We start from the raw sequence: 70,961 nt of genomic DNA on the forward strand, positions 1-70,961 counted from the left end.
ATGATTTGGTTGAAGCAAAAGACATAAGACAATGGCAGAAGATAGACAAGCTTCTGATGAGTCTAATTCTGAATGTAGTAATAGCTAGTAGAGGGAGATTACACAAACATAGAGATTTGCAAAGACCTAGAAATTTGATGTTTGTCTCAGGCCAAAATTACCTGTAACTTGTAAGGCAAGTCCCTCCCCCTAGGAGGGATTTAGTTAAGTTAGCTCTGCTCCCCCCAAAGAAACCGCAGGGGCAAGTCAATCTCCCTAATTATTTGCTCATGTGCAAAGATCCATTTGCTTCATTCCTTGACAACATCAACACATCTATGGAAGTTAATAGTCCGCTGGAAACTACTCAGCCAAAAGACCACCACAGTAACCACATAATGTACCATACACAGTTGACATAAATTCTGATCCTCATTATTCATTTCCGTAGGAAGCAGAAGGGGGTCGAGGAGGCGGCGCGGGCAAGCAGGTTCTTGCGCGGATGTGTTTTTGGGTTTGTCAGAACGGTTGCCAGTTGGTCTTGGATGGGGGCCGAGGCGGGTAGAGGCACGGCCTGAGGGCGCAAGCGGACAGAGGGGCTGTAGCAAGAAGACTCGGCACACAACTCCTCGTCGGCTGACGCTGCCCAGCGCGCATTCCACCATCACTTGGGCCACCAAGTGGCCGGCAGGCGCCGCCGCGGGATCTTCTGTCTGGGCGTCCAGCGCGTGACCTCCACAGCCGTGTCCAAGATCTCGCGCAGCGTCGGAGATAGGTGTCTAGCCGGTGCGCGGCCTCGTTGGGCGTCTAGGGTTTGATGACGTGCGGGGGGCAGCCGGGAAAACGGCGTTCCTGCACGGGCACCGCGTAGGGTCTTCCGAGGCTTCACAAGCCGAGTAGCTCAAGGGCATCGACCGGGGACTCCAGGTCTGGCTCCACGAGACGGGCGCCTGCGAAATCTGCAGACCACACAGATGGTCAGTGGCGATGGAGGGGGCTTCATCGATGGGGGCACTGAGCTTGAGGGATCTTGGCGAGCTTGAGAGTCGCACGGGGCACAGGATTGTCTTCCGCAGATACCGGATGGTTGAGTGCATGCTTAGGCGGATGGGTGTTCTCAAGCCGATTGCCTAGCGCGGTGCGGGGCGCAGGCGGCGCTTGTTGGAGCTGGCAAAGAGACCGACATAGTGTTGCCAGAGCGGGCCGTCGGCTCTGGACTCGACAAGACACAGGCAGGCGTAAGGGCAGCCGCAGGGTTTTTTGGCGGCGGAAGAAGAGCAGCCGGGTGCGCGGGGTGGGAGGCGAGTCCGTCCGGATAGCCGTGCACGGCGGGAGACCGGGCGGGGCGAGAAGCTGGTTGGGGGTGGCTGGCAAGGTCGTTGGCGCGCAACCAGAGAAGCACGTTGTCGAAGCGCTCGGCGGCCGCGGCCAGCAGGAACCCCAGGGCACCCACTCAGGCTTTGCGGAGAAGCTGAGGCTCAGCGTGGAGTCGGACACGTGGAAGGGGTTGACGGCGAGCATCAGCCGCCTTGGCTTGCGATTGTCAAGTGAGATATGAGATGGAGGTGGTGGCGATGAGGAGAAGACAAGGAATTGCTCACGTGGAGGATGAATCTTGCGAGGCAAAGTTCAGAAGACTTGGCAAAAACCGAAGGGCCGGAAGAACCGGAAGAAGCCAACAATGGAGCGCGCAAGGTAGCCGCCTGTTTGGAATCCGGGCCGAGGCGTTCGGCCATTCGGGCGCTTCAAGTTCTTGCTTCAGCACCAGCTTTGATTTGAGCCTCAATTGAACAACAAATGAAGTCGTGTAGCTGCTTGTCCAATCAACAAATAAGAGAGCCCAAATATTGTATTAGCGGCGGGTGATTTGGTGGGATCCAGTGCAGATTCTAGAACACCTGCATGGGTCTTTGATTATTGATAAAATATAAGAAAAATACTAGTCGAGCAAGCAAGCCGAGTCGTGTTGACCCGTTCAAGTTAGCTGGTGGATGATCATCTAAGAAACAAGTATCAAGTTCCTGTGCCCGTTTAGCAGGACTAATAGTCCCAGTTAGCAGATATGGAGACACAGACAATTCAAGGAGGGAGGCCCCGGTAATTCGAGTGTTTTGCCTTATGTACCTGGTTTGATCCTACTCTGCAATTGCGTCGGGTCCTGTGACCGAGATTGCATCGGCGGAAATTGATGTTATATCAACCGGGAGCGGGTTTGCATTGAGCGAAAGCGGAGTTGTGTCGCCCAAGGGCGAGGTTGCATCGTGCCATACTGTTGTAGTCTCGTCAACACCGATCCAAAAACGCCCCCTGCCGATTTTGAGTCAACTATTGCGTCGCTGATGGCCGATGCAATCTCGCCTTGGGCCGATGTTGAGTCGGAGGTAATTTGAGTGGGTATACAACTTGGTCGACATGACGTCAACCAAGGGTTGTGTCGGTGGGGTGCCCGGCGATGTTACATCGCCACCATCCCTTTTGAAATCGGACCACGGCGATGTAACATCTGCCATCGCCATTGTAACATCGCAAGACAGTTAAGTCGGATGCTTCCACCAATGTAACATCGGTTCAAAACATCTGATGTAAGCGCAGATGTAGCCAACCAATACAATCATATTGGCAGTGCAGTAGCTATCGGGCAGGAGGAAGACCCGTTTTGCCGGACCATGGGGCTCGGTTGTAATCCATGTTTATTTGAAGGATCACCCAACTTCATTATGTACATAAATAATTACCTCCCTTCCTGGCGGAGGAGGTTCACCGTATTTTGTGTTTTGGTGGGCACCTGCGTGTACTTTTTGCAAACGGACATCCCCCCGACTCCTTGCACTTATCAGAACGTGGGTTACATCCCTCAGGACCGGCTAGATCTTTTCTAGCTGCCTGTTGGGCTTTCTTTCCCCTCTACATCCTTCCCCTTCCTTCATGAATTTTTTAAGGTTGACAAAACTGCCTAGTTTTGAGACTTGTCCTATACAATGCTGGAGCACTTCCGTCCAATCTGCAGCCCCTGCAGATGCTGTTTCACAGCCGCAAAACCTAATTTTTTGCGGAGAAATGCAGCCCCAGAGTCTAGAGAGGTGGAGCTCTTACAAGATTTGGTTACAAGATGGACCTATTAGAGTGTTTGAGCAACATCTTGTTTTCCAATCTGCAGGTATCAATGCTGATCATGCACACCTGTGTGCCTGGTACGACAAGATAAAACAGCGTAGTCCGCGAGGATTGCCTGTAGATCCTTTGGGCACACTTGTTTCAACATATGGTTTCTCTAGGTTTCTCTCCACTGCACATCCCAACATCTGGATTCTTCCCCTCAAGATCGGAACCTGCAGACACACATACATCCTTGCAGACCAATGATCACCTCCGCATCTCTGACATCAGATTGGTCCAGCTCTGCCGCAGAATTATGCGCTAGTTGCTGTGAGCTTGGTTTCCGAGCGCGACGGGTAGGCCATCTCATGTCTGTGGATCGGATGGCCTCGTGACCATCGGCTTCGGGTAGTAATGCACCAGGAAAAAAAAATAGTCACTTGATGGCAAGTGACATGATGCAGCTTTGGTTTCTGCTCCAGAGCTACTCCAGCGCTGCTCCAAGTCTGCTCCACCAGCACTTGTAGAGCTTGCAGGACTGCACCAGAGCACTCAATGTGGCACAGTCAGCTGATCCTAATTTTTTCCCAGGAACAGCTGATGCTCATCATAAGCTGAGCAGTAGGCATTGACTGAGCCTGGGCCAAAGCTGAGCATTGGCTGAGCCTGGGCCACAGCTGAGCATTGGATATTCCAAGACTGAAACAAATCCAAGTGTCAGCTGGACCAAGAATATTCCAAATCTGAGCATCAGCTTAGCCAACAATGGTCCAAAGCTGAGCATCATCTTGGAAAAGGCTTGTGCAGAGCTTAGGATCAGCTGGGACAATATTGTTCCAAAGATTAACACCAGCTGGGCTAAAAATTTTCAAAAGCTGAGCATTGGCTGAGCCAATGCTGGTACAAAGCTGAGCATTGGCTGAGCCAAGGCTGTTCCAAAGCTGAGTATCAGATTTTTTGAGACTATTCAAAAGATTAATATCACCTGAGCCAAGGCTGTTCCACAGCTGAGCATCAGCTGAGCCAAGGCTGGTCCACAGCTGAGCATCAGCTGAGCATCAGCTGAGCCAAGGCTGTTCCACAGCTGAGCATCAGCTGAGCCAAGGCTGGTCCACAGCTGAGCATCAGCTGAGCCAAGGCTGGTCCACAGCTGAGCATCAGCTGAGCCAAGGCTGGTCCACAGCTGAGCATTGTCTTAGCCAAGGTTGGTCCACAGCTGAGCATCAGCTGAGCCAAGGCTGGTCCACAGATGAGCATAAGCTGTTACAGGAGTGGTCAGACTCAGAATCTGAGCATTGGCTGGGCCGAGATTTATCCAAAGCTGAAAATCAGCTGAGCCAATACTGGTCCAAAGCTGAGCATTGGCTGGGCCAATGATAGTCCTAATCCGAGTCTAAGCTGAGCCATGACTGGAATAAAGCTGAAAATAAGCTGGGCCAGGACTGGTTCTGATCTGGGCAAAAAAGCTGAGCATGAGCTGGGCACCAAAGCTGAGCATAAGCTGGGAGCTAAAGCTGAGTATCAGCTGACCAGAAATGGGTATCAGTGGTGCCCAGCAAAAATTGAGGATCTCCTGTGGAAATTCTTGAAGTGGTTAGATGGTGGGTAGCTGGTGGGTAGATGATGGGTAGATGGTGGGTAGCCCGCTGGAGCTGGCATGATGTCACTTGTCATCAAGTGAATATTTTTTTTTCCTGGTGATGGGGCCACGGCCGGGGGAGAATCATAACATAAATCATGGAAAGAATTTGGATGTCTGCGCAAATCTTCTCGAGCCGCTTATCTGCCACACTTACAGTTACCACTACACATACGCTGTTCTAGATGGGCGTACTCAGGAACCGGTGAGAAAAACACCGCAGACTTTCTGGGCACACAAACAAAAAATATTGGTGCAACGTTGTGTCCTCTTTAGGAGCTCTGTATGTAAACAGAAGTTGTAGACTGGGTGTCGGGGTCAGTTCATCTCGTCCATGATTTCAGCTAGTTTGGCTTCCCTACCAAAGTTTTCAACCAGCGTAAGAGTACAAGAAACGGAGAATTAGGTCATTAATTTTCATCACACGCATACACACTATTAAGAAGAAATTGCTTACTCTTTGGCAGTCAGCTCGAACTGGGGTTCTTTTTTCGTGTGAGATGCAGGCTCGGCATGACTCGGGATAGAGTGGGTGCCAATGTGAGGGGCAAAGCGTCGCTAGAGAATTGTCAGTTCCCATTTGCGCAGGGTCCCGTCTAAGCCCAAGCTGACAAGCCAGGGCTTGTGCATCTGGGAGTCAATCCAGATTCTCAAGCAGTTGACCTCATGCCAATGACGCTTGAGGGCGCCAAACCAGCCATTGGAGACTGTCTTCAATGTGGCCGAAGGCGCTGGTTTGTGCAGCGGACGGCTGGACGAGACGGCCTGTTCCTGATGCTCAATAGCTTTGAGGTCGTAGATCCGGATATCTTCGTCCGCTTTGCCAGTGATCAACCAGTTCGGAACGGCCGTCTCAGCGTGGACTGTCTGGGCGAAGAACAGGGGGAGGCTGGGGACGCAGCGGACAAAGTAAGGCTGCTTGATGCAAAGGATGTTGACGATCCGCTGGGTGGACGAGGGCAGGAGGTCAAGGGCAGAATGGAGGACGGCGTTTTCAGCAGAGGCCGTCCAGAGTTGCGCACTGGTCTGGTGGTTGATTTTGTGCCGCAGATCACAGCCGATCTTGATGTCATTGATGCTCGTCTTGTGGGGCCAGAAGGTGGAGTCGATGGTGGCTTTGGCGGTCTGTATGTTCGAGGGGATGAGCCAGACTTTGAGGGCGCCCATTGAATTGGCAGAAACGAGCAGATGAGGCAAGGTGCCGCTCTTCCTGCTGAAGTACGTCTCTTCCTCTGTCGGACAGACGATCGGGTATGAGTTCAGAGAGTCAATCGGCCGGGTGTGTGATTTGAGGGTCCCGCAACACGCCATTGGAGGATAGATCCACTACCAAGATGGATGAATTTGCGATGTCGTATATTGATCATTTTTTTTTTTTTATTATTCCTCTTGATACCTTTGTCTGTTTTCCATGTCTCCTTGATACTATTCTATAATCTCTCTCCTTCTGCTTGTGTTAGCTTCAAGCCACAGGATTTTTTTTTTCTTTTGCCTGATAACATTCATAAATTTCTACATACACCACTCAATTCTTCCTGAAAAAAAGACTTTGCAAGTTTTAGGATTAATCCAGGGTAGCTGAGGGGTCTCAAATTTTTTTTCTTTTTTTTTTTTACTTCAACAATTGATACTATCAGAAGTCTCCAAATTGACTTTTTTTCAAAAGAGTAAAAACATTGACCCCTGACCTCTCTCATGATACCATCCTGCACACATTTTTAATTTGGTTGGTTGAACTGGCTCAAGATATTGCATATCATACTTGAAGTGCTACATGCATAGAAGGCCTTTTTGAAATTAGTTTACCATGGTTTAGCATATTTTTGTCAGGTTCTTTTTTTTATCTACTTTTGTTATCAACAACAGATTAATGAGGAATATTTCCACATAAAATTTCATCGGACAATTTTTCTGCATATAAAACCCAGAAATATTTTAAAATATAATTTATTTGGGGTTGCATCCATTATGCAGCAGCAACAATGTGATCAGTTCCCAAATATCACTAATTTGGTAGTTTCTGGCCCTTTCTGCCACTATATCTCAACACAGTGTGGGAGTTCTTCCATGATGTTGGTATCAAAATGATCAATAGCCCCCAATTATTCATTTTTTACCTTAAATTACCACATAACCCAAATTTAGCAGCTACAATCTGATCAGTTGCCAAATGTCACTAATTTGGTAGTTTCTTGGTGTTTCTGCCACTATATCTCAACACAGCCTGGGAGTTCTTCCATAATATTGGTATCATAATGATCAATAGCCACCAAGGATTCATTGTGTACCTTAAATGACCACAAAACCTCCAAATGTAGCAGCTACAATCTGACCAGTTGCCAAATCTCACTAATTTGGTAGTTTCTTGGTGTTTCTGCCACTATATCTCAGTGCAACATGGGAGTTCTTCCATGATATTGGTAACAAGATGATTAAATGCCCTCAAAGATTGATTTAGTACCTCCAATGAGCACAAAACCCCCAATTGTAGCAGGCACAATGTGATCAGTTGCCAAATATCACTAATTTGGTAGTTTCTTGGTGTTTCTGCCACTATATCTCAGCGCAGCATGGGAGTTCTTCCATGATATTTGTACCAAAATGATCAAATTCCCCTGAAAATTCATTGGGTACCTTGAATGACCACAAAACCCCCAAATGTAGCAGCCACAATGTGATCAGTTGCCAAATATCACTAATTTGGTAGTTTCTTGGTGTTTCTGCCACTATATCTCAGCGCAGCATGGGAGTTATCCCATTATATTGGAACAAAAATGATCAAACACCCTCAAACATTCATTGAGTACCTTGGATGACCACAAAAACCCCAAATGTAGCAGCTACAAACCGATCAGTTGCCAAATATCACTAATTTGGTAGTTTCTTGGTGTTTCTGCCACTATATCTCAGTGCAGCATGGGAGTTCTCCCATGATATTGGTACCAAAATGATCACATGCCCCCAAAAATTCATTGTGTACCTTGAATGACCACAAAAACCCCAAATGTAGCAGCTACAAAGTGATCAGTTGCCAAATATCACTAATTTGGTAGTTTCTTGGTGTTTCTGCCACTATATCTGAGCGCAGCATGGGAGTTATTCCAAGATATTGGTACCAAGATGATCAAATGACCTCAAAGACTGATTGAGTACCTTGAATGACCACAAAACCCCCAAGTGTAGCAGCCAAGATGTGGTCAGTTGCCAAATATCACTAATTTGGTAGTTTCTTGGTGTTTCTGCCACTATATCTAAGCGCAACATGGGAGTTCTTCCATGATATTGGTACCAAAATGATCAAATGCCCCTGAAGATTCATTGTGTACCTTGAATGACCACAATACCCCCAAATGTAGCAGCCACACTGTGATCAGTTGCAGAATATCACTAATTTGGTAGTTTCTTGGTGTTTCTGCCACTATATCTCATCACAGCATGGGAGTTCTTCCATGATATTGGTACCAAAATGATCACATGCCCTCAGGAATTCATTGAGTACCTTGTGTGACCACAAAACCCCCAAATGTGGCAGCTACAATGTGATCAGTTGCCAAATATCACTAATTTGGTGTTTCTGCCACTATATCTCAGCGCAGCATGGGAGTTCTTCCATGATATTGGTAACAAAATGATCACACGCACCTGAAGATTCATTGTGTACCTTGAATGACCACAATACCCCCAAATGTAGCAGCCACACTGTGATCAGTTGCAAAATATCACTAATTTGGTAGTTCCTTGGTGTTTCTGCCACTATATCTCAGTGCAGCATGGGAGTTCTCCCATGATATTGGAACCAAAATGATCACATGCCCCCAAAAATTCATTGTGTACCTTGAATGACCACAAAAACCTCAAATGTAGCAGCTACAAAGTGATCAGTTGCCAAATATCACTAATTTGGTAGTTTCTTGGTGTTTCTGCCACTTTATCTCAGCGCAGCGTGGGAGTCCTTTCATTATATTGGTACCAAAATGACCAAAAGCCCTCAAAGATTCATTGTGTACCTTGAATGACCACAAAGCCCCCAAATGTAGCAGCCACAAGATGATCGGTTGCCAAATATCACTAATTTGGTAGTTTCTTGGCGTTTCTGCCACCATATCTCAGCGCAGCATGGGAGTTCTTCCATGATATTGGTACCAAAATGATCAAATGGCCCTGAAGATTCATTGTGTACCTTGAATGACCACAATACCCCCAAATGTAGCAGCCACACTGTGATCAGTTGCAAAATATCACTAATTTGGTAGTTTCTTGGTGTTTCTGCTACTATATCTCAGCACAGCATGGGAGTTCTTCCATGATATTGGTACCAAAATGATCACACGCCCTCAAACATTCATTGAAGCCCTTGGGTGACCACAAAACCCCCGAATGCAGCAGCCACAATGTGATCAGTTGCCAAATATCACTAATTTGGTGTTTCTGCCACTATATCTCAGCGCAGCATGGGAGTTATTCCATTATATTGGTACCAAAATGATTGAACACCCTCAAACATTCATTGAGTACCTTGGATGACCACAAAACCCCCAAATTTAGCAGTGCCACTAGATCTCAACACAGCCTGGGAATTCTTCCACGATATTGCGATCCAAATGATTAATAGCCCCCAAGGATTCATTGTGTACCTTAAATGACCACGAAACCCCCTAATGTAGCCCCTATAATCTGATCAGTTGCCAAATATCACTGATTTGGTAGTTTCTTGGTGTTTCTGCCACTATATCTCAACACAGCCTGGGAGTTCTTCCATGATATTGGTATCATAATGATCAATAGCCACCAATGATTTATTGTGTACTTTGAATGACCACAATACCCCCAAATGTAGCAGCCAAAATGATCACATGCCCCCAAAAATTCATTGTGTACCTTGAATGACCACAAAAACCCCAAATGTAGCAACTACAAAGTGATCAGTTGCCAAATATCACTAATTTGGTAGTTTCTTGGTGTTTCTGCCACTTCATCTCAGCGCAGCGTGCGAGTCCTTTCATTATATTGGTGCCAAAACGATCAAAAGCCCTCAAAGATTCATTGTGTACCTTGAATGACCACAAAACCCCCAAATGTAGCAGCCAAAATGTGATCGGTTGCCAAATATCACTAATTTGGTAGTTTCTTGGTGTTTTTGCCACCATATCTTGGCGCAGCATGGGAGTTCTTCCATGATATTGGTACCAAAAATATCAAATGGCCCTGAAGATTAATTGTGTACCTTGAATGACCACAATACCCCCAAATGTAGCAGCCACACTGTGATCAGTTGCCGAATATCACTAATTTGGTGTTTCTGCCACTATATCTCAGCGCAGCATGGGAGTTATTTCATTATATTGGTACCAAAGTGATTGAACACCCTCAAACATTCATTGAGTACCTTGGATGACCACAAAACCCCCAAATGTAGCAGCCACAATGTGATCAGTTGACAAATATTGCTAATTTGGTAGTTTCTTGATGTTTCTGCCACTATATCTTAGCACAGCATGGGAGTTCTTCCATGATATTGTTACCAAAATGCTCACATGCCCTCAAACATTCATTGAGTACCTTGGAGCACAGGGTGGGAGTTCTTCCATGATATTGGTACCAAAATGATCAAATGGTGCTGAAGATTCATTGTGTACCTTCGATGACCACAAAACCCCCAAATGTAGCAGCCACAATGTGATCAGTTGGCAAATGTTCTAATTTGGTAGTTTCTTGGTGTTTCTGCCACTATATCTCAGCGCAGCATGGGAGTTCTTCCGTGATATTGGTACCAAAATGATCACATGCCCTCAAAAATTCATTGAGTACCTCGGATGACCACAAAACCCCCAAATTTAGCAGCCACAATGTGATCAATTGCCAAATATCACTAATTTGGTAGTTTCTTGGTGTTTCTGCCACTATATCTCACCTCAGCGTGGGAGTTCTTCCATGATGTTGGTACCAAAATGATCAAATTCCCCTGAAGATTCATTGTGTACCTTGGATGACCACAATACCCCCAAATGTAGCAGCCACACTGTGATCAGTTGCCAAATTAGTGATATTTGGCAACCATTCACATTGTAGCTGCTACATTTGGGGGTTTTGTGGTCATTCAAGGTACACAATTCATCTTTGAGGGCATCCAATCATTTTGGTCCCAATATCATTGAAGAATTCCCACGCTGCGCTGAGATATAGTGGCAGAAACACCAATAAACTACCAAATTGGTGATATTTGGCAACTGATCACATTGTGGCTGCTACATATGGGGGTTTTGTGGTCATTCCAGGTACTCAATGAATCTTTGAGGGAATTTGATCATTTTGATACCAATATTATGGAAGAAATCCCACGCTGCGCTGAGATATAGTGGCAGAAACACCAGAAACCACCAAATTAGTGATATTTTGCAACTGATCACATCCTAGCTGCTACATTTGGGGGTATTGTGGTCATTCAAGGTACACAATTAATCTTCAGGAGAATTTGATCATTTTGGTACCAATATCATGGAAGAACTCCCACGCTGTGCTGAGATATAGTGGCAGAAACACCAAGAAACTACCAAATTAGTGATATTTGGTAACTGATCACATTGTGGCTGCTAAATTTGGGGGTTTTGTGGTCATTCAAGGTACCCAATGAATTCGCAGGGGCATTTGATCATTTTGGTACCAATATCATGGAAGAACTCCCATGCTGCGCTGAGATATAGTGGCAGAAACACCAAGAAACTACCAAATTAGTGATATTTGGTGACTGATCACATTGTGGCTGCTACATTTGCAGGTTTTGTGGTCATCAAAGGTACTCAATGAATTTTTGGGGGCATGTGATTATTTTGGTACCAATATCGTGGAAGAACTCCCAGGCTGCTTTGAGATATAGTGGCAGAAACACCAAGAAACTACCAAATTAGTGATATTTGGCAACTGATCAGGTCGTAGGGCTACATTAGGGAGTTTTATGGTAATTTGAGGTACACAATGAATCCTTGGGGACTATTGATCATTTTGAAACCAATATCATGGAAGAACTCCCAGGTTGTGTTGAGATATAGTGGCAGAAACACCAAGAACCTACCAAATTAGTGAGATTTGGCAACTGATGAGATTGTAGCTGCCACATTTGGGGGTTTTGTGGTCATTTAAGGTACACAATGGATCCTTGGGGGCTATTAAACATTTCAATACCAATATCATGGAAGAACTCCCAGGGTGTGTTGAGATATAGTGGCAGAAACACCAAGAAAGTACCAAATCAGTGATATTTGGCAACTGATCAGGTCGTAGGGGCTACATTAGGGAGTTTTGTGGTCATTTAAGTTACACAATGAATCCTTGGGGACTATTGATCATTTTGAAACCAGTATCATGGAAGAACTCCTGGCCTGTGTTGAGATATAGTGGCAGAAACACCAAGAAACTACCAAATTAGTGATATTTGGCCACTGATCAGATTGTAGCAGCTACATTTGGGGATTTTTGTTGGAATATATGCTTCAAGCTCCATTTGAGGGGCCAAGCTATATGATCTAATATCCAAATATCACCAGTAAGACCAACTGTGTGTTTAGCTCAGTGGTATAAGAGCAGCTCTCATGAACGTAGAAGGTCGTGGGTTCAAATGCCACAACACACAATTCTTTTCACCTGAGTAATTTCAACACATCATCAGTACGGATGCTCTCAGTGAATTGAATTAAAGTTGGCTAAACCCTGTGAATACTTGATATTCATGCTTCCATATGCATATGCAATATTCAATTTCCTAATTGTTATGCATTAATCATTATCTATGATGCATGACAAACATACATGATTTGCATATGCAATATTCATAGTTTGTTCATGGTGCATGAAGCAAGGGGGTGCGTTGGAATATATGCTTCAAGCTCCATTTGAGGGGCCAAGCTATATGATCTAATATCCAAATATCACCAGTAAGACCAACTGTGTGTTACCTCAGTGGTATAAGAGCAGCTCTCATGAAAGTAGAAGGTCGTGGGTTCAAATCCCACAACACACAATTCTTTTCACCTGAGTAATTTCAACAATTTTGTGGTCATTCAAGGTACACAATGAATCTATGGGGGCTTTTCAAAATTTCGGTACCAATTTCATGGAAAAATTCCCAGGCTGTGTTGAGATATAGTTGCAGAAATACCAAGAAACTAACAAAGTAGTGAGATTTGGCAACTGATCAGATTGCAGCTGCTGCATAATGGATGTGACCCCAAAAACATTATTCCTGGGTTTTATATTCAGAAAAATTGTCCAACAAAATTTTATGTGGAAATATTCCTCATTAATCTGTGGTTGATAACAAAAGTAGATAAAAAAGAGAACCTGACAAAAATATGCTAAACCATGGTAAACTAATTTCAAAAAGGCCTCCTATGCATGTAGCACTTCAAGTATGATATGCAATATCTGGGGCAAGTTCAAACAACCAAATCAAAAATGTGTGCAGGATGGTATCATGAGAGAGGGCAGGGGTCAATGTTTTTCCTTTTTTGAAAAAAAAGTCAATTTGCAGACTTCTGATAACAGATCAATTGTTGAAGTAAAAAAAAAAAGAAGAGACCCCTCAGCCACCCTGGCTTAATCCTTAAACTTGAAATGTCTTTTTTTCAGGAAGAATTGAATGGTGTATGTAGAAATTTATGAATGTTATCAGGCAAAAAAAAAGATTCCTGTGGCTTGAAGCTAACACAAGGGGAAGGAGAGAGATTATAGAATGGTATTAAGGAGACATGGAAAACAGACAAAGGTATCAAGAAGAATAATAAAAAAAAATTGATCAATATAAATTGATCAATATACGCTATATTGATCAATATACGACATTGCAAATTCATCCATCTTGGTAGTGAGAGGACGTCCGGCCACGTGGACCGAGTGCTTAAGGATGGAGAGTTGAAGATTGGGAGACCCTCCGGGGCGTCTTCCATGGCATCCTCAGCCGCGATCTCCTGCTCCGTTTCCGACCGATTTGCCTTGATCTTTGCCCGCCTTCGCGCGTGACATTGCGCCTCAATCCCGCTACAGTCAAATGACTCGATCAACTGCTCGCAGTCCCACAGTCGGATGTCCCGGTCTGTCGAGCCGGACACCAAAAGACCCAGATTAGGGATGATGTGGATTGACTTGACAAAGCCGACGTGGCCGGTAGAGGTTGATAATAAGACTTGGGTCTTTCAGGAAACAAATACAAATCAGCTGTATCAAAAAAAAAAAAAGCATGTACAATGCTCACCTCAACGTCCCATGTTTTGATGGTCTTGTCCCACAAGCCCGCGAATAAGATCTTGTGTTTTTGTTGCGCTGTGATGGGATGAGTGAAGAGGCTGGGAGGGAAGGATGGTTGGAGGTTTGGGCGTGTTAGCTTTGGGTTAGTGGCTGGTGAGCCCCTGGCAACTGGCTGGCTACGGTTGGCGATGATGTGGCACTTGCAACAACATAACAACCGAGGGCGGTGCGGCGTGGCATTTTCAACAAGGCAGCGACCGATTTTTGCGCATCAAGGCCTATTGAGGCGTAGACACAAGTGGTGGTGTGAGTGCGGGTGTTGAGTATATAAGGAGCCTCTGGAGTGGGGGATGAAAGCCAGGCAACTCCCCCGGCTGCGTTTCCAGCGGGGGTTTCGTCTCAACCCGTCCGCTGTTGCACTTGCGCAGTCTGGCGGGGATTATTCGTTGGACCCCCTTTGCTTAACCGCTGGGGGTCATCCTCCCACTTGTTTTTTGACTCTGCTAGACAGGGATGGACAGTGGGCCACGATATCTCAGCTTACTGGATTAGGTGGCAGGTTGCGGGTTGCTTTTTTGAATAAATTGTTGTAATGTGACTTTGTTGTGCCGTGTATTTTATGTGGGGAAAACCCTGGCCTTTTTCTTATGATTTCTGTAAAGGGGAATCCCTGGCATTTTTTTTTTTTGTGATTTTGGTATTTTGTAGGGGGAACCCTTGAATTTTTTTTCCATGATTCTCAAGCTTTAATATACTTGGATTTTGCAGCAAAAACAACTTAAATTTTCATTATATAGTCATCAAAACCCTTTTAAACCACATCGCCATCCTCCATCCAGCTTCAAACCACAGGAAAACTCAGAAATCTACAGATTGGAGCTAACTCTTGGTGGCCAGTAGTTAAAAAAAAAGCCATATTATCAGTGTTTTCTAGTGTCCAGGAGTCGCGCGAAGGGTCCCGGCGGCGTCAAAAAGTTTGAATTTGGCGATAGGAAAGGACATGAGGTTTTTCCCGAGTTGCGGATGGAGTAACGGACGGTGTGGCGTTTTTTACTAGGAATAAGGGCTCAAGAGGCTATGGACAACGCTGGTGTACAACCCAGACCTTCTGCTCCTTATTATTAACGCTCATTTAGACTCTGGTGCACAATCCAGGCGGGTTTTACTTTTGCTTTCTACTTCCGGACGTGCTCGGACTGGATTTTCATTCACTCTTTTAAGAAAGGTATCGGCGCTCGCTTCCCAAAGCCGCCGTATGGCTCAAAATTTTACCCTTGCATCTTGGCTTTCATATGGCGGTCCATTTCGAGATTTCATTGAACGGTTCAAAAGATACAAGCGTTCAAAAAGTCGTGGATTGAGTCTTCTTAGCCCCGCGGACCTATGGACTTCTCCTTTTCGAAAACCGTTACCGGCACACGACTAATTGGGCCAATTGCTAGCTCAAAATTTTCCCGGTCCTCTTGCCTTTCATTCCATCTAACTTTTATTGGATTATATCAAATGGTTTCGGTTTTATGAGCGGTTGAAGCTCGACTTTCATTATTGACGCCGGTGCGCGACCCGGATTGGTTTTTTCCTCACTCTCTTTCGACGCCGGTGCGCGACCCGGATTGGTTTCCTTTTCTCTTTATTTCCACATATCGACGCCGGTGCGCGACCCGGATGGTTTCTTTTCTCACTCTCATTTCGACTCCGGTGCACGACCCGGTTTAATCTTTTCTTTCTTTTCGAGTTCTTTCTCTTTTTGTTTCCCTTTCCTTTCCTTTCTCTTTATCCCCTTACTCCATGAATTTTGGACGACTAAAACAAAGATTTGCAATATCTACTCATTGCGCCTAGGAACAGACTCGCCGCAGCCCGCACCCAATCAAGTAACACAGGATCAGCGCTATTAAGGAGCATCAAAAGCATCCTCAAGAGTAAAAATTAGTGTAAATAAGGACCTCTAGTCACCTCATGAAAAAAAGAGGGAAAAAAAAAGACATAAAAATCATGGAACTCACCCCCCCTTTTTTTTTCTGAATATTACTCTCCTTCAATTCCCTTCAGACCCTTTATTTCTATTAATATCATCTGGAAATTACACTCCTTCCCCAATCCCCCCCTTTTTTTTTTTTTTTCTTTTTCCTTCATGAGCACTACCTCAGATAAAATTTCCTCACTCCTCTTTATGCCACTGGGATTATTCTTCATTCATAAAAATCTTTCAAACATATACTTCACCTTTCTGGCCACTTTGGACTACTTTTACTTTCCACTTTGGACTACTTCTTACTTCAGATACTCCAGCTATTCCTTTCCTACATATAACACCCACTTAATCCAAGTATATTAAAGCCTCAGGTTTACAGAAAAAAAATTCAAGGGTTCCCCCTTACAAAATGCAAAAATACAAAAAAAAAAATTCAAGGGTTCCCCCTTTACAAAACAAGCAATTAGAGGGCCAAAACCATCCTACAATTCCAGAAAAATACAAAAAGGGAGTTGAAAAATCGACTCCCAGGAATTAATAAATCGACTCCCAAAAGTCGTTTACGTCGCGCGGACCGTCTCGGGACGTCTCCCCTGGGTCCGCGCGACTTCGCGCGGCCCCAAAATCAATTTGGGAGTCGATTAATTAATTCCCCTCTCGAGGATGGGAGTCGATAAATTAATTTAACAAAAAATGACGGAATATACAAAAAAAATTATATCTTGTCACTGTTGTACCCAAACGCCCTAAAAACTTTACAGCAATATAAATACACTCTTTAGAGAATATTTTGAGCTTCACGGCATTAGTACTCCTCAGGGAGACCCTGTGTAGCCAGGGGCGTATTTGGCGGATTTCCTACTAAGGCAAACCCCCAAAACCTTATCTACAGTGCTCCAAATGGCCCCAAATTGTTTTGGCTATAAGTTTACACTCTTTGAAACATATGATAAGCTTCAAGGAATTAGTACTCCTCAGGGAGACCCTGTGTAGCCGGGGGCGGATTTGGCGGATTTCCTACTAAGGCAAACCCCCGAAACCTTATCTACAGTGCTCCAAATGGCCCCAAATTGTTTTGGCTATAATTTTACACTCTTTAAAACATATGGTAAGCTTCAAGGAATTAGTACTCCTCAGGGAGACCCTGTGTAGCCGGGGGCGATTTGGCGGATTTCCTACTAAGGCAAACCCCCGAAACCAGATCTATGGTGCTCCAAATGGCCCCAAATTGTTTTGGCTATAGGTTTACACTCTTTAAAACATATGGTAAGCTTCAAGAAATTAGTACTCCTCAGGGAGACCCTGTGTAGCCGGGGGCGGATTTGGCGGATTTCCTACTAAGGCAAACCCCCGAAACCTTATCTACGGTGCTCCAAATGGCCCCAAATCGTTTTGGCTATAAGTTTACACTCTTTAAAACATATGGTAAGCTTCAAGGCATTAGCACTCCTCAGGGAGACCCTGTGTAGCCGGGGGCAGATTTCCTACTAAGGCAAACCCACGAAACCTTATCTACAGTGCTCCAAATGGCCCCAAAATTTCTTATCTGTAAGATTACACTCTTTAAAACATATGGTAATCTTCAAGGCATTAGTACTTCTCAGGCAGACCCTTTGTAGCTGGGGGCGGATTTGGCGGATTTCCTACTAAGGCAAACCCCCAAAACCTTATCTACGGTGCTAATATTTTTCTGCCATAAGAATACACTCTGCAGAAAAAATTATAAGCTCCAAGGAGGTATTACACATCAGGCACACCTTCTATCAGCCGTGGGTCAGCTACGCTAACCATAGCTGTCAGTGTAGTGTAGCGCTGTGCAAATGTGCTATTTTTTAGCGTAGTGTTAGTGCAATTGCGCACATTGGCGCTCACGCTACAAGCACAGGGTGCACAGCTATTCTAGGTTTTAGAGTAGCATTAGTGCAGATACGCGCAATTGCACTAACACCGCGAAAGAGCGCGCGCTACGCTGCGCGAAAGCGCTTTTGGCGGCAAGAAAGACCCTTTTTTTTGCCAAAATAGCCTTAGCGCAAAAAGGAGCAAAGGAATAAACATTGTAAGAATGGAAAGTGATAAAATTTTTAATATTCATGTATGCATATGATGGGCAAAACCAAAAGACAACACAAACTAAAAATAATTAACTAAAAAAGATATAAAATTGGATACAACTAGTAACGTGTAACAGGTTGCAAGACCTTCCGGCCTACAGTACAATCAAAACAGACAGAAAACCTTTGCTCCCATCGCAGAGCATCAGGAGTAGCTTTGGGAGCCCAATCCTTACAAAGAATCTGGGGAGCAGGAAAGAGGACGGTGGTTTGCATAACAAGGGGAACAAAATGATTGTTGACAAGAGCAATGAAGATGGGTGGGTTATTGTTTGGGGGGCAGAAATGTGGTAAGAAAGTCTGAGACCAGCCAGTGGAGAAGTAAAAAACCGCTGTCTCAAACGTGTTGGCCATCACATCACCCATTGTTGGAAAAGACATCCACTTACTCCTACCCACGGGGCCTTGAGTTGCAGTAAGTCGGTTCACTACGCTGTTGATATTGTGAAAAAATTTGTGGTCGATATACCATTGACGGCGGTTCTTGAGTTTGTCAATCATTTCTCCCCGGATCTGCATGTAATCGCCCTGTCCACGTCCCAAAGCCCAAGCAACCGCTCAGAATCCACAGTGTCCATCCGCATCAACATTTAAGACCTTCAGGACACTTTGTTGAATTAAAATTGGAAGGGACAAAATGAACGAAGGAATTTCCGGAGGTTCTTGCTCAGCGGGGACTTCAGGAGCCGGTTCGACTGGCGGTGGAGGAGAGGTTACATCTGGCGTTGGAGGAGATGGAGATGGAGGGAGCCGGTGAGCTTTCTTGATTGGGCGGAATTTCCTCTTGGGTACCGGTTGTTCTTCATCTTCAGAGACATCTTCCTGCTTTTTTGGTGGTGCGGGCTTTTGCTGGCGGGTTTTTGGCGGGGGCTGTTTTTCTGAAGGTTTCTTTGTTGGAGGCCGCGGCGATGGGTTGTCTAGAGGTTTTTCTGGCGGGGGTGGGGATGATTCTGGCTCTTTTGGCGGGGCTGGTTTGCTTTTGCGCGCGGGAAGTACCTTCTTCTTCAATGGTTCTTCTGCAACTGATTTTGTGATGGGGGGGCGTCCTCTCTTTGGTTTCTGATCTTCAATCATCTTTTCATCTTCTTTTTTCTTCGCGGCGGCCTTCTGTGGTTCAATCTTGGCTTTCTTGTTCTTCTGAACTTGTTTCTCTTCAATTTGTCGCTTTTTTTCGACATGTTCGAAGGCAGACGGGTCCCGGCGAGTTGTTTTGGGTTTGTTTGGCGCCCCTTTGGGTCTTCCGCGCGTTTTTTGGGCTTCAGTTGGCAGCTTGATGTCAATTACGGTCCCTGTGCCCTCAAGAATGCGGTTGATTGCGGCCAATTGAAGGTCAAGCTGGGCGGGGTTCATCGCAAGGAGTTTCTCTTTGATGGAGTCAATGGTTGAGAGGGCCTCTTCCTTTTTGTGTTTTGGGGTGGGGCGCATGCTCTAGATCAGAGGGAGGGACAGACAGTGAGAGTTAGCTCCAAAATATTCCCGACCCCCATGATTTTTCACCCGACTCCCGGGATTAATTTCCCGACTCCCATAATTAAATTCCCGACTCCCAGAATTAAAAATCCGACTCCCAGAATTAAAATGACGATGTCCAAGGCAAATGCGCGCTTCTGCGCGCCAAGACCGCAAATGACCAAAGAAGGAAAAAAGAGCGCAAGATTAAATAAGAAGCGTGGCTCACCTGAATATGCCATTGGGCATGAAACAACCCAGGGCTAAGCCTCTCGCCCGCGGCCATGATTTCAGCAATTTGGTGCTTGCAAGGGATCCCCATGCGATCCGAATAATCACCATGGCACCAATCCTTTTCTCCAAGGTTTTTGGCTTCCAAGAAATTGTTGAAGGCCTTGCGGAGTGCGTAATTTGTGATAACGCCTTGGCAGTTGTGGAACAACTTGGGAAGGTAGCGCAGCGTTGTGATCTTCTGCTGATGGAATTTTGCGGCTATTTCGTGGAATTGAGACTCCAGAGCGTTACTGATGAGCGTAATGACTGAGGAAAAGCTGTGCTGGGGGCCGAGAAGATGAGACTTGATGAATGCATGGGCCGATTCCATTCGAGATGTTGTTCGGTTGTCAAAATGCACCAAATTTTGAGTCCAACTGTTTGAATAATGCTCCGCAACAGGGAGCCAGGTTTCTGTGACGTATTTTTTGAAAGCTGGACCGTATTTTATTGAGAATCGGTTGAAAGACAAGCGGAAATCAGCCTGAGTTCGCAATTTTACCAAATTTGACCAATAACCAAGCATTTCCTTCTCTTGAGCTTGATCCTTGATTAATTTTGAGGCTTTGGCGAGGAGATTCTTCTGGATATGCCACGCGCAGAGCATGAGATCGGCGTTGGGGAAGGTAGCATGGAGGGAGTTCATCAGCGCTTGTTCTCAATCAGTAAGGAGGACAGCCGGGAGAGGAATATTGTGGGATTTGAAGACCGCTAGCAAAGCTTTGAGAGCCCAATCGTAGAATATTTTGGTTTCCTCAGCCATGAAACAGAAAGCCACGCTGAAAGTCTTGTTTGCGCCGGTGATTCCTGACACATGCAGCAAGGGCATCTGGTATTTTTTTGTCTTGTACGTGCAATCGAGAAGGATGACGTGGTTGTAGGCCGTGAGCAATTTGACAGATTGTGCGTGACAAAAGAATAGCGCCTTGAGTGTGCCTTCATTGTTGACTTTTGTGTCCGTGGTGAAATCTGTGTTGTGTAAAGTTTGGTTGAGATGAGCCACGGGGCTGAGACCTTGGAGAGATTCTAGTTGAGCCTTCCTGCGGGCCGCGTAGATGGTACTGACAGTTGCTAGAATTTTTTTGTTGGGGTGAGTCTTCTTGAGTGCTTCTAGAATAGCTGCGGGTCTTAAGCCAGATTCACCAAGTTTCTTCATTTCTTCGTACAGTGACGGAGTCAGCTTTCTATTTGAAGTGTGGGCGGCAGCATACAAGGACGGCGGATGGTTGTGACACGGGTTCTTGATGGATAATTTCCAGACATTGGTCTTCTTCTGGAAGTAGGCCGCGGCGGCAAACGGGCAGTTGATTAATCTTGTTGATTCAGTCTTGGCGTGCGCTTCGCCAGGTTGTCTATTTTGATCTGGATGCCCGCCCCTAAAATTCAAAAAAATAGATGAATAATATCAGCCCACAGCTAAAGCCAATGGGAGTTGAAAAAAAATTGTGGGAGTTGGAAAATTAAACATGGGAGTTGGAAAATAAACTTTGGGAGTCGGGTAACAAAAAATGGGAGTTGGAAGATTAAAAATGGGAGTCGGGAAGTAAAAAACCGGAGTCGGGACAAAAATTGTGAAAAATTTGCAAGGTGAAGTTTTTTGCGGCAAAAGAAAGGTGCACACTGGCACAAGAGATCAAAAAATAACAAAAAAACTCACCTGTCACACTTCCAGGTCTTGCTTTTCCCCGCTACACTCCTCCTGGTAGCAATGCCATACCCGTGATGGACAGCGACATCTCTTAGCACAGCGGTTATCTCCTCCAGATTTGCGTAATCACCAGCGGGAGGCACGGGAAATGTGTAACGGGGATCGCCGGTCTCCGGATCAACCTCGAATTCGTCTTCATTGAAATTCACCACAAATTGTGCCGCAGGATCTTCGGCGTCTTCTTCTTCTGCGTCTGTATGGTACTCCTCATTGTCGTCTCTCTTCTCAGTTTTCTCAGATATATCCTCAGAATTTTTTTGAGCTTTTTCTTTGTGATTTTTGATCTTTTTTTGGTTGATTTCTTCTTTTTCTTGATTTTTTTTTTGGTTTTTCTTCATTTTTCGCGCTTTTTTCATTTCTAGCAGGGGTTTCATCTAATGTAAAACTTTCACTAGTTTTTTCAAGGATATCTAAACAAGATTCTAACAATATTTCAGCTTTTAACTCATTATAAATTTGATCTTGAGTTTCTTCTTTCTCTTTGTTTTGATCATCATCTTCAGAGTCTTCTTTTTCTTCACTTTCTTTATCTTCATCGTCATTTTTTTGGGCTAGGAGTTCTTGGGTCAGTTTGAGCAGATCCGGGTCCAAGTTCGCGTCCGAGTGCGAGTGAGAGGCCGGGGAGGCTATTTCCGTGAGGGGGAGCGCGTTTTGTGACATTCTGAGCGTCTAGATCGTCTAGATAGGCGTGCGGTGAGCGTACGTTCGGGGGGATCAATCGATTGAGGCTAGTCGTCTCGTCTAGTCGGGTTGGCGGTTTGATCTGGGAGTCAGCGTGCACGGTTGTGGGTGCGCGAGATCCACGTCGACTCCCCCGGGATGGCTTTAGGGGGTTGACTCCCGCTTTGAAGCGGGGAATTAGTATTCCGACTCCCCGGTGGGGGGTCCGAAAAAATAATCTTGATTAATTAATGAAATTAATTAATCAACTCCCAGCCTGGCCGTCGGAATTAATATTCCGACTCCTAAAATGCTTTTGGGGCCGCGCGAGGTCGCGCGGACCCAGGGGAGACGTCCCGGGAAGGTCCGCGCGACGTAAACGACTTTTGGGAGTCAATTTATTAATTCCTGGGAGTCGATTTTTCAACTCCCTACAAAAAAAAGCACATACTACATAAAAAATGACAAAAAAAACCCACTCCCAGCCACCCAGCGCAGCAAGCTGACGCACCGTGGCCCAACGCCCATCCCTGTCTAGCAGGGTTAAAAAGCATTGGGAAGAGGACCCCCAGCCCGAAAGCACAGGGGGGCCCCCGAATATCCCCCGCCAGACTGCGCACATGCAACAGCGGACGAGGGTGAGACAACCCTCAAGCTGGAAGTACAGCACAAGAGCCGCCTGAGGAATCAACCTGGCCTCCGACCCCCCCCCCCCCCCCCTACTTATACTTGTCTCAACCCGCCGTCCAAAGACTCCAGGCCACGCCCACATGCTCGCAACCCCAACGCTATGCAACTACCGCGGTATTTCCCCGCTGGGCACCTGAAACGTACGTCGACACTCATATGTACATCCTTCCCCTAGGCAATACACGCAACCCACCTCAACCCTTACTGCCACCGCTAATGTAATGTAATTTTCTGGCCTGTGTTGGATCACGTCTGGTGAGCCCTTCTCTCTTTCCGGTGAGCCCGGCCTCCGTGCGTACGGCATCAGCGGCGGGCGCCCATCTCAAGCAGGCCAGGGCTGCCCCTCCCCAGTCCGTATTCGTAACGTGTTCCGCCTCCAGCCAGCCCAGTCCCACGGCCCAATGCAGGAGGCTTGCCAGAAGGACTGGCCACTGTATCAATCTTTTCCCCAGCCTTGGCCGTCTGTTCTCACCGACATACAATGCCTTTCCCCCCCCTCGTTTCAGCGTCCTCTGGCCCATACACACACCTCCTCCTTTGTATAGCCTCCGAAACACGATGGCCCGCTATGGGACTCCTGTCCGTGCTAGGCGGCGGCAGTCGTGTGAGGGGAGATTTGCTGTTTAGGCTGCCCTCGTGGCTGGATGGTCTGTAGGAATGAGCGCTGGAAAATGGGGGGGATCTGGGATAGCTGTGGGTGTGTGGTGGTTTTGAGAGGTTCGCCGGGGGGTTTGGATCCTCGGCGGCGGTTGTTTTGTTGATGAGGGGATGAGGAGTGATCTTAAAAAAAAGAAAGGGAAGGGAATATGAGACTCTCGATGAAAGATGATCGGCGGGCAGAGCCCAAAGTTGAAACTCTGAAGATATGATCTATAAACTCTTGATGGTCCGTATTCTGGGGATCAGAATGCCACGCCCACCCATCATCCAAGTTCAAGCGGAACTTGGACTCCGGGCGACATGTCACATACATTTCATCACATCCTCCGCGCGCTACACGCGCGCACACACAAACGGCCAACAGAAACAAAGAAACAAGGAAGAAAAGAAACAACACAAGGGGACATAAAGAAAAACACAGTGAGATAAGACAGAAAGAAAAGAGTCAGAGAGAAGACAGGAAAGCAAAAAAAAAAAAAAAAGAACAGAAGGAGGAAAGGAAGAGATGGGCAAACAAACAGAAGAGAAGAAAACCAGGAACAAACAGGAGAATAAACCCACAGCAGGTGCTGTGTTAGGACCAAGAAGCTGAAGGGGGCTGGGAATTGAGAATGAGAGGAGTTGGGGATAGAAAGAGGGAAAAGGAAAAAAGGGGGGGGGGGAACATTCTTGAGGTCTGGAGGATCTTGAAGGAGAGAGGATCTTGATGTTTTGGATTCTTGATGCCTTGATGAGTCTTGATGCTCCTGACTAGCTGGCCACGAGAGGGGCCACCACACCGCTCCCTGCCAAGCCTTGCTCCGTGTCTTACCACAGCCTGCTGACTGCCCTTCCTGCCCCAAACCCTCCCAAACCATGCCCTAGAAGCGCTATAAGCCTCTGTCCCCCTCCCCTCCCCCCCATCCCCATCCCGCTGGCCATCCTTTTCTTCTCCCGCACAGAACGCATCCACGCTGCGCCAGGATGGGCTCTGCTCCCATTGACTACCGCCTCGTGTTCTCGACAGTAAGCCCCTACCCACCAGAAGCCCAGGCACGGAGAGCTGACCCGTCTGGCCCCCCACAGTTCCGCCAGGACTACGGCCCGGTCGTCTTCACCCACTACGTCCTGGCCCCGCTGGCCAGTGGGCATTGTCGTCCTGCTCGTCTTCGCCTACCTGACCGACCTGCTCATCGACCTGCTCCCCTTCACCTTCCCCTCCCAGGTACATCTGTTTCCCTTCAAAAAACCCCGCCCCATCCCAGCGCTGACCTCTGCGGGCCCAACGATGTGCAGGCTATCGCCATGATCCTGCTCTTCCTCCTCCACAGTTCTCGCCCCACTTCCTGTTCCACCACGTCCACTCCTTCCTCCACCCCGCAGCCGACTTCCTGCTCGCATGTATGGGCCTCTTCTTCACCTCCTCCTTCATCCTGTGAGCCCCCCTCCCCCCCATAGCCTTCGAAAAAAAGAGTACTGAAGTGTGTGTGGCAGGATCCCGCGGCGGGACGTGATGCCGGGGAAAGAGATCGGGCTGATCGCGGCCCTGTTCCTGCCGAGTCTGCTGGTCACCTGGGCGGCCACGGTGGTGTTGGTGAAGGCGCTGGCGTTCGTGTGGCCGCAGGCGCCGGTGGATGCGCCGGAGGACAACAACGCTGACGTGCTGTCGTCGGACGGCGGGTCGAGCCGGGCGAGCGATGCCAGCGCGCGGCCGCGCAAGCGAGCTTAACTAAGCCTCTCCAAGGAGGCGCGAAGCGTCTCCGAAGGGAGGTCGCTGCGCTCCCCCGAGGAGGGACTTGTGTTAAGTTCTCCGCGCAAGCCGCACAGCCGCTACTCCGGCTCCCAGCACCACGAGCAGGCCGAGGACGCCGGCCTGGCGTCCGCCGAGGCCGGCCGCTCCGCCCCCGCCTCCACCCACAGCGCCATCGAGATCCGCGAGCCCCCCGCGCCGCCCGGAAACCCGCGCTTGGCGCTTGACAACACCCTCACCTTGATCGCCACCGAGCCCGTCGACGACGACAAGAAGAGCCTCGGGGAGGACGAGAAGGCCTGGCCGGAGCGCAGTCTGGCCAAGCTGAAGGACAAGCTGCGGCGCCAGACGCGGCCGGATGGGCCGGCGGAGACACGGGAGGTCCGGCTGGCGCGCAGACCGCAGGCCTGCTTCGACCCCGCCGTCTATCTGCTCGTCCTGCTCCCCGGCATCCCGCTGTTCTTCGCGCCCGGCGGCGAGCACCGCACGATGCCCCTGTTCACGGGCGTCGTGGCGCTGGCCTGGCTGTTCAGCAGACGCGCTGTCTGTCAGCCTGTATGTAACTAACCGTGTCTGAGAGGGTTGTTACTATCAAGATGATGGTGTAAGATGCCAAGGATGGGCCAATGGGTTTGTGGTAAGACCTGTAAAAGGTTTCACTCTATCAGTAATCTTGACTGAGAGGCTTGCTCAATTAAGGCGCATCCAGATCAACACAGAGTGTTAATAGGCATCCAAGGAATAACTCAACTTGGGTTCGTGGTTTTACCTACAGAAAGGTAAGGGTAATCAAGAGTTGATGTTATTCCTGAATTGAAAGATGGGTGAGAATGAAGGCACTGTTTAACTATGTATGTGTTAAACCTTGCTATAATAATATTCTGAGGGATAAACAGTCCTGGGGGGCGTGTTTATATAGAGGGGAAAAGAGCAGGAGGGAACATGAGGCGCTTGGAGGCGCTTCAGGACCAGGGGGGAACTGGAAGCGCTCAATGGAAGCAGATCCTCATGAGGATCAACATTGGAAATGATCAGGGCAGTGTAATGATCAGTACTGATCCTGGATCAGTAGCTGTGCACACTAGCTGATCATAACCAATCAGTGATTCCATTCAGTGCTCTTTGAATTGGATTACATCATGTATTGTTTATGTATTTATATCATAACAAATATGTTATGTAAATGGGGACTGAGGCGTAACAGGGGATAAATGAGTGATACCTGTCTTGGGGTATTTCACGTGTACAGTAATATTACAATGTATTGTAATCTTACTGTTGCACGTAACTTAACTCTCATAACAACAGTACATTATGGTAACTGTATTTAAATATGGTTATCTGTAATGTAATGTATAACAAGAGTACATTCTTAAGCTTGTATCTAATGATATACATATGTAATAAAGGTGTAAAAATGAATGTACTATATGTAATGTGAACAATTGCAGGTACTTGGTACGTGTAAGGTACTGTGACATGTACTCTGTGGCTGACAGCCAATGAGGAAGCTCACATTCTGGCCGAGATTTTCTGATTTTGTAGTTGTTTTCCCTCCACATAGTTTTATCTCTCTCTCTCTCCCACCTCATACATGTTTTTTTTTCCCTTCACTGCCAGCATATTTGGCTGGGTTGAAGTCATCCCAGTTTAACTGGGATGCACTCAACCAATTTAAACTTGGTTGATCTCAACCAATTTAATATAAACCCAAGGACCTTGGATTTATATTTCATCAGTTCAGATCACCCAAGTTTAAATTGGTTAAGTGCATCCCAGTTTAACTGGGATAACCTTAACCCAGCCAATTGTGCTTGCAGTGCTTTTACCTCTACCCTTCCCCTTTTTTCCTCTCACAATGGCCACTGATATGCAATGTAGTACAGATACCCTGGTGGTACTCCTATGACATCTGACGGATTGTAAGCCGGTGTGCACAATCTGGAGCCCGCAATGTACCTCCCATGAGCCCGATGAGCCCATCAGATTAGTGGAGCGCACCATGAACCCACGTGGAACCAACCACTTGTTGGATAGTGGGGCACCCGTGGGCGCTGCAAATGTTTTGTATCACAGGGAGGCTTCAAGGTGATGGAATTTTGCCATTTCCTCTTACTTACACCTCTAAAACATTGTTTCATGTCATTCTCAAAAGCATTGCCAGTATCCTTGTTAGTACAGATTTTATCACACCAAGTATTCATTGAACCGTGAGTAGTAGATAATATCTTGTCATACTTGTTATCACGCATAGTCTCAGAGATAGTATAGATGAAACTTGTCTTGATCAAAAAAATTTCATTATTCTTGTCAGCGGTGGTGATACCAAGACTAGGGTCTTCTAGCTACACCAGCTGCAAGGAGTACAGTATAGTACTCTAAGGACAGATGAATAGCTTGGATTCTGGGATAAAATACCGGAGCAAAGGAATGATATTTTTAGGTTTTAAGCGGAGGGGCTTAACTCAAAGAGCTAAGGGTGTTTAAGTGCCCTCCGTAACTATTCAGGGCCTGTAGAACAGGGGTGGTAGAATGCCTGAAGCAGCGGGGGCCTGGAATTCAGGTTTGGTTCGCTGGAATAACCCCTGAACAGATCTTTTCTAACAAAAGGATCCGAGAGAAATAAGGAAACTTGAGCAGACTCACTAAGAACCTAGGATTTCGAGGAAGCTATCTGAGGGTTGGCTGAAAGTTCCTTATGCGATGAACAGCGGAATCTAGCGGTGAGGCGATGAGAAGCGTACCACCACGTAAACTCTAAGACTTCAGGCTAATCTGACAAGACGAATGAGTAATCAGGACGGATTTGAGGTCGAGTGGTTACTGGGAAGGTTTTGTTGGGTTGTGTGAAGATGTCCTTTCTCCTTTGGCAGAGAAGAGTCTCTTTATATAGCATTCTCTATGGATCTCTTACTTCACTGTAGAGATCCAGGTCTCCAGGGATCATTCGCAACTTTTAGCCGGAGCTCGTCTCTTTGTCATGACTTTTTGTCACGGAGATGAGCCCTTCTCTTTTAGGGAAGCTAAGATGAGCGCTTTCTATGTTACCGCGAATCTTTTTGTAATGTTTTGCCCATGTCTTTTTTTTAGTGATCATAGTCGCATGTCTTCAGTCGCGAGTGTAGCAGCTTTCTTGAGCTATCATAGTCTCAAACGTTTTCTTTTTTTTAGTCTTTTTCTTATGGATTTTTTGTATTTTTGCGCCTGCTTTCTTATTTTAAGGAGGCGCTTTTTATTTATGTATTTTTTTCTTTATACTTAGATTTTTTGTATGCTAAAAAAGAAAGTGCTTTTTAATATTTTATTTATTGTCCAGCTAGCTCTGGTACAGTAGCTAGCTGAAAATTCTATTGTTTTCCAACCACTTGTTGGCTGGTTATTTTTAGTCTATTTAAAGCCAGCCTACAACAAGAAATTACACTCATTGGTTCTCTCCTTCATTCTCCGCGCCCCAACCTGAGCCGCATCTGGTGAGATCATCATCCTCATTGCTCCCCTTTCTCAAGCCTTAGAGCTCATCTCCTTTCCCCATTCTTCTTTGTGCAGCAGTAACCATTCTAATTTCTAACACAATTAACAGTCGAAACGCTGTTTTTTGTTCTGTCGCCGCTATGTCTGAAATTGTTACTCAAACCACTCAATTCCTTCTCACTACAACAAATTACACAGTCTGGAAACTCTCTATTGAAGCCAAACTCCATGATCTCGGATTCCGCGAATATGTCATTGGAACCTGGGACCTCACCAACAAGAACTCGGCTGAAGATCACGCAAAGGCCGCCAAATTGAACGGTAAAGCGTACTCGCTCATCATTCAAAATCCTGACTCAGACAATCTCGCTCTTGTCAGCACGACCCTTCCTGAAAAGGATCAATTCAACGGACGTGCTCTTTGGACGCTCTTGAAAGACAAGTACGCCGGAATGAATTTCATCAATCGATCAGTTGCATTGGACAACTTTCTAGACGTTGAATACAAAGACATCCCGTCTTTTTGATCTGCCATTCGTTTTGCCAATCAGAAAATGGGTCTTGCTGGTGTTTTGGACAACGATCAAGTCAAGATGATGCTGATGTTAAGGCAACTTCCTCAACATCAATTCAAATCATTCCCTGATGTTGTCACAATGACGTGCGCAGAAGAATTGTTTGAAGACATTGTGAAGAAGCTCAAGACATACAAAGTCACCAGTATGAAGAATGAAGGCTCAATCAACACCCAAAGTACTCTGCATACTCGAGCTCAGGTCAACACCAAATCCTCGAACTTGAAGACCTGCATCCACTGGGACAAGCCCGGACACCAACCCGCAAATTTCTGGGTGAAGTACCCAGAGAAAGCCCCAAAGACTGCTGCAGCCCATATCACTATGCAGGACAACTTTAATCAACTCAAAACCAACGATCCGACGGACTTCTTGTACTTCCGCACCGCTGACGGTGTTTGTCATCATGTCAATGAAATCAGATACAAAGGTGTTAACTATCACTAGCTTCAACTAAGATCACCCACTGTTCTGATTGATGCTCGCCAATCAATCCGCTTCTTTTCTATTTTGACAAGTCAATCCCCACGCATCAAGATCAAAGTCAACAAAAAGGTCATCAATTTTCCTAATCAATCCCTTCAACTCTCAACATTCATCCCTTTCCCCTCAAACTTTCTTCCTTTCTTCTCCTTATCACTCAGAGTTCTCTTGGTGTAAGTAAAGGGGGGTGTTGGAATTTTGCCATTTCCTCTTACTTACACCTCTAAAACATTGTTTCATGTCATTCTCAAAAGCATTGCCAGTATCCTTGTTAGTACAGATTTTATCACACCAAGTAGTCATTGAACCGTGAGTAGTAGATAATATCTTGTCATACTTGTTATCACGCATAGTCTCAGAGATAGTATAGATGAAACTTGTCTTGATCAAACATTTTTCATTATTCTATTGTTTTCCAACCACTTGTTGGCCGGTTGTTTTTAGTCTATTTAAAGCCAGCCTACAACAAGAAATTACACTCATTGGTTCTCTCCTTCATTCTTCGCGCCCCAACCTGAGCCGCATCATCCTCATTGCTCCCCTTTCTCAAGCCTTAGATCTCATCTCCTTTCCCCACTCTTCTTTGTGCAGCAGTAACCATTCTAATTTCTAACACAAGGTGTCCACGGAAAGCTCATGATGGCATCTGTGGATTTCTTGGGTTGATCCGGTCGAGGCCACCCCTGAGATATGGGTGGTGACCTCGTGATACCCTGGACCGTCACCTGCAGGTCCAACCTTGCGCACAGGTTCCTGAGGAATCCTCAGAGATTTTCAGTTAGGTGCACGTGGAGGTACTCCCAGGGTGTATACACGGCGGGGGTACTTCCTGCCCCGCCCGTTTGTGGAACCGATGAGAGGAGGGTAATCCGTGGAACCAACAAGGATCGGCTCAGTAACCCCTTGGTAAGCTCGTCGGAAAAAACTCAAGAAACCGGTGGCAGTTGACATGCGGCATACTGGAGTCAATACTCAATTAGAACCAGGTTCATACGAATGAATCCCAGGCTGGAACAGCCTGGAATATTTGGAATTTGCACAACATCATTCTAGTGCACAGTGCACTAGACAAGACTGAGCTCTGAGGCAATTGCTCAGCTGGGATCCATGGTCTCTGAGGCAAATGCTCAGGAGATCCATGGTTTGCCAACCTGGGCTTGTTAGCCAGCATCAGCCCCTCCTGCCTCTTGTTGTCCGGGTGGAATGCCTCCCCCTCAAGAAGCTCCTGGTCAACAATGGAACCATGTCGACCAGGAGCAGACAACAACATACAATAGGTGGCCGGGGCAGTACCTCCCGGCCAACAACATCCACCTGTCGACCAGGAGGAATCCCTCCCGGTCGACATCACCATCCAGCCATCGAGTGGTGATGTACACAACCCACTCGATGACCAGCACACACCGGTCATCGAGTGGATTGAGACCCACTCGCTCTCGATGACTGGCTTGTGCCAGTCATCGAGAGGTACACAACCCACTCAATGCCGGCACATACCGGTCATCGAGTGGACTGAGACCCACTTGATGACCGGCACACTGTAATAATTGTAGGTAGATTACTTTATTGAAACAGTTATAGATAAAGAACTCAATAAAAGTAATACACTTGTTGAAAAGAAAATACAACAATGGTTAGTTTTAACTAGCTGAAAAAAGGATAAGAGTATTTGTAAATGAAAAAATGCCTTGAAAGATGAACCGCAGACAAGTGGAAATCTTGACACAAACACAACAACGGCGACGAGTAAACAGCAGGAATGATCACAACAAAAGCAGCCTAGATATCATGAAGAAAACAATAGCGTTTAATAAACATGCATAGTCAATGTAGATTATAAACGTTCAAAAACAACTACCTGCCCAGAGACTGTTTCTAGCTCCTCCTGGATGCTTAAAGTCGGTGATTGATGTTATTGAGTCTTTGATTTGGAATTGAGCTGGGAACAAAGGAGAAAGACTTCGAGTCTTAATCGGATCGATGATTTGTTCAACAAGGATGTCGGCGAATAAGAAGTGGGAAGAATAGAGTTATCGGCGGATAGAAATGGAATAGAGTTTGTCGGAGATGCGGGGAAGATGTGCGGAAACCAATTGATCGACAGGATGCTGGAAGTACATGTCATATGCATAATTCATATGCATAATGTGATGCATAGACTTAAACAACGAATTGAATAATGTCCGAGTTTAAACGCGCGACACTCCTCCTAAACACGCACATTAAGTAAATGTAATTGTTTAGAAGCTGGAAGAAGTTTGATTTTCCCAAGTGGCTTCGTCAACACATCGGCAATCATTTCGGTTGTTGAGACTTGTGAAACACAAAGAACTTTCATTGTAATCAGTTGTCGAACATATTGAAAACAAATCTCGATGTGTTTGGTATTTGGATTAAGTTGCGGTTCTTTGCTTATGATTACAGCTCCAGAGTTGTTGTTAAAAAGCAATGGAGGATCCACAGCGATGTTTAGCGATGTTATTAAGTTGGACATCCAGCGTAGCTGCTTTGCGCACTTATTCATTGAAATAAACTCAGCTTCGGTCGTAGATTGAGCGACAACAGATTGCTTTTTTGTAGTCCAGGATATCGGATTACCGTAGAATGTGATAACATAACCGGACATAGATTGCTTAGTAACCAATGAAGTACCGTAATCCGCGTCAGCCCACCCGCACAAAGCATCAGTTTGCTGGCCCTTTTGAAAATGAATGCCAACATTGGCTGTGCCTCGTAAATATCGGAGAAGGTGTTTGATCAGAGACCAGTGACACAGGGAAGGGGAAGATGAGAACTGAGCCAAAACGTTGACTTTAAATGCAATATATGGCCGGGTATGTAATGCCAGATAGTTTAGCATGCCAACCGCTTTTTGCATCGTCTTGACATCAAAGGGTGGCGAGTTTTTGGCTATTAATCGGTGAAAGTTCATCGGAGATGGCGCTTTTACCGTTGTCGCATTGGACATGCCGAATTCCTTGATAATTTTACACGCAAAATCAGATTGATGAACGACAAGAGATCCGTCTTTTCGCCAATCAAGAGTATAACCCAGGTGTTGAGTTGGTCGTTCTTTGACTTTGAGCGTATACGATTTCTTCAAATCATCAAGGAACCAAAGAATATTTTGATGATTGTTACCAACAATAAAACCGTCGTCCACATGCATATGCAGCAAAATCGAATTGTCGAAGTTGTGAAACAGTGCATTGTCAAGCAGCGATGCCTCAAACCCAATGGCTTTTAGCGACGAAACTAAGTGAGCCTTCCACATTCGTGGCGCCTGTTTCGTGCCGTACAAAGACTTTTTCAGTTTCCACACCCAGCCTTTCTTCTTTGGATCCGGGTCCTCAAAACCAAGAACTTGCAAAACGTATATTGATGCATCAATGTTACCGTAAAGAAAAGCTGTTTCGACATCGAATTGAAAAACAAATAGACCTTTGTCTACCGCAAGTGAAAGCATCATTTTGAAAGATTCGTTCCTTGCCACCAAAGAGTACGTCTCGAAAAAATGAATCATGTGTTCTTGATGATTACCAAATACCACCCAACGCGCTTTGTGACGAACCACCTCCTTGAATTCATTAAGTTTCTTCGTTAACAACCAAATACCGCCTATCGTCTTGTCATTGGTGGGAGGCGGAACAAGAGTTCCAGTGTTTTTTGATTGAAGAGAGTTGAATTCGGCAGATAGAGCAGATTCCCATTGCGGTAAGGAGTTTGTGTCATTCATGGCTTCATTGATTGAAACGGATTTCGTCAAGTTTAAATCCAGAAATTCTGATACTGAAGCAAAACTCAAATCCGGAAGATCACGGTTCATTCGACGCGAACCTTTGACGATGTTGGAGGGAGTTACCAAAGAATTAATATCTCTAGGGGCGAGTTGATTTCGAGAACCCCACTCATAAGTGAAGTATTTCGTCGACTGTTGTGAGTTTGAAGAAGGCGGAACGTCAGCTCCTTGAGTAACAGTTGACGAAGGCGAGGGATCAAGCGGTAAGGGATCAGGCGGGAGCATAGGAGTAGGAGACGGTAGAAGGGGAGGGGGCGAAACAGGAGGAGAACGTGGCGATGAAGGAGGAGAGTTTGACGCAGACTGAGATTTATGTTTTGAACGAGTTTTGGTGTTCGACACATCAATAGTAATATGTTCATCGCGTGAAGGAAAGTCTGCAGATGATGTGGGCAAAGTTGAAGATAACTTCATCATAGCAGCCTTAGAATTATACGGAAAAGATAGGATTGAAGGGGTATAGTCCCGGCTTATCACCGTATGGCGAGAAATTGGATCAAAGAAACGCATAGCATCTGATCTGGACTCATAGCCAAGGAATAGAAATGGTTTCGAGGGAGGAAGGACTTTGAATGATGGTGATTGCGTGTGAACGTAAACTTTTAGACCAAATGGCAGTAGAGTATGGACCTGTCTTACTTGTTCTATACATGAATGATAATTGACTAAAACCAAATTTGGTGAATTCCAGTTGATCGCTGAGGAAGGAAGCATGTTGATTAAAGATGAGGCAAATTTTGCCGCTTCATCCCAGTAGTTTAGAGGAACAGAACATTGAGCCAACATACACCGCATTTTCATAAGTAGCGTTTGATTGAAGCGTTCTGCTAAACCATTCGTCTGTGGGGAGTTCGCCGGTCCTTGCTTGAGAGATATGCCGCGCTGAGACAGAAAAGTCTTGAAGATGACTGAACCAAATTCGCCACCTTGATTGGTATGAAGAATAGAAGGAGTCACATCTAGAACATTTTTTATTTCATTCAAATATGACATGATCTTTGTTTCTGATTCCGATTTTTTCTGCATAAGAAAAATCCGATTAAATCGTGAGAAATCATCGATGAGAACCAATATATATCGGAAGGAGTTTCGAGAATTCGGCGACACCTGCAACACATCCATATGAATCATCTTGAATGGACTAGAAGCGGACGGAAGGGGATTACTGTGTGAAGAACGCTTTAATTTCGCCATTCTACACACCTTGCAGTTTATTGAAGAGCCGGTTTTTTTGTTCGGTGAGATCTTCATCAAATCGAAGAATTTCTTGAGATATACGTCCGAAGGGTGACCCAAAATAATATGCCAATCTTTAAGCATATTATTTTCTTTCATTGAAAAAAGAGCTTTGGTCGTGACTACACTTGAACCGGATGAAACGTATAAATTGCCTGTTCGTGGAAACCGTTCGATAACCGTCGAGCCCATATAGACTAGGAACAACTTGTTCTTATGGACACAGCGAAAACCATGATCTTCAAGTTGCGAAACCGATATGAGGTTGCATTTCCCAGATGGAGCTAAATAAACGGGAAAGATATCGTATTTTCCGAAGCGCATCGAACCCATGTGAGTAATTTCCACTGAACCGGAATAAGTCCTCATCTTCTTGTTGACAATTTGAATATTTGACAAAAGACGCTCATTGGATACAGTCGATTTTGATGCTCCAGTGTCAAGAACTAAACAAATTTTCTCGTTATCGATTGGTCCCACATGAAATGTGTTTTCATCTTTGACAAAGAAACCTGTATCCTCCAAGTTGGTGTCTTCAACTAATTCAGACACAGCATTGGCGACCTCTTCTTCATTGGATTCCTCGATAGAATTTAAATGCTGACTCCGAAGTTTGGTCAATGATTCAATCAGTTGATCAAGCTCCTGATCGCTCATTTTGATTTTTGATGAGGAGGATGGAGGCAAAGTAATCCAATTCTTTGTCGGAACCACATTTCTGAATTTCTTTTCGACTGCCTTGAACTTGTCCTTGTTTGGTCGAGTAAAAGGTTTTGACAAAACTGCATTAATCGTACCAGATAGTTCATTGTGGCTGTGCTCGATGCTCATTTGGGTCGCAAGTTTTTCAAAGGTGAAAGGATCGGTGTCAAACAAATTTTGAATCAGAGAGGCAAGAGAATTGTCATGTCGAAAGCTTTTAAGGAAAAACATTCCAGCCATTGCTGTATCGACTTGCATATGCTTTGTGACGAGTTGAGCCGACTTGAGAGAAGTATACATAGATTGAAATTTACTAATATGAGCAGCAATTGAAGTTCCAGGAACGTAGTCGCGATGAATGAGTGTGTAAAGCTTGTCTCCAAGCTTAATTAAAGACTGTTCACCGCATGCTTCAGCTAAATCTGTCATAGCCTTGGAAAAAGAATTGGCTGCTTGAACAACGGAGTACAAATCGGCAGATACACATAATTCAAGAAGCGTGTATGCATTGGCGGTCTTCTTTTGGAATTTCTTCTCTAATTTGTGAGCTTCACACCATGCGACATCGAAGACTTCTTCATCTCCACGTCCTACGATAAGATTCTTGAACGATTTCTTCCATTCTGGATAATTATCCCGGCGAAGTTTTGTGATTTGAATCTTATCGCCTTGATGATCATTATCACTAGACGAAGATTCATTGACATTTGGATTGATGACCGGAAGTTCTGCCATCTTGTTTGTTTAGATCTAGAAGTGATTCTTATTTTGAGTTCTTTAACTGTCAAGTAATGCTCTTGCTACCATGTAATAATTGTAGGTAGATTACTTTATTGAAACAGTTATAGATAAAGAACTCAATAAAAGTAATACACTTGTTGAAAAGAAAATATAACAATGGTTAGTTTTAACTAGCTGAAAAAAGGATAAGAGTATTTGCAAATGAAAAAATACCTTGAAATTAAGATGAACCGCAGACAAGTGGAAATCTTGACACAAACACAACAACGGCGACGAGTAAACAGCAGGAATGATCACAACAAAAGCAGCCTAGATATCATGAAGAAAACAATAGCGGTTAATAAACATGCATAGTCAATGTAGATTATAAACGTTCAAAAACAACTACCTGCCCAGAGACTGTTTCTAGCTCCTCCTGGATGCTTAAAGTCGGCAATTGATGTTATTGAGTATTTGATTTGGAATTGAGCTGGGAACGAAGGAGAAAGACTTTGAGTCTTAATTGGATCGATGATTTGTTCGACAAGGATGTCGGCGAATAAGAAGTGGGAAGAATAGAGTTATTGGCGGATAGAAATGGAATAGAGTTTGTCGGAGATGCAGGGAAGATGTGCGGAAACCAATCGATTGACAGGATGCCGGAAGTACACGTCATATGCATAATTCATATGCATAATGTGTTGCATAGACTTAAACAACGAATTGAATAATGTCCGAGTTTAAACGCGCGACACACACACCGGTCATTGAGTGGACTGAGACCCACTTGATGACCGGCACATACCGGTCATCGAGTGGACTGAGACCCACTTGATGACCGGCACACACCGGTCATCGAGTGGACTGAGACCCACTTGATGACCGGCACACACCGGTCATCGAGTGGACTGAGACCCACTCAATGACTGGCACAAGCCAGTCATCGAGAGCGAGTGGGTCTCAGTCCACTCAATGACCGGTGTGTGCCGGTCATCAAGTGGGTCTCAGTCCACTCGATGACCGGTGTGTGCCGGTCATCAAGTGGGTCTCAGTCCACTCGATGACCGGTGTGTGCCGGTGTGGAACTCCGTCCGTGCGTGGGCCGGCGGCAGTTCTGGGAGGGATTTGAGTGATGTAGTGATGAGTGCCCTCCTGTGAATAAGGTCGGATGAGCTGAAGATCAGGAAGCGAGGAAGTTGGATGATTGTTTTACGACGGCGTTGAGCGCGCGTCGGCGGTTTGAGTTATTCGAAAAAGAGGTGGGGGCTAATGGTGCCTAAGTCGCTTTGAGAGATCACGAAGCAAACGCCAAGAGTTGGGGAAACGAGGGGATCGACAGAAGAATTGAGAAGTTAGAGTTCTAACTCTGTCTTCGAGGGATCAAGAAGGTTTGAGATCGACGGATATTGCGAGAAAGGCCGCCGTACAGGCAACAGAAAAGGAAGCGGAGACTCGAATGAATATTCTAGGATCGATATAAGCTCAGCGAAAGCACTACGAAGCCACTCTCAGATCGGGATCAAAAAAGCTGATAGAATTCCTCCTTGGATCAGAAAGGGTTCTCTGCCTCCCCTTCGGCTAAGCTCGGATGAACTTAGACTCCAGGGAAGCGCCGCGCACTGCGGACCCATCATCATGCCCCGCGCGCCCAAAACAAAAAAAAGAAAAGCATAATAAAGGAAAAGGAACCAACCCGCCACCTTCAAAACCTCCAACGCGCGCACAGAGAGAAAAGGGAATAAGAATAATAAAAAAAAGAAAACAAGATAACCAGCACCAGGACATAAGGAAACAAAGAACAGAGGAGCAACAAAAAAGAAACTAGAGACGCCTCGCCGTACCCGCTGCGCGCCAAGCCGAACTGAGTTTTGACCGTGATTCCCTGACTGTACCGTGTTGCGCACCACACCGGTCATCAAGTGGGTCTCAGTCCACTTGATGACCGGTATGTGCTGGTCATCGAGTGGGTCTCAGTCCACTCAATGACCGGTATGTGCCGGTCATCGAGTGGGTCTCAGTCCACTCGATGACCGGTGTGTGCCGGTCATCAAGTGGGTCTCAGTCCACTCGATGACCGGTGTGTGCCGGTCATCAAGTGGGTCTCAGTCCACTCGATGACCGGTATGTGCCGGCATTGAGTGGGTTGTGTACCTCTCAATGACTGGCTTGTGCCAGTCATTGAGTGGGTCTCAGTCCACTCGATGACCGGTGTGTGCCGGTCATCAAGTGGGTCTGAGTCCACTCGATGACCGGTGTGTGCCGGTCATCGAGTGGGTCTCAGTCCACTCGATGACCGGCGTGTACCGGCATCAAGAGGGTTGTGTACCCCCTCGATGACTGGACTGTGCCGGTCATCGAGGGGTTTGAGTCCGGTCATCGAGTGGGTTGGGAGGGGTTGCTCCCGGTCAACGCCCTTGTACCCAAGTGGATGGGAGGCATCCATGAGGTCGCACCATGGACTTGTGCCATTGTCAAGGCTGAGTCTGAGGACACCTGGAGGCACAGCGCTCAAAATTGAGCACTGAGCAGCTGTGCCTTGTGGCTTGGCACTTGGCCACGCTGAGCTAGCCTGGAAGCAAGCTGGAAGTGCCCTGGAAGAACCCAGATACTGATCAAAGTACTAGCATGGTAACTGCATGTCAACTGACATCAGTTTCTTGAGTTTTTTTTGTAGTGAGGTTTTTTCAACGTGGAACCAATGGGGTTCACACTTTTCCCCGTTGGTTCCACAATGTGCCTTCCTGGCACGCGTGGAGACCACGTCAGCTTGTTGCTCACGTTGGTTCCACGGCATTTTCTTTTTTTTTTTCCCTTCCAGCCAAGACCACCTCAGGCTGGTCCTGAGGTTTTGAAAGACCAACAAAACTTGATTTTGAAGACAGGAAAAAAAACTTAACAAACAAACCTGTCGCAAACCCAATCGCAAACCCTTGTTTGGGGGGTTGATAGAGTGTAAAGAAGCAGGGTTCAACAATGTGAAGTGGCTGTCACAGCGGGAAATTGGGTGTCGCACGCAGCCCGCAGCAACACCCGCGTAAAGGGGGTCCCCTTGGCTCGGGTGTCACTGCGGGCTGCGTGCAACATCCGATTGCCCGCTGTGTGTGTTGTGTGGCACTCCCTCTCATCCAAGTTCCCTGCCTTGATTCTGAGTTCGACTCCCACAGGCGACAGTTTTTAACAAGCTACCCCCGCTGAATTTTTAAGGCCCACCTACGTGGCCACGTGGATTCCACGGGTACACATCTGTAAGTATCCGTGGGATCCTCGGGGCCATCACGAGGTGCCCCGTGATCCACTCGGTGGAGGTCACGTGAACGTGCAACCTTGTGCGCAGCTACTACGTGGAGTCCTTGTGGAATCCGCGTGATTTCCCCGTGGATGGACTCCCCGGGTGTACCAACTCTGATCAGGTTGTTACTTTACAGCCAATCCGAAAAAGCTTGGATGCTTTGGAGGGAATTTCCACTGGAAATTTCTATGGGATTTTCCAACCTTGTATGCAATGAAGTGACAAGGTTGGACATTTTGATATATGCAGGATGCCTATATCAAAATCAGGCAAGCTCAATCAGAGACTTCTGGCTGTTTTTCCCGGATTTTGATTACAGAATCAGAATCCTTGACCAATTTTCACCCTGGACTCCCGCTCCGACGAACGCACCCGGGTGTCATGGTGCCGGTCCCCCCAGCGGCCTGCATTTTTTTTCGCTACCGAACGGCGCCACCAATAGCAACTGCGCTCGCAGGGATGGATATCCATCTGTCAAACTGTGTTGTTGGATACACACAGGTTGGCAAATCCAGAAAGAATTTCCGCTGGAAATTCCATCCAAAGAAGCCAAGCTTTTTCGGATTGGCTGTAATGGCTGCCATCAACTGTAAACCCCCTCCCTCCCTCGGGGTTCACAAGGCCACAATTCATGTCACACATAGATACATAGCCTGTTCATCTTCCTTCCTTGGCTCAGCAGATGATCCCCTCTCTCTCTGAGCCAGGTAAGCATTTCATTCCTTCACTTGTCTTTCTTTTCTCTTCTCCTATTCTAGTTGTACTTAGCAGAGAACTGATCCCCTCTCTGTCTGAGCCAGCCTTCCTCCTGCAATACACTTACTTGGGCACTAGAAATTTCGAGACGAGCTCTCAGCGCCATCCTTACGACCTTTAGTGAAGAGTCCAAACGGGACTCTTACATCAACGCACCCACATCGGTATTTATTAAGGATACTGTACAACATGGAAGGACCTTGACAAAAGCAAGGATGTTCATTGAGAAGCGACCGATGATCAAAGCAGGCTTCGGAGACCACGGGTCTGGCTAGGCTGCGAAAAAAAAAAGGACAGCTGCGGCTCATTCGTCACAATCGTCCCAAGCCACTCCCAGCACTTCGACTTCCTCGACGCCGATCGACACCTTGCTCTTTCCGGCCGTCGGTGCGCCAGTGTCTGATCCGGCGACGGAGCGCCGGGCCTCCCGCGCGTCGTGCATGGTGGTGTCTTCTCCAGCCGGCTGGGATGGCCCGGCGGGGTCTCCGAGAGCTGCACCTTGCTGTACATATGATACGATGGCGTTTAGCGGGTTTGGAGCTCTGTGGATCAGAAGCGAAGGCGCTTTACCTTGGTCGGCGTGGCTCGTCTCTCGATGGTCCCGCCTCCGACTGCCGGATCGGCGGTGATTGACGACAGGCCCGAGATGGAGCCAGAGCCGATAGACCGATCCTCCGGGGGCCGCATCTGCGCGCGGCGAGAAGCGACAGAACACACAGCAATGATTCAAGCAATTTCAGAAAACCTGAAGACGCTTCCGCGCGGAGGATCAGGGAAACTGTCACGCCGCTGTAAACGCACTTGCTCATCCGCATCAGTGGACGTTTCCTGCCTCTCAAACTTCGCCAACAGCTTGGCCTCCGTCCCGGTCCCTGGCGAGAAGTAGAGCTTATCGCGGAGCTTTTTCTGCTCGTATGATTCATTGACGGCCATGTTCTTGATGTACCTCTTCGATTGGCTAGGCTTGCTCGCACTGCGTCTCTCCGACTCCAAAAGCCCAGAGTTCTTCGACCGCGCGGCAGTCTTCGGGCATATGAAATTTTCGTTCTCTAGGCGGTGTCTGATTTGGGACACCGTCGACACGTCCACCTCTGGTGTTCCGCGAAATGTTTCCAAGTCAGCCCCGTTTCATGAACATCCAGCACTTTTATCTGACCACTTACCCAGACGACGCGCGAGATCCTTCAGGGCAGGCGGTATCCCTTCTTTCTGGATTCAACAAAAAAAAGGCGACAAACGTATCAGTTTGGTTCAATGTGCTCTGCGCCATACCCTTTATGAAGAACAACTCGCGTAAATGATCTGAAGAGTTCGGCGGAAAATACAAAGCCCTCTTAGTCCTTCAAGCGCAATGTTGATATCATCTTCCCTCTTCCATATTTCCTCGAGGTCCATCCCTTTATGTATGCGACAACGATAACAAGTGAAGAACTCTGGGATCCTCGGATCTTTTGCGGAAGTATAGCCATAGCAATTCAAGTGTCTCCATCGTTTGCAGATCTCGCATCTGATCATGTCTTGGTCGTCATTTGCGTCTCTGCATTCGCATATGTCGCTCTTGTTCGCCGTGGGCGGCCACTTGATTTTTGAAGACTTCATCTTCTTGTTTGAGTCGCTTTTTCGCACCCCGCCGTGATCCGTCTTGGCTTTCAAGGCCTCGGGCTCTTTGGGTCGCGATTTTTCCGCAGCGGGGGGGACAGGCAAAACTTTGGCTTTCAATTGCGTCGCACTTGTCGGAGAAAAAGATTCGATTGGATCGAAGGAATCGGGAAGAGACTCGACGTTTGCTTTCACTCTAGCGGCGTTTAGGGTTTGGGTAGAAATACTGCCATCTTCAATCGGATCCTCCATGGTATCTACGGAATTAGGAACTTCTGGTTTCGAGCCCACAGCTGCCTTCTCCTGAAGAATAGCGGAATTGTTGAGTTTTTCGGCTCCGGGAATACCATCGCGTTTTCCATGAGATTGTACTGATTTATTTTTCGGTTCGACGGATTTTAGGGACCATGTGAGGTTGTCCGGTCTTAGACTGACGGGGGTAGACTGGGTCTGGACTTCAGTTTGGGTTGAATTTAACATCATGGCGCTTTCTGGAAGCACGTTGGCGTCAGGGGTAGCTTTCCTTTTCAAGATCTTAACAACACCTTTCCCGTTTTCGTTCGGATTTTCGTCCTGGCGGGGGAACGGTACGAAGCGGCCATTGCGATCACGCCTTCCGATTGGCTCGGCTGTCGATTGTGCGTCCATCATGTTGAAGCCGTTGGGCGTCATGGGAGGGGACGGAGCTAAGATCATCTCCGTGTCCCACACAATCTCTCGCTCTTTTGCTTCTTCCCTAACCTTTTTTAGCTCGATTTCACGAAGCTCGAGTGGCGATTTGCCCTTCGGAGCAGCTTTGGAATCCGAGGCATTAGGTTCCGGCAGATATCCCGAAATGGTGGCCAGTGCCACCCGAACCCTGCTCATGCACTTTCGAAATCAACATGCAGCTCGAATGCTTTGAGCTTTATGACCATTCACTTACGCGTGGAATCCGGTGTCTATTCTTCCCATCTCCGTCGCGCTTGGAACTTCCTCTACGCCTGAGGTACCAAAGGTGAATCGATCGAGCTCCACATCACCAGCTGTGAAATGAGGTGGCTCGTAATCCAATGGTGTTTGACTTCGTTGAGGCGATCGAAGCGATTAGTTGAGGGGCTCATAAGAAACAAAAAAAAAAAAACGAACTCATTGTAATGCAACTTGAAGGTCAGGAAACGTCGACCATGTATGTCAGACAAGCTTTGGGTTGAGCATATTAAGCTTGTATGAGACCGAAGTTTTTGTTTTCAGTTAGCATTGGATGAATCAGGACAATTACGGAAAGGCGGAAGTAGATACTTTTTGATCAGGGCTTGCACTTGTCTCTTGACCATCCCACACGTCTTTCTGGATTGTTGAGGGTCATTATCGTTGAGGATTGAGATCTTGCCACCCAAAGACAGCTCTCGGAGCTGATCCCTGACTTCTAGCTCAGGCACCAACTCGCCTTCGCGCTCTTTACTTTTGGAGTAGGTGATGTTAAACCTGTGGATTTGGAGGAGTTTACGATGGCATCAACGCACACTGGCTGTTGTAAATAGTTCCGGACAGAAGGCAGCAACGGACGTATAGCACTCGATCACGTCCCGGGGCTTGTTGGGATCCAAGTACATGGCAAACAGCAATTGGCGAAGATAGCCGCGCTGGATCGCATCCATCGCTCCCTCGTCCTTCGCCAAACATCCATGCCCAAACCACATAACAAAAATCAAAATCCGCCCACTTCCGAGGACTTTCATTTGGACGCACGAGGTAATCCAGCACTCTGTCGCTCTCTTTCGAAGCTCCTCGGTTGATGTGCTTCACCCTGATGTACCCGCGCCCTTCGCGCCCGGTTTTCTTTTGACCTTCAGGGGCATCATCGTCATAGGTGGACGCTTCAGAGCGATCTGGACCAATCCTAGAGATATCCGTTTTTGGACTGTTAAATACATATAGAATAGCTAGACATGAGTGACTCCAGCTTACCTGTCGTCCGTGAAGCACTCTTCCGGGAAAATTCCTCTGTGGTTTTCAAGGCCCGTCAGTGCCAAGAGATCATACCGCGGAAACGTTCGGTTTGTAAACCGGGCAACACCCTAGTGCATGGATTGGCGAAAGACATTCCGGCCTTACCTGAGATAGGTTATGACACCGATGCCGGTTTGGATCAGTGTTTTGACGACATTGAGGCTTTGAGCAGAGGTCATCAGCTGGGTATCGGATGAGAGTTTTGCATTGACCGCGGCCTTGGACTTGGCGGGCTTGACCTTCTAAGAGGGGAAAAAGCCGTGGAGCGATCAGCCCTGGCCGCCGACCCAAGCGCGTGTGTGTGTGTGGACTGGCCTACCATTTGGGTGGACATGTTGAGCTGGGCTTGCCAGTTCAATCGCGCTCCCGGGAGATGGAGAAGCGTGGTAGTACAGGGTAGTACACCTCTTTGCGGGGGGAATCTGCGAGGGGCGAGGGCAAGCTCGAAGTCTCTCGCTCTCTCGATGACCGACATGGCGCATACATCCTGATCCAGCCTGTCCTCAGTGCCCCCGGCTGGAGTGCCGATGGTCAACAAGAACGCTGACCAAGCCAGCCCGGCTGGCGCACTCATTACGTCATCGTCGCCGGACTCAGTCGCACAGCACCAGACTGGCAGATAAGCCAGCCTGAAATCTCCGCAGAATCCGCGCTCGGATCCTATCCGTCGGACTGTCCCCACAGCCAATCCATGACGACTCTGTTTCGGGGAAGCGCTGAATCAAAGCACCGTGGTGCAGGATGCCAGCCTCAGGATAGCCATCACGTAGCTTGGGACGGTTTGCCAAGGCAAGCCAGGCGTTGCTCTATGAGCGCCCCAATCAAATCAGACATCTGAAGCCCTGGAAGAGTCTGTCACCCGCATCTCTATAAGCGTGTGGTCGGTCGCACATAGCAGCTGTGCGTGTGTGTGGGCCAGGCCACGCCTATTGAGAGTGGATGCGCCCTTGTCGTGTCTCATGGCTAGAGCAAACAACAAGCATCTGTGTCTATTTACGGATACCTACTGAGCAGACTAGGTAGGAAAGAAGGGTCTGCCGGAGTGGTGCACGTATCTTATGGTACATCGTCGTCGTTAGAAGAAGAAGGAAAAGAGCAGGATGTATGGGGTTGGGTGACGACATGCTAGCAACGGTATAACAAAGGAGGGAAGAGAGGGGGGGAGGTCAGGACATTTCCAGCAGGGAGTCGATCGCTTTGCTGATGATCCCGCGATGGGTGATGAGCACGACTTCGAGCAACTCGGGCTCGAGCTGGGGGAAGATAGCCGCGAGCGTGTCGAGCTTAGCGGCGTGTTCGGCGCGTTTGAGGCTCTCGACCTTGTCGATGTCTGTCTGGACACCGGGGCGGGGGTCGGCCGGCGGGGGCGCGAGTTTCTCCTTTCCGTGTGCGGGGAGGACGGAGGAGGGGTGGGGGGGCAGGTCGGCGCTGCGCGCGCGGGGCGAGTCGGCGGACCGCGGTCTTCCGCCCCTCCGCCGACTGCCGCGCCGGGCCGGGTCTCCCGAGTCGATGGGCGAGGAGGGATGGACGTCGACGGACGAGCTGGCCCGGCGCAGCCCGTGCCGCTCGCCCGGCCCTGGCCCGCCCTCGTCCGGCTCCGACGACGCCAGGTCGTCCACGATCCGCGCGATCGCATTCAGCGGCTTGCTCACCGCTTTCTCCGCCAGCTGCGGCACCGTCGTGAACAGCCACGTCCGCGTCATGTCCGGCAACGACGTCGACCCCGCCATCCCCCCGCCCTCCGCTCTCGGCCCGGACACCGCGCTGCCCTCCTTCGTCGGCGAGACCAGACTGCCCAACGTCCCTGAGACTCGCGTCTCTTGCGTCGGCGACCGCGGCAGCTGCACAATCGCTTGCTCGACATTGTGCTCGAACTCTTCTTGCGTGATGTTCGATAACACCGAGTGCTCGAGTCGCTCGATAAACGACACTGCCGCATTCTGGTCCCGCAACCTGCCCTGTCAGCTGGCCTCCCTCTCTGGACTCCTTGGGTAGGATATCTGGCAGACTCACCAGGCTCGACATGTAGTATCCGTTCTCGCCTTGCATCTTGTCCGGATTCCGGAACCTTTGTATGTATCTACCACACAACGGGGAAAGGGCTCAGGTTTCGGAGAGAAAAGGGAAGAAAAGAAAAAGAGGAGGAGGAAGGTGAGGTACTGGAGGTTCGAGATGAGCGTTTTCGGCTGAGCGCGGAGGACGACCAGGATCAAGATGGGGATGAAGGTGTCTGCGCCGCCTTCAGAGTTGTCCACATGACGAATCAATCCTGAGGACCGCATACACGCACACGGAAGATGAGTTTGTAAAAGGGTGTATTGGAGGGTTTAGGAGAGAGAGAAGAGAGAGGAAGACACCCACACACCAAAGATGACTTTACAGCAGTTCAAGATACAGATCATCTTATCACGCGGGGCCTTGTAGGAGTTGATCTTGAGCAGCTCGGTCTTGGCGAACTCGAGGAAGCCGTCGGCCTCGTCGGGGGGCAGACTGAGGTCGAGATGGCGGTCGGTCAGCCAGCTGAACAGGTTCATTTTCTGCGACAGCACCGTGTCCCGCTCGAGGTCGTCAGTTTGGAAGGGCTGTGTGTTCGTCAAGGCCGGCGTGAAGGTCCTGTTGGGATGGTTTGCCCCGTTGTTTCAACGGTGCTGTAGATCGGGGTCGGGCTCTATCCTGGACGACGGGAGCGGGCTTACTCACAGATGCCAGACCCGGTTCATCACTAGCTTCTCCATCGCCTCCACCGCATTGTCGAACTCGGCTTCGTTGCATGTGCGTGGATCCCAAGGTCCATCGGGGATCTCGCGCATCTTGAGGCTGATGAACTGGAGAGCACAAGGGGAGAGATAAGTGTAAATGTGTGTGTGTGTGTGCGCCGGTTAGAGGTGAGAGGGGCGCACATCGAGGAAGTCGTTGACGACCTTGACCTGCTCGGCGACGCCGGTGGTCTTGGAGGGATGGGTGGCGCGTTTGGTGAATTCTTTGAGGAACGAGCGCAGGTATTTGGCGATGGGTTCGGCGTGGGGCCAGCGCATGTGTTCGAGGAAGAGGTTGAAGTCGAAGGGGACAGCAGGCGGGGAGTCGTCGTGGGAGGGGCTTTCGACGACCAGTCTGGGCGGGACCGAGGGCGTGGGGTCGGGGTCGGCATCGCGGGCGGAGAGCTCGTGGACGGACTTGCTGTCGGAGGGCGACTGCTGCTGGTGCAGATGGTGGTGGGGGGACGGGTGGATGGGGGCGCTGGGCGAGGGCGAGGGGCTGGTGGTGAGGGTGAGCGGGCGCTTGAGGGCCGAGGCCAGCGAAGAGAGCGAGAAGGAGCCCGAGCCGGTTGAGGAGTGGGTCTGGCGCAGGTCGCTCGAGAGTACTGCCGGCCCGGAGAGGGGCAGTGCGGCGGGTGTGGTGAGTCTGGTGAGCAGTGAGTCGGGGCCTGCCGGGCGGTCGGTTGAGATCGAGTTCCGGCGGAAGAGCGACCAGGAGGATGCGCGGGTCCTGGTAGTGCTTATCTGGAGTTCTTCTTGTTTGTGTTCTTGTTCTTGTTGTTGTTCTTGTTGTTCTTGTTGTTGTTCTTGTTGTTGTTCTTGTTGTTCGTGGTTCGTTGGTGGTGTGGACATGGTTCGTAGGTGGTTGCTCGGTGGGCTGCAGTGCTTTCCTTCGGAGGAACATCCACTGACTCCGGCTAAAATACTTTTAGGCTCATCTCCCCTCCATTTTAACAATCACAGAAACAAAAACAGAAACAAAAACCACAAGCGAAAACAGCTAAAGTTCAGAAGCATCACTGGCACTCCTGAAATCCCAAGATGTGGTCGCAAAGTTGGCCCACAGTGGCCCGTCTGGCTGGCCGGTAATTTCCATCGTCACATCAATCCAGACACAAAAAGCGTGAGTTTGGGCTCGACACTCCACACCGGATCTGCATATCCTCATGAGATCACGACAGGAAGTCGTCCAATCTTAAGCTCTACGCTTTCTTCACCACAAGTATAATTTTTTATGGTTTCTTACAAATTTCTGACGGGCTTTAACTTTGCCTTCTATGCTGAATCTTTTGTGTACTATTTCATTATTTATATACACATTTTTTTTTCTTTCTTTATGTTAATTATGTGCAGATTTTTCGTTTGATGTTTTCTGGTTTTGTATCTGGACTTCTAGAATGGAAGAGCAATAAACTTGAGATTCCCTTGCGCTGTGGGCGCAGTACTTGCCAAAGATCGGGTCTTCCATGCACTCAACAAGGCTTGCAGTGACAAAATCAAGAACGTAAAAAATTAAAGAAGCCACGTCGGTGTTTTGGACCAACGGATAAGTAAGGGGATAGTTGCTCAAGTATCACTTTAAGTTGTTGTTTAAATTCCAGTATCAAGTACCTCTGATCCCACTTGTCAACTCCAAGGTCATAGTTATTGAGGTGATACTTGGCATAGGGGGAACTTCCTCCATTGACCATTTTTATCCCTCTAGGCATGTTTAACATCAAGGTTTGCTCATCCCATTCCTTGGATGGTGGCCGATATAGTTGTAAACGGGCCCTTTCTTGGTGGAAAGCAGTTAATCGAAGTGCTGTGTCAACTTTTGGGTACAAGTTGGAGATCAATTGCTTCTGATTCCATTCCTGAGAGGGTTGCTGCGTTTTGGGGGCATGTTTCTCGATCTGTTGGTGATACTTCTCTGGGTGGTAGTGCTCTCCAAGGGCTTGGTCAAGTTTTGCATGCAGCTTTATCAGTAAATCCCTCTGCTCCCACTCCTCAACTGCAACGAGTTGTTGGTAGAATTTTTGGATTTGAGCAGAAGGAACGATCCATTCTGGATTGCCCTCCCTCTGAATCATTTCCTCAATCTCCTTGGCAAAGCAATTGTTAAAGGTGTGTTTGAAGTATGCACAAAATTTGTTTTTCTGTAGATCTATCCGCCATCTATAGGATTAGGACCCAGGAAAGCCCCTATGGAACACAGTAACCAAAATGTATGATTTTTTTGTCAAAAACCAAAAAACCTACACACCCCAGATGTATGAATGGTCATTTTGGCCGGTAAAGGTACTCACCTCAATTGTATGAATTTTTTCTGAGGGCAAGGGGGGTAGTAACCAGAAATGTATGAGAATCAGGGGCTCAAGCTAAGGTTGAAAGCCTTGTCTGTAATGATTTTTCAGTCTGAATCAAGTATACAGTTCTAGGCTGGAGGGGTGCCACACTCACCTACCCTCCGGCTGCGGCTCCAGTACCACCGCCACAAGTATATACAAAGTATATCAATCCACCTCCCCCTGCGCCACCCAATCCATCCACAGGTTGCATCCCACTTTCTGTCCTTCTTATTAACCCTGCCCAAGTGACCCCATTCCCCCCCCCCCCCCCCCCCCCCCCTCAACAGTTACAGCAGTCTGGTTCCTAGTTTTTCTTCTTTTATTTCCCCCCCTCTCCACCCCCCCCCCCCCCCCCCCTTGGCAGCAGCATCAATGCTGCCCCAAAAAAACGTAGGCACAAAATTTGTATGAATTTTTAGACCAAGCTCTGAACCTACACACAAAACCTGTATGAATGAGCCCCAAGAATGTATGAATTTTTCAAAAATATGGGAATTAAGAATGTATGAATTTTTCAAAAATATGGGAATTTAGGTTACTGTGTTCCATAGGGGCTTTCCTGGGTCCTATAGGATTTTGTCGCGCTGACGAAATCCAAACTCAAATTCAAACTCGCGCCCCGGGTGTGTCGTCACCTGTTGTGGATTTTGTCACCTGCCATTCTCAGTGGCAGGTGCAAGAGAGCACGACTCCCTCGATGGCCGGTGCTAACTGGTCATCAAGGGGACACACACACCTAGCTCCCTTGATAGCCTGTCTGTACCGGCCATCAAGAGGAACACCCTACACCCTCTTGATGGCCGGTCAATACCGGCCAGCAAGAGTAAAGCACTATTTATACTCTCAATGGCCGCTACTGACCGGCCATCAAGAGGTGATACACATACCCCTCGATGGCCTGTCAGTACACCGGCCATTGAGACAAAAACACTAAACTCTTGAAAGCCCGTACTGGCCGGTCATCAAGAGCAAAACTTCCTTGGTGATGTGTATACACATCACCCTTGATGGCCTGTCAGTACCGGCCATTGAGAGAAACATAATACACTCTTGATGGCCTGGACTGATCGGCCATCAAGAGGACATGCGCATCTTGCACAGCGACCCAACTGGTCATTGAGAGCAAAGCACTTCACTCTTGATGGCCAGTCAGCGCAGGCCATCGAGAGTGTAGTATATTCCTCTTGATGGCCGGTACTGACGGGCCATCGAGTGGGGTGTGTATTTCCTCTTGATGGCCAATCAGTCCAGGCCATCAAGAGTGTATTATGTTCCTCTCGATGGCCGGTACTGACGGGCCATCGAGGGTGATGTGTATACACATCACCAAGAAAGTTTTGCTCTCAATGACCGGCCAGTACGGGCTTTCAAGAGTTTAGGCCCTGTTTGGCACCAATATAATTATAGGTGATATAATTGCTGATTAATTCAATAAAAAATAGAAAATTCAACAAAAAGCCTCCAAATTTTTTTTGTAGGCAACCTGCAGTGCTGGTCTCTTCAACTTTGAAATCAGATTCAACTGATTCAGCCATCTTCAGTACCATAATACCATTATATCACTTTTGACCAGCATGAAGTGATATAATGGTATTATGGTGCTGAAGATGGCTGGATAAGTTGATTCTGGGTTCACAGTTGAAGAGACCAGCACTGTAGGTTGCCTACAAAAAGAATTTGGAGGCTTTATGTTGAATTTTGTATTTTTTATTGAATTAATCAGTGATTATATCACCTATAATTATATTGGTGCCAAACGGGGCCTTAGTGTTTTTGTCTCAATGGCCGGTGTACTGACAGGCCATTGAGGGGTATGTGTATCACCTCTTGATGGCCAGTCAGTAGCGGCCATCAAGAGTGCAAACAGTGCCTTACTCTCGCTGGCCGGTACTGACCGGCCAACAAGATAATGTTGTGTGTTCCTCTTGATGCCCGGTCCAGATGGGCCATCAAGGGAGGTGCGTGTGTCCCCTCAATGACCGGTCAGCACCGGCCATCAAGGGAGTCGTGCTTTTGTCTTGCACCTGCCACTGAGAATGGCAGGTGACGAAATCCACAACAGGTGACGACACACCCGGGGCGCGGATTTGAATTGGAATCTGGATTACGTCAGCGTGACAAAATCCGGATTACGTCACCTGTTTGCTGGCAGTGTAATGGTTAAAGACTGCTTTACTGATTGACTCATGTACATAAAGTCAAGAGTTCAATTCCCTGTCTTTACATTAATTATGTACCTTTTATTCCAATGTACTATTATTATGTATTTATTACATATTTCACACTCTTTTGAGTATGTAATTAAACTTATTTCACATTGATTACATATGTTTTTATACAGAGAGAGATAATCTTATCTCTCTATGTATTTGTCCTGTTTAAGCCTAATATATGTACAAATAGGGTGATTACATACACATTTATGTAAATCCCATCTGAATTCCGTGATCACTCCTCTCCTTGGAGTTAAGGATCCCTCAGGTCCTTAACTCAAAGGAGGGAGCTGATCCCTGTAATATAAAAGGGGAGGTCTCTCACCTGTAGAGATTCCTCCCCCAAGATTATTACACATGAAAAACCCGCCAACCTTACTACAATCAATAGTGAGTGGGGTTTACAATAATCAAACTAACCTTATTCCTCTCTTACAGCCTTCCTTGACTTCATCTCGTGTATTTTCTAGTTACAGGAGATTGTTATCACTCCTGTAACTTAGAAAATAACCTTTCTTTGTTCTAAAGCTACGGCGCCGGCTCGAGTCATCGCCGCGTCCCCTTACTTTTGTAAGGGAGCTAGCCCCTCCTCTACTCAGCGTCGAGGCGTGGTTTCCTTCCCATTGGCCTGAAAAGGTTATAGTGTGGCATTCTTCCGCTGGCCGCTATATTAGCCGCTACAGCTTGGATTATAAACCCTATCAACTCCGAGTCACACAAGAGACCAGAGCTGACACAAGGGGTACATGTATACCCGCTTGGTAGCCTGTAGCGCCTTAAAGCGCATCACAGCTTTAGAGTGCTTGTGCTATTTTAGCAAAAAAGCGCATGTAGCGCACTCATAGAGGCAAAAAGCGTTTCAAGCTGCGCTGCGCTATTTTAGCGCAAAAGTGCAGCGTTTTTGGATGCGCTTGCGCTATTCCCCCTTGGGGAAAAGCGTTGGGGAAAAGCGCATGTGCCCTATATTTAGCTTTAGCGCAGTGGGTTACCCGCTGCGCTAAAGCTTTTTGGGTCAGTCGCGTAGCGGGTGCCCGCTGCGCTGCGCCATAGTGGGCGCTTTTTGTAGCGCAGCGTAGCCTTTCACCGTTGCTGTGAGTCCAATCCAGTCAAAATTCTGTTCAGTTTGAGGATTTTTTTCCCTTTTGGCTGATGATACATGATTGTTGGGCTGCAAATTTATTTAGTCTAAGACACCAATATTCAAAGTCTCTTTGACCTTAAACTTAGGATTTACTTGCATATACAAGCACTGCCTAGCAGTTTGTTTTGCATTTAGGGGCTTGTAAAAATTTTGGCAATAATATTGCAGAAGAATTCCCACGCTGGGATGAGATATAGTGGCAGAAACACCAAGAAACTACCAAAGTAGTGATATTTGCAAACTGATCAGACTGTAGCTGCTACATTTGGGGGTTTTGTGGTCAGTCAAGGTACATAATGAAACTTTGGGGGCTTTTTAACATTTTAGTAACCATATGGCAGAGGAATTCCCACCCTGGGATGAGATATAGTGGCAGAAACACCAAGAAACTCCCAAAGTAGTGATATTTGGAAACTGATCAGAGTGTAGCTGCTACATTTGGGTGCTTTGTGGTCATTAAAGGTACATAATGAAACTTTGGGGGCTTGTAAAGATTTTTCTAACCATATGGCAGAAGGATTACCACGCTGGGATGAGATATAGTGGCAGAAACACCAAGAAACTACCAAAGTAGTGATATTTGGGAACTGATCAGACTGTAGCTGCTAAATTTGGAGCTAGGGTTTGGTGGTCAGTAAAGGTACATAATGGATCTTTGGGGGCCTGTAAACATTTTGGTAACCATATGGCAGAAGTATTCCCACGCTGGGATGAGATATAGTGGCAGAAACACCAAGAAACTACCAAAGTAGTGATATTTGTGAACTGATCAGACTGTAGCTGCTACATTTGGGGGTTTTGTGGTCAGTAAAGGTACATAATGAAACTTTGGGGGCTTGTTATAGAGGAAGCAGTCTGGATCTCCAGCCTCTTCAACTATGAGTGGGTAGTTGGATAGTCTGTAACATGTACATAAGATACATAGGGGAACCCCTGCTACCAATGGTGGGCCGCTACGCTAAACTACACTACAGGGCCACTTAGCGTTAGCGTAGCAGCGTTGATAGCGCAGTCAGGCGAGTTTGCCGTTTAATTTGGCTCAACCGGTGTGGAGTGCCCTCCGCATTGCTAAATTTGGCTCTCAGCAAGCGGTAATTTAGCTTAGCTTTTAGCTGAACCAATGCGGATGCTCTAAACCTCCAAGAATGGCGCAAACTACCAATGTTAGTCAATTTCGTGATTCAGGTTTTCTTACCTTTTGGTGATTGGCATTTTTCAGTATTCAGTTTGCCTCCCGGAATGGCAGGCGGTCTTCTTTGACGAGACTTTTCAGCGACCAAAGTTACACTCCAAACCAATGTGGTGAACCCCTCAACAGAAAAATAGGCTTGCCATTTTATTCCAATCAACAAACCTTGCACCACTCCACAGGACAGTTCAATCTGGATACCCAATGCGGCCAGCTTTCAATACAGTGCCCAAAACCCTGTTCAGATACTTGCTGAGGCGACTCTTTTACGGCAGCGGAGCAGGGGCTACCAGTGTTTTACTGGTTACTTATTGGTAAAGTTCTTGTCTCTTATTGTGACACAGCATCACTCCTCACTTCTAGGGACTCGGACTCCTTCTTGGGGAGCTTTTGAATTGGTCAGGGTTGTTGCAACGGGGTGCCAGTATTGGTTTGACTAAGGCCTCAATTATAAACCAATTTTTGAGTTTTATTTTGAAAGTATTCAAAAAGAATTTCAAAACAAAAATGAAATCAAGATGAAAGATTTTTGATTTTGAAATTCTCTTGGAAAAGCTTCAAACAGCAGGGTGCACATATAAACATTTGTGCATCCCTGAGCAAGTAGCCTGCTGGATTGGTCAGGCAGGGGCAAGATGTCTGTGACACAAGCAAGCTGGATAGAATACAGCTTGCCTGTTCAGCCTTGGCTGAATGGTGTGACATTTCCCACGCGGCCGCCTCCATGGACATTTGGATCATCAGCTCCAAGATCAAAGCCAAGCGTTTCTTCCCGTGCCTCCGCCGCCAAGGTCAGGATCATATTGCCCCTAGTGGTCCCGGGTTTTCTGGGGAATTTGGTTTTCCTGCAGGTGTTCGTAACAGTGGGCCATTGGGATTTTTGTAGTGAATGCAATCCAATCGTGGAACGTTGAGGCAATTGGGTATATCGGCACTGCAGCAGTAATTTTTTTCATGTGCCAGCCAACCCCCGTGCGGCAAACTCCGCCAACCCAACACAGCCATTATATGGGGGGGGGGGGGGGGTCTGAGGCACCAGTTGCCTAGCAACCATACAGGCATACTGCCTGTTCAAAATTTTGATTTCAGAAATTTGGCTTTCTGAAATCTCAAACACCCCTCCCAGGTGTGTTCAAAGAGTTTTGAGATTGTTTTGAAATGAAAATAAGTCAAAAAAAAGTTGGTCTTGATTTCAAAACAATCTCAAAATAATCTCAAAATAGCGTTTATAATTGGGGACTAACCCTCCACCTGGCTGCAGTTGGTTGCGAATCACTAAGGGGTGGAATACCTCGCCGCTGAGTCTGAATGTTCCATCAGATATTTCACGCTGTCAAAACAAGATAATCTGACCTAGGTCCAGTTAGGGAAACCTACCTCAAGCTCCCTCAATGTTGACTTCTGACGCCGCCGTTCTATGGAAAACTGCAAGTTTTCTACTTTGTTGGGGCGTAATGATGTTCGCTGGCGCTCTCAGTAAAACCAGAGTGGATTATTTATTCAGATGGTAGGTCTCAGAGCTCATCTTGCTCATAAAAAGTCACAGAAACACCTCAGCTTGTTTTTTGATGTCTTGTATTGCGCTTGATGTCAAGAATGCGAGTGGTGTCAAAGGTCAAGTGCCTGAGAACACGGAGCGTGATATGATGTTGGCAATTCATAAAACCTTTGGCAAAGTGATACATACCTGGTGTGTTTCCATCCACACAAGCTCTCAATTCTTTCTTTGGTGTAAATGCTGATCAAGGGCTCCATTTTGGGCACAGGAACATTGACCAAAATCCTGATTTGCCCCTTGGCCCCCCCAAGTTTGATGATGTCTTACACCAAGCCGTGAGCTAGAATCTCTCGTCTTGCATATGCAATGATGCATGCATAGTTTGATGCATTCCTATTAATTTCGTCTTACAGAGACATGGTGGATTGGGATCAAGTCAAGGGAAGAGACCGGGAGCAGAACGTGAACACTCAAGAGTGCAGTAAAATTGTTTGTGGCTTTTTTCATTGTCACTTTGCATTTCAACTTTTCCGTCCTTCTAACCGCTTGCAGTGCTTGGCCCAAGTGACTAATTGAATTTTTTTTTGCCGGACTCGGTTTGACAGAGGTCAACCTACTTGGACATGGATTACCGCAAGAACAAGGATGCAGATCAATGGATGCGTGGCGGCAAGCCAGTCCAATTCAAGCTGATTGAATCCAGTCTGTTGCAAACCAGGAGTAATGGTAAACAGGGGTCTAATGGTCATTGCAATGGTAGCTATGCATGCGGCAAGTAATTGGTTGCTCTTTCACCAGTTTCTCCTGAAGGCTATAATCTCTGCTCCCAAGTCTTAGCTTTCCATATCCCGTATGAGAGGAAATTGTTCATGATCTGTCCTTAGTCTTCTCCTCGAAGGTATAATCCATGTTGAGAGATAATGAGATTTGCAAAGCTGTAGGCCAAGAGAGATTGGTTACGGACTGCGCCTAAGTCTGAAGGAAGCTCAAAACTCCTCTAAGTTTTGGGCATATGAAAATGGTTTCCTCCCTTAAGCAATGATTGTTATTCCCAAGTCTAATCTCTGTAAGGTGTCTAAGCCCAACGTGAGGCACCTTAGTCTTGACAAAGCTCTGCACAACTGAGTTTTGGGCAGTCTGCATTGAACTTGCCTTTGGGACTTTCTCCAGTGACCCTGTGGGTACGGCGGTGCAGCCGCCTTATACTCTAGTTAACCCTAAACCCCCAACTGACTTGAATACATAACCTCGCCTCCCAGCTTCCCTAGTCCTGCAGAGAGAATCACTCTCTCCTGGCTAGGTAGGTTGCTCTCAATCACTTTAGTTCCTTTCTCCTCTTTTCTATCCAATTTTTGTTTAGTTATCCTAGCAAGAGAGAATCACTCTCTCCTGGATAGCTTCTGAAATACATCCCCCCAGAGTTTGGACCTAGAAAGGTTTTTGCACTCTGCCTTGCCCCTTCCTTCCCAAATTCAAGAAATACTCCAGTGCAGGTCCACATGACCCTAACAGTACTCATCTTGATGATTACAATGGACCAGCCATTGATAATGTGGGAAGTAGCTAGCTGTTGATGGCCAGTACTGACTATCCCATCAAGAGGTACACACCTCTTGATGGCTGACCAGCCTTGGCCATTGAGTTATGAGGGATATGTGTTTGGGGGTGCAACCAATGGGAAGTTATAGTTTCACGTGAAATTTTTTGTGTGAAAAGGGACTGAAGGCGGGGATGGAGGAGTTTGTGGTGAGTCTCTAGGAGTACATACATTTAGGGAATCATGCACAAAATCTAGGGACAGTCATGAATTTTGGACCCAAATAGCGCCCCCAGTGGGTCAGGTTGAAGCGGTAAATTCCTGAAAATTCCAACTAGGGCCCCAATTTAGGGCCTGTGGTGGAAATGCTTCAAGATGGTGCATATATTGCAGGATGAGTAAGGAGATCAGATCTCCAACCTCTTGAATCATGAGTATCTGGTCCACAACATGTATGTGTAAGCTATGCACATTGGAGCCTGCGCTAGAGATTGCACACTATGGCTCATAACATGAATCTGTTATGGACTGATCTATGGAGAGAAAGATCTTGTCTGTGTCAGTTTTTTCTGGGGGTTCTGGGGTTCTGGATCCTAAGTTGGAAGATTGCAGATTCAGAAGCTGCCTGGATCCACAGCCTCTTGAACTATGAGTGTGTGGACTGTGAAATTAAGGTGTTCAAAGTTGAAATCATAAACTTTTCAATACATTAAAAATCATTAATTACATTGAAAACTCCTTTTTTTGCGCAGAACTTCCCCACTGTAGGGTCTGTGAGTGGTGCGCGAAGAAAGGAGTGGTTGGCGTAATTGATGATCTTTAATGCAAGGCACTGCCTGGGAGGACAACAATCATGGCAGAGCCAGTCAATACCTCCCAGCGGCCTTACCGGTACACCTCTCCGACATCAGGCCCCTTTTATATTTGTCGTGCCCAAACTGTTGCCCCTGAGGGCGGAGAAAAGCTTTTTTCCAACCCAGCCAGCTGTTCCAACCTTGGATTGATAAATAGTATCCAAATGCGGCTCACAACAGAAATTTGAATGTCTATCAGTTACCCATTTCAACTGAGCAAGGTTCCGAATGCACTTTTCATGAATGCTGTGTCCGTTGCTCTGTTTTCTTAATCCAGTAATTCCCTGTTTGCGTGAGATGCATAGTTGATTCCTGATTATGTTCAACAACGCTGGACCTGTACGTTACGGTTACCAGGTAACGTACAGGTACCGTAGATTTTTTTGGTACTTTACGGTACTTTTTTTTGTAATTCTCGTACCGTTTGTTTCGTTACAGTACGCTTTTTTCTTACATGTTTTTTTGAGGGTGCGTTACAGTATGCCCGAATGAGGAATATCAAAATTAAAAAAGCGGTAACAGCAGATTCGGCTTGTTACCGGTGATACCGGAACTAGTAAAGCTTTTGCCATTGGCAGATGGGAGGAAGGAGAAAAGACATTCATTTTTTGCTTTTGGGAAGCAGAACATTCAAAGCCTTCCCAGCCTCGCTGAACTCCCCTGTCAGGGGGACATCTTCGCGAAGCCACATCAGGCTGCTCACAGATCGCGACATTGTTGATGGCAACAAAGCACCGCGATTGGAACTGCATACATCAGAGGCCGCAGAGAAAAGCCTCTCAACTGCGCAAGAGCTAGCCGGGGTCCCAAGATACGCACAAGCCATTACCGCAAGGGTTGGGTAGGTTTGGTGGTGATCCTATTGACGAGTCACAAACCACATGTGTGTCAGCCAAGATCATGTTGGAAAAGAGTATAGGACTAAACTTACCTTCCACCAAGTCAACGGATAATTTTTGTCTCCTATCGCACCTTCTTTGAATGATAGTTCGGCAGACAAGTAAGATTCAATCTCATTTGCCTGAGCTGTTGGTTTGACGGTGTAAGACTCAAAAGTGGTTGTGAAACCCTTTTGCTGAATGGAGAAGGGGATGAAGGAGGTGCAAGCTCTGCCCTTCTATACTACCAGCTACAAGACCCACCAAGGTAAGCTTGGCAAGTTTTAATAAGTGATAGGAGTGGTTAGCTCAAGATAAGTTTTTCGTGACACAGTATAAAAAGGTTGTTATTCAGTATGTAAGGGTTGTTATATGTAAGTAAGAGGGTTGAGTGGGTACGTAAGTGTTTTGGGTGATGGGTGAGTATAAAACTTGATGAGTAATAAACTAAGGAACTACAAATGGGGGGGAAGAGAGCTCCTTATATAGACAAATGTGAGGGATTTTAGCTCCAGGGCAGCCCTTGAGTGAGGTATTTTAGCTGGCCTGGGCTGTACAACATGAGGGAGTTAAGAGGGAGTGGCTGTGTACAATTTATGCAAGGGGTGCATACATGAGGAGGGGCTGTGCCAGATGATGTCATAATTCATGCAAGGGGCGCATAAGCTGTGCAGGGAATGATCATGTGATGTAATAAGACCAAACAAAGTGGAGTTAGAAGGAACTAGAATGCGGGGAACCATTCATTCGAAGGGGCACAGCCTGCAGGGGCAGTGCTGCATGATATAATGTACATAACAAACAAACCCAAACCAATATATGTAGTGGAGATAGAATGGTGCGGGGAATGTGGCTTGAGGCGCCTGACAGGTGGTTGACTGGGTGCTACAGGTTGTCCAAAGGGTCTAACTTCCAGTGTAGTGGGGCTCCAGTGATGCTTCCAGTGGGGAATAGGGGTTACTTTAGCCGTGGTGTCCATTTAAGGTGTCCAATGGATGGTATCTTGAGGCCTTCTATATGTACATGAGAAAAACTTTTGATTTTTCACATTTTTGAGTACCACAACGGCCATACGTGAGGCGAGACGTGACATCAAGGAGTTTCCAGCCGGCGGTTTCTTCACTGGTTTTTCAATGATAGATATCTCGGGATCAATAGGTGCCTTTTCTTTGGCAAGTTGGTCCTGCTGAGCTTTTGTTTTCTTGAATTCCCGCTGTATTAGACTGAGGCTATCTGTAACTTCTTGGCTATCGGAGCCAAAGGCAAGCTCGAAGAGGTGCATCCTGAAGCAAGGATGCATCATTGTAGCAATGATAAGCGTCTCGCATTGCATGGCTTCGTCTAGATACTTTTCCACTCGCTTGTACATAGCTTGGTACATTGGGTACAGAGCGTCGCTCTCCGCGGCAAGTTCAATCTTTTCTGTGAGACTCTCCTTGAGCTCCAGATATTTTGGGATAACATGAGCACCGGTCGCCGAATCTCCCTCCATCTCGGATGTTAACTTGACAAAAACCTGTAAATGAAGCAATGGTGGTGTATCAGTACCCTTCAGAAGCAAAGACCGCAGTGAAAGTAGCAAACCTCAAGCTCCGAATTCAGATTGTCAATCTGCTTCCAGTCGCGAGGCAAGAAATAGATATCTGAAAATATTCCACCATCTTTTTGCGCCTGATCCTGCTTGAGTATGTGGTCTATGACATCGCGGGCATCAATCGCTTTCTGGTAACTTTGGTATTTGATATTCCATTGAATACCATAACCAGCTATCAAAGGAGTAACTTTTATCTTGAGATCTTCGGCGGTTTGCAGAAAATTTGCCCGCTGTGCAGCTGAGCGGGTGATCTGCTTGATCACAATATCAAGCTACGAAAAAATTGGAGGGGTCAGATGTGAGCCCAATCCTCAACACCGAAAAATGATAACTGACCTTCTTGGTTAGTTCGAGTAGTTTTGTAGACTTTGCATGGGTTTCCGACCCCGCGGGGTTTGTCTTCTCCGCCTCGCACAACAATTCCTCATCAGCATTACCATAGTCACTTTCAGAGCCCGCATCGTAGTCTTCAATCGCTGGTGCGGCCGCTGTCTTCTCAAGTGCTGCTGTTTCTTCAGAGGGAGATTCAGGTTCCAATTCCTCGACAACTCTTCCCAAGACTGGGAAAAATCCGAGAACGGATTCCTTTGTCTTTGATGGCGGGAGGGTCTTCAAGGACAGCGCCTGGAGTCCGGTGTTTACAATCAGGGCAAGCTTGTGGCAGAAACAACGGACATGCATTGTTTCTGGATCCCAATTGGGCTGGGAAAGATCCTCGCCATATTTGGTCGTAACTTGGGTTCTGGGGTCATTGTAAAAGAGCTCGTACATGGCACTTGCCATGGTGTTATTGTTGGATCCGGAGTCGGTGGTCTGAGCCAGCATGTAAGACAGACCGGAAGGATTAGCACAGGCTTGGGAACAACTAAAAAAAGTGACCCGGAGACTTATCTTACAATACAGCTTGCCTTTTCTAAGAACGCAAGCAATCGGACGAGCTAGAAGGTGTCCCAAGTGCCTCCAGGGAATCATCTTCAATGTTAAATGACGGACTACATATTTCCAATCAGAATCCACATAAGCCACGGCCGCGCCAATGAACGCAAATCGGTTCCCCTTGGTTGTCCAGACGTTGTGGATAAGGGAGAACTTGGTGTCCAGATTCTTTGAGTGTGGAAATGAAATTAACTTTCACACAAAAAAAGCATGTACAAATAAAATTGCAAACATTCAAACCCTCGAAAACCTGCGACTTGAGCATTGAGTGCAGATACCTTGCCTCATTTGCCGACCATTTCCTCCCATAAAGGACTGCTTTGCTGTTTGCGTACTGAAAAGCAGCGCGAAGGATTGGATCCTCGATGCGCGACCAGGGCAGGGCTTGGCAAATCTGCCAGATCATGATGATCTGATTCAAGACTCGATTGACAAACTGGGGTTGGGCTTTCAGGAATTGAGCTATTCCAGTCTGCTTCACGTTGCCACTGCCATCCAGTTTCCTCCGTTTGGCGACAGAAAGAGGAAGTTTTGCACCTGCCTTGATGGCATTAGCGCGGTTGACACAGCCACGGTCGTTTCTTCCCATCTGTGTAAAGCCGTCTCAATGGCTGACAAGGTTTCCATTGCTATCAGGGCAGCGACGATAGATCATGCTGCACCACTTGCATTTGAAGTTCAGAAGAACTCCTTCCGGGTCGCCTTGCTTATAGGTTGGCGGGTGGTAGAATTCCTCGATCTTGTCAAACTCATCATTCTTCTGTTTCTTCATCCCCCGGGGCTTGATGACTATTGATCCTTCGTCGGAATCCTGATCATAATTCAAGGCAGGGTCTTTACCCGTTGCCTTGGAGGATAGAAAAAAAAACCAAGCCCAAATAGTCAGCTGAATAAACCAATCAAAACTCTACAGATCAAGGGTAGGCACTTGATTGACATACCAGCGACGCGCCAACACTGGAATTCCCTTTCTTTTTTTTTTTGACGGCGTTGTTTCTTCTTTTTGGGCTTCGATTTCCCTTGAGGCGCTGTTGATCCTTCCGCAGACTCTGAATCATCCTCATCGGGGCGGCCATGATCTGAGCCTGAGGACTCTGCGACTGCGGCCCGTTTCTGAGCAGCTGGGCGGGTTAATTTAACGCGTGAGTTGTTTGATGTGGGCACCATGTTTGGTGTGTTAACAATCGAAGATGCTCGTGAAGAGCGTCGTTGTGGAGGCTGACCAAGAGACTGGTCAGTTTCATACCCGGGGTTATTATCGGCGCCGGATGGGTTGTTTGGATTTGCCTGTGGCCCTTGCGAGACCATTTTTGGTTGTGGTGGATTGAAGAGGCTCTGATGGGGTTGCGAGTGCGTGGGAAGGGGGATAGGAATGATCTGATACTCCTAGAAAAAATTTCTCATCCGATTGGGGTTTTTCACCCCTGGTACCACGGTAACCAGGGGTGAAACGCGTTACAATAACAGCAATCAGGGCAATAAAAAAAGGCAACCATTACGGTACGGCCCCGACCCAGAATAGCGCGGTACTAGTACCGCTACCGTAAAGCAGACGGGCAGGAACTCCTGTACAGTACGCAAAATGGCCGGTTACCGTACAGTACCGTACCGGCCCAGCGTTGTGTTCAACTTCCATCCTTGGCGCGTACATATGCCAGCTGATCCCAAATTTGGCTCACACAAACTGGCCAATAGAATTTGTAAATTTTTTGTGTTTCCCCGCCTGATGATACTGGCCGCTATTGCCTGGTACACAAGTTCCATCCGGATGCACTCATCAACCAACTCCCATTTCCAGTGAGAAACAACACCACCGCTGCAAATATCCAGTCCGCAAAAGTCAACACCCTGTGTAACTGCAAATTGATTGTCACCCAAATGTTCTCAACATACAAGAGAATACAAGCTCACTTGATTGGAAATGTCTTGCATTGATTGGTGTATTCAATGGATTAGCATTCTGTCATTTTTGGATCTCTTCAAATTTACGACTTGTTGGTCGGGCATCCAGCTCACACAAACAATTTGGTATGGGCTTTCTTTGGTCACATTTCTTCCAGAGTACTTCCATCTACATCACTTCCACTGATCCTGCAACCCACAGTTTGATGTACAAAAGCCCTCTCCTTGACCGACTTGTTGAAGCCAACAGGCCAATCTTACTCCAGATGAATTCCCAGGAGGCCAATACCAAGAAGCTCCTGGACGGCTTCACAAAATTTATGTGGATCATGAACTTCCAAGGCTTCCTCATTGTCAGAAGAGAACACGTTTGACCACATATTTTCTTTTTCCAGCTCGCCAGCATTAACAGAAGAACCAACCTACCAACCGTCGCCTTACTTAAGCTCACGGCGTTCCTCAAGCAGTTGCCTCGCCGTCACCGTAGAAGCACCTCAAGAATCTTGAATTCCAATCGCCCGCACAGGTTCCGCTGGTCCCTTGACAAAACTAACCTTGAATCTATTGGCTGATTTTGTTTTTTTCTCTATTGAATTGCTTCTGGTACTCTCCTGTTTTCAAGACAAGCTTGTTGTAGGCAACCAGGCAGGTACTACAGCCTCAGACAAGGCCGTCAATTTTCATCATGGACTGGTTGGCGCGGCTGAGGGACCAACTCTCAATGGCGCCCTTGAGGCCTACCTGAAGCTTCTGCTGGAGCGAGAGGAGTGGGGCAAGGAGGGCAGCGCGGACCCCCTTCTGAGCCATCCGTCCGTCCCAACGCAGGACCATCTGAACATCCGTATCCTCGGCTCGCAAGACCCAACTCACCTCAAAAGTCCCCTTCTCCTCAATTACATTGTAGCCGATTTTTGTCAGCCAAGTGACCAGAGAGGTAATTTTCTCAAGGAGGACCAGATGCGCTATCCAGGCCGGCCAGGCCCAGAGCGCTTCCAGGCTGTATGAAGGCCTCCTTGTCAATCCCGCAGTGGGATTTCTGTCCACCCCTCCATATTCCATCTTGCCTAAATCAGAGAATATGAGACCCAGCCACCCCAATTCAGTATCTCTCACAACAGGATTTTCTTGCTGTTCATTTGATGCCCCATTGGAATACATATACTCCCCACAGGGTTCCAAGTAGAGTCCCCATAGATACATTGTGTAAAGTAGCAAAATAACAGTATCTGCAAAAACAACTCACAAGGCTTTTCTTAACCACTAAATTTCACCAACATATCCTTCAGCTGTATTTCTCTGAGTTAATTAAGATATTTCCTCCTCCATGGTATTTCAAAAAATTATGTTTGTCAATAGCAAATTCATTGAAACACAATCAAACATAATTCCAGATGAATCTGCCAAGGCATAATTTTCTTTTTATTGTCAGGTCATCCACCAGGACAAGTTTTTTTTTGCTATATTAGAGGCCCCGTTTGGCTGCCGCGTTATATGTGATAAATGGGCTTATTTGTCACGCGCAACCCCCAGGGGGTCAAAGTTTTTGGTGGAGACGGGGGGCAAACTTTGGGTTGCACGTGATAAATTTGCACATTTATCACGTATAATGCGGCAGCCAAACGGGGCCATAAATATTTCATTGTTTGCCAATGTGATTTATTCCTGAGAAATTGAAACATTGCATGGCAAGTAGAGAGTGATGTTTATGGTTTGAAAATGCATTCTTTTTTTCAACTTTACAGGTCCACCTGTGAACTTGGGGTTGCTCCATGACTAATTTGCCCCAACTCAGTGGTTTGACCAAGAATGCTGAATTTCCTCTTTTGTTACAATTTTCATTACACCAAAATAAGAAAGTAACAAGAACTGTTGGTTTATTATTCTGTGCCAGGTTCATCTTTTGCGGCAGACGTGATGAGTTAATTTTCTGCGGCGCAGCCGCAAGTTCCCTAGTAAAATCATAAAATCATAAAACTTTCAAGTGGTGATTTCATATGTACCATTCTAGAAATGTTGCTGTAATTTGAGTGTTTGGATGGTATATATTTTTTTCAGCTTATAATTTTATGATTTTATGGTGTTATGATTTTATGCAAGTCAACTTTGAACACCCTAAATGTATGTCAAAGTTTATGTACATGGAAATTCCCCCTCAATAGCTCATAACATACTTCATTGCAAAGCCACATGTGAATGCTGGCACATTGCTTGATTCTTTGTGGTCAAAGAGAACTCCTAGAGTTTTTACAAAATTTGGAAGCCACAGAAAAGTTTTGTGTAACTTTTGGACCAAATTCTACAATTCATTCTAAGGGCCTGTAGTGCTGTACCATGGGCCTCAATTTTGAAAAATTTCAACTTTTTTTGCCCTGTACACAAAAATTGAAAACTAGTGGAGAGTTCAAATGTTGAAATCCTTCACATTTGGGCTCCAGCCTACATTTTGGCCAGGCTCAGTTTTTGTCCCAAGAAGTTTTGAGGCAAATAAATTTGGAAAATTTCAATTTTCATGTATTATCCAGGGGGTTCAGGGGATTGGTTGGGTGTAAAAAAACCTGAGGCCCGTCCAAGTCCTCCCTCAAACCATCAATCATGGCTTCCGACATGCTACCGCAAGGGCGGCCTGCTGGCTGTTGCCAACGCCAACCTACCACCGCAAGGGTGTCATTCTGGCCGTCACTGACGCCAACCTGCTCCTTGGCAGACTCATCCCGTCCCATTTCTCAAGGATCTTTGGGCCCAGGGAGGACCAGCCGTTGGAAACTTGTGTGTCCAGGTTTATGAAGACCGCCAACAAGACTATGTCTCAGCCAATCCGCGTGTTAACCAAAGTGTGTAGATACGCAAACTTGAAGCACGTGCTGAGCGTGTTGAGGTACAAGAGTGTAAGCGCTTGATAACCAACACGGAACTAATGAGGCGAGGACGAGGGGAGTTCTAGAACCTCTGTGTCTGTGTAAGGAATCCAATTAGGAGTCCTTCAATGTCCGTCAAGTGGGGCACAGAGGGGGGGACCTTGAGACAAGATCTAGTTCACGGGGCTGTTTATTGCAGAAGGAGGGGAAAATCTAGCCAGGAGAAATACTGGTTGGAGATCTCCCAGTATATACAAGAACCTCGGTGAGTGAAAAAGGAAGAACAATAGGGAAAATGAAAATGAGAAGGGAAAGCTTACCTAGCTGGGAGAGATGCAAGTCGGAGATCTCTGCCGGCTAGGAAGTGGGGAAGGACTGGAATATGTAGTCAACTGGGAAGGGGGCTTGTGATATCTCTTGTGAAACCTCGCGGTGCGCAGGGGCTTCACAGCCTGCTTTGCAAAGGATCTAACTCAGGGGAAGTCTCAGTACTTCCCTACTAACTACAAAGGAGGAGAGAGAGAAAGAAGAGAAAAGGAGAGAGGAATAAAGGAAAGGGGATCTCACTCACCTAACTCAGGGGAAGTCTTAGTTCTTCCCTAATGAGTTAGGAGGGGGCGGGGGAGGACTAAAAGGGTGCCCGCACCGGTGTCTGTGACAGTCTGGTGATTGTTCCTGTGAGTACGCGGGAGGCGCGGCTCACAGATGGGCCAGCATGTGAGCTTCCCCCAATGCTAGGAATCCTCTGCATTGTTGTCCAAGTGAATTTGACAAGTAAAATTTTTTTCAGAGCAAGTACCAGCAGTACACCACCTCAGGTACCACTCATACCCGCCCATACACGCACAGGCGGTATCAGGTGCCAACTTTTGGGCAAAAGTTGACCCAGTTCTTGGTTCCCAGTGAAATCCTTAGGCAAACCTTGCATCAAAGGTTTTTTAAGCACATGCACACAAAAACGCACACCTAAATCTAAACCAAACCTTCAGATTGACTTCTGCCTGGGATGTCTGTTGTTTAAATGAAGGTTGGGTAGTGTGCAGAAATGTCCACTTCTGAATTCTTCAAGAATTCATTTCCAGGCTGAGTGATTATCAATTTCTTGGGTCTGTACTGCTATGTTCTGCTAGCCTTCAGCACTCCACAATGAGCCTGATATAAAGTGTAATAATCCGCAAGCAATGAAGCGCTGCACTCCTCAAGCAGAAGTACACAGTAGCAATCAAGCAAGTAAGCAAAACAAGGGTCACCTAAAACTCTTCTAATACTCTAGTGGAGGACTTCCCGTCAAGTCTGGGAGCCTCCCAGATCTCAATTTACACACCCATACTCTTAATTTTTGGTAGCAGGGAAAATGTTTTTCTAACCCTACAGCTCATGACTCTCATGTGCACTGATTGTTGATTTAGTAGATGTCTTAATTTAGGAGCTATAGGGGCATCTAGAGCTCTCTAAATGCCGACAGAAAGTCCTCCAGTACATCCATAAGTGAAGTACAATAATGAGTAGTAAGATGATGTGAGCCCTCCACACACATCTGACTCCATTCCCACCCAATCCCAAAATTTAACGCTTTCCTGCACTAGTCCATCATCTCTGCCCAACTTCTGCACTTCATTTTCCCAGGCTCTGCTCCTCTCCAAAGCTTGACCTCCCATGTCCTCTGCCTAGCCCTTGTCAGTCGGTATCTCACCAGTGCCTCCGCCCCAGCTCCACCCGCTGGTGAAACCCGCTCAGCTTACCTGGCTCACCTGCTTCCATCAGTCCCTGTGTTTGGTTTGTCACAGTCCAGCTCTAACCATCTTCTCTGGTCCTCCGCGCAATACAAACTCTGCGGTCTGCAATCTGCATATTGTCCAACCCCTGCTTTCCGTGTGCATGTGAATTTCCATAAGCGTTTGCTGTTGTGCTTTTCTGGCATCATCCTCAGTGCTTATGTCACCAAATTCACTCTGAGCTCAGCTGCTTTTTCTTTCCCACCCGCGCTATTGCTGAGTGGACATTCTACCACACTTGTCAGTACAAATCACCACACTGTCTGTAACAACCCAGTGCTTGGTTGGCCCCTCCCTTCCCCCTCCATACGGGCAAAGGGCAGTGGTCAAGGGCCATGGCACTGGCTGGTAGGGTAAAGAAGGTGCTCCGGTTCTAAATACAGTGACCCCGCCATGTAAGCATACACTGTCAGATTCTGGGAAACGGAGTTGACCGCTTTCTCTCCTGTAAGTCTCCTTTGGGTCAAGCGGCGCTGTTGTCTCAACCAGCCATTTCCCAAGTTGACCATTTATTATCCTAAAACCCTTACCGTAGCCTTAGCAAGCAATGTTTCAGCCTTTAACCCTGACCCCTGGTCAGGTGCGGCGCCTGTAGCTCCAGAACCCTGAACGAGTCAGTGAGAATGGAGCACTGATTCGTCGGAACCCACAACCAGTCAGTACACTGACCTGTGACTATAAATAAGAGGACTGTCCCCGCCAGAAGCTAACTGGTTCTTCATCTCCTCTTCACGCTTGCTTACCCGCTCATCCACACAGTTTCTCCAACACCTTTTCCTGCAATCTTCACGAGTAAAAGTCTAAACCTACATAAACATTTCACACTTCTAATCTTGTCTCGCCTGCTTAGGCCTAATCCTGTCTTTGCCAAACCTTGAACCTAATATTGTCATCAGACTCATCCTGTCCTGTTCTAAATTCTCACTCTTGCTATCTTTGCGCTATCCCAATTCATTTTACACTTTTTCATTGTCATTGAATATCTTGTCCGGTCACCTTAATCTTGTCTCGCAGCTACCCAACCAAGATCCTATTGGCCGTACCATTCTTCTCTCACACCAACTACTCTTTGATCATACCCTTGCTCTTAGGTAAGAGCAAAAGATTGTTTTTCCTTGATTTGTCTCTTTCTTTAAACGGTCAATGATCTGACCCGAATAAAAATGCTCTTAGCTCTGCTTAATCTCACAGATTTACAGTCTCGAAGCAAAACGCCAGTACACCTCGAAATCCTCCAGAATCAACAAGAGCAAGGACAAAAATGTCTTTGTCAGCCTTAGAGTCAACACAGTTGACCTAAAACTGCCTTTTATCTCCATTTTATACCTAAATGTGCTCATATCTTTTTAACCTTACAACATAAGGTTGTTTTGGCTTCAGATTCTGATTCTTCATGCAATTTTGACCCTAGCGTTCACTGATCACTTTACAATATCTCTACTCCTTCATAGAGTTTGTGGTTTGTGACACACATGCGCAGCAGAGCCGTGTAGTCGCGCCTGAGCACTCCCAACCACATGTACATGTGTGATTATGTCATCCAACTTTGAAAATTTTCGAAGTCAGGATCCCCCATGCAGCTGGAGGATCCACAGACTTCAGTACACCAGAACCACCACCCAGATAACCCCAGGATCACCACCAAAGAGCCTACTCTACTCCCAGTATACCTACCGTCACAGGCGCCTAGGATATTGACAGTAAGTAACCTCTTTCACTGAACCTTGATTATCTCAGAGGTACAGCTCTGTGTCTTGCTTGATCTGCCTTTTCTTCTTGTTTTGCCTCCTCCTTGATCACAGGGCTGTCCCTCCAATTCTACAGGCCTTTGCCTCTATCTTGATCACAGGGCTGTCCCTTATAATCACTTGGCCTTTGCCTCAAAATCTAGGTTGCAGGGCTGTCCCTCAGGTTTCCCATTAAGAACCTTGACTGTCCAGAGAGAAGTCTAAAAAACTGTGGCTGGATTAAACTTATCTAATCCAGATACCCTCCTGAGAGGAAGCTGTAGCACTTCTAGCACAGATTAGCAGCACTCTTCTGAAGAGTAGCATTGCCAGTGGACGTGCATTCCCACTAGAATAACCTAGTACTTCTCTTCTATCTTATCCTGCTTGGTTTCTTTCTCTCTCTTTCTCTTTTTCTCTTACAGTTGTATTTTCTTTATCCCAAGAAATCAAACTGTTGTCCCCCATTTCTTGTGTCCTGCTGTCACTATAGAGACTCAGGCTCACAGTCTTCGAGCAAAGAAGAACTGTTGACTCTTCCCATGCTTACGGGCAGCAGCAATTACCCAATGTGGTCGCAGCGATTGACGACTTATCTTGGTCACAAGGATCTCCTCACCACCGTCAACACTGATCCGGGCGCCAATCCAAATCAAAGCACGACCAAAAAGCTCAACAAGGCTGCTTTCATCATCAGCTCAAAGATAGGAGATAGGATATATCATGGGATCGTCAATCAAGAGCGCGCATCAAATGGGTACGCCATCTGGGCCAAAGTGAAAAGGATGTACGGTTCCAACACCATTCACAATCGGATCCGAGCTACCAATAAGTGGAACAACCTCTTCTTCAACGGCGATATCAATCAGTTCCTTGATCTCGTAGAACTATCCCTTGCCGAGTTTGCTGCAATCGGAAAAATCATCTCTGAAAGTGACATCTGTGGTTTCATAATTGCCAAGATTTCTTCAAAAAGACCAGGGCTGACCGACCCTCTCCTCACCAATGAGGCCCTGCAAAACGACTCGGAAGCCCTCATTGAGAAGCTCAGAGACTTGGCCAACCACAAAGATCTGACCCACAAGCCCAACCACGGTGAAAGGACCGCTGTCGCCTTGGCGAGCAACTCCCGCGTCAGGCCGCCTCCGCGATGCAAAAAGGTCCACAACCCAAACGCAACTCACCCTGAGTCAAAGTGCTGGGCGCTGCATCCTCACCTCAGACCAATCCGAGATCTCCCTGCAGCAAGCAGCAACAACACGACTGCGCCCGCCCAGTCATCCCCTCAAACGACCGCCTACGAGACGCCTGCTTTTGCCAACATCACCACGGCGCAGTGCCTTCTTACCAAGCCACATCAGCTCGCTCCAGTCCTGGACTCTGGAGCCTCCCACCACATGCTCAACAATCTGGCGTTCTTCACTGAAACGGAAATAGTCAACATTCCTATCAGTACGGGAAAGGGTGCAAACGACCTTACGGCGACTCGTGGGGGAATAGCAAAAATCTTTCAATCAACAGGGAAGACAGTTGTCCTCAAGAACGCTCTCTATGTTCCAGGACTCACGCGGAACCTCATCTCGGTTGGACAACTCATGGAGAAAGATATGTGAATCCGAAAAGTCGCAAGCACCTATGAAGTTGTTATTGATGATTCGGTCTTCTTCTCCTGCAGCCTGATCAACGGCATCTTTGAGTTCAACTCGCCTATAGGACCAGTCTCTGCGCTTGTAACCAGTCTATCCAGCAAAACCCACTCCTTGAACACCTCTCCCTTCCAAACCTGGCAAAACCGACTAGGACATGCGAGCACAGCCAGAATAAGGATTGCGGTCAACGATGCCTCCCTCAGCCCTTCATCGGCTTGTGATTCTTGCATGCTCGGTAAAACCTCCAAGCTCCCCTTCAAAAGCAGCTTCGATTCCACAAGGAACCCTCTTGAAGTGAT

General features: G+C 47.0%; 8 protein-coding genes across 8 annotated transcripts; 4 read left to right on the plus strand and 4 right to left on the minus strand.

The window, feature by feature from the left end:
• Positions 1-1,432: 1,432 nt before the first annotated feature.
• Positions 1,433-1,715, minus strand: PtA15_2A225 (uncharacterized protein; the record flags this gene model as incomplete). Its single annotated transcript, XM_053166224.1, has 2 exons — positions 1,433-1,512; positions 1,581-1,715. Coding segments are annotated over 2 exons (215 nt in total), but the record flags the coding sequence as incomplete, so codon positions are not given.
• A 3,557-nt stretch (positions 1,716-5,272) lies between these two features.
• Positions 5,273-6,025, minus strand: PtA15_2A226 (uncharacterized protein; the record flags this gene model as incomplete). The annotated part of the gene is made up of 1 exon (XM_053166225.1): positions 5,273-6,025. The coding sequence occupies one exon, from the start codon at positions 6,023-6,025 to the stop codon at positions 5,273-5,275; it is 753 nt and encodes a 250-aa protein (XP_053017468.1).
• Positions 6,026-24,440: 18,415 nt separating this feature from the next.
• PtA15_2A227 (uncharacterized protein) lies at positions 24,441-27,132 on the plus strand (the record flags this gene model as incomplete). The annotated part of the gene is made up of 6 exons (XM_053166226.1): positions 24,441-24,482; positions 24,543-24,681; positions 24,753-24,891; positions 24,951-25,136; positions 25,284-25,733; positions 27,093-27,132. The coding sequence occupies 6 exons, from the start codon at positions 24,441-24,443 to the stop codon at positions 27,130-27,132; spliced, it is 996 nt and encodes a 331-aa protein (XP_053017469.1).
• Positions 27,133-28,817: 1,685 nt separating this feature from the next.
• On the plus strand, positions 28,818-29,204 carry PtA15_2A228 (uncharacterized protein; the record flags this gene model as incomplete). Its single annotated transcript, XM_053166227.1, has 1 exon — positions 28,818-29,204. One exon carries the CDS (start codon positions 28,818-28,820, stop codon positions 29,202-29,204), a length of 387 nt encoding a protein of 128 aa, XP_053017470.1.
• A 27-nt stretch (positions 29,205-29,231) lies between these two features.
• Positions 29,232-29,699, plus strand: PtA15_2A229 (uncharacterized protein; the record flags this gene model as incomplete). Its single annotated transcript, XM_053166228.1, has 1 exon — positions 29,232-29,699. One exon carries the CDS (start codon positions 29,232-29,234, stop codon positions 29,697-29,699), a length of 468 nt encoding a protein of 155 aa, XP_053017471.1.
• A 10,842-nt stretch (positions 29,700-40,541) lies between these two features.
• PtA15_2A230 (uncharacterized protein) lies at positions 40,542-44,402 on the minus strand (the record flags this gene model as incomplete). The annotated part of the gene is made up of 13 exons (XM_053166230.1): positions 40,542-40,739; positions 40,808-40,924; positions 41,039-41,328; positions 41,401-41,446; positions 41,531-42,695; positions 42,762-42,899; positions 42,965-43,039; positions 43,118-43,303; positions 43,385-43,488; positions 43,568-43,718; positions 43,787-43,822; positions 43,934-44,070; positions 44,148-44,402. 13 exons carry the CDS (start codon positions 44,400-44,402, stop codon positions 40,542-40,544), a joined length of 2,898 nt encoding a protein of 965 aa, XP_053017472.1.
• A 592-nt stretch (positions 44,403-44,994) lies between these two features.
• PtA15_2A231 (uncharacterized protein) lies at positions 44,995-47,680 on the minus strand (the record flags this gene model as incomplete). The annotated part of the gene is made up of 8 exons (XM_053166231.1): positions 44,995-45,768; positions 45,842-45,908; positions 45,989-46,097; positions 46,194-46,441; positions 46,529-46,653; positions 46,729-47,005; positions 47,145-47,328; positions 47,605-47,680. 8 exons carry the CDS (start codon positions 47,678-47,680, stop codon positions 44,995-44,997), a joined length of 1,860 nt encoding a protein of 619 aa, XP_053017473.1.
• Positions 47,681-55,273: 7,593 nt separating this feature from the next.
• On the plus strand, positions 55,274-55,839 carry PtA15_2A232 (uncharacterized protein; the record flags this gene model as incomplete). The annotated part of the gene is made up of 4 exons (XM_053166232.1): positions 55,274-55,290; positions 55,369-55,444; positions 55,561-55,681; positions 55,754-55,839. The coding sequence occupies 4 exons, from the start codon at positions 55,274-55,276 to the stop codon at positions 55,837-55,839; spliced, it is 300 nt and encodes a 99-aa protein (XP_053017474.1).
• Positions 55,840-70,961: the final 15,122 nt, after the last annotated feature.

This window comes from Puccinia triticina, chromosome 2A (genome assembly GCF_026914185.1).
Source record: "Puccinia triticina chromosome 2A, complete sequence".
Taxonomy (NCBI): Eukaryota; Fungi; Basidiomycota; class Pucciniomycetes; order Pucciniales; family Pucciniaceae; genus Puccinia; species Puccinia triticina.